General features: G+C 43.6%; 1 protein-coding gene across 1 annotated transcript; it reads left to right on the top strand.

Moving 5' to 3' along the window:
* The first annotated feature begins 38,207 nt into the window (after positions 1–38,207).
* Positions 38,208–59,340, top strand: LOC144823663 (uncharacterized). Its single transcript, XM_078682372.1, has 4 exons — positions 38,208–38,560; positions 48,197–48,395; positions 51,125–51,180; positions 56,066–59,340. The coding sequence occupies exons 1-4, from the start codon at positions 38,329–38,331 to the stop codon at positions 56,350–56,352; spliced, it is 774 nt and encodes a 257-aa protein (XP_078538498.1). The 5' UTR covers positions 38,208–38,328; the 3' UTR covers positions 56,353–59,340.
* The last annotated feature ends 12,749 nt before the right edge of the window (positions 59,341–72,089 follow it).

The raw sequence follows: 72,089 nt of genomic DNA on the forward strand, positions 1-72,089 counted from the left end.
AGGGGGTCAGGGGGGGTGTACCCTGCCCCCTTTTGCTCATTTCCCCCTTTGATTTTTGCCACCTCTTGTGTCTCAATCCTACCGAGACACAAGATAACGGCCGCTCCGGACTGTTTCGAATGTTTACAGACACCCGAGAGCCAATCAGCTTTCCGTGCGCAAGTCGCGTGGTGCGCCCGGAGCGCTCCCCGGTGCGCGTACCGGGGCGCGGCTCTAGATATATACATTTTTTTTAACCTAAATTACTCAAAATCCTCTGGAGCACATATCTTGAGACATAGCAAAGGCACATCGGGCTACCAGTCCCTACAATTATGCCAAGTTTGGTGAAAATCCATTCAGCCGTTCGAGCTAAAAGTGCGACAGACCGCCCTATGGAAATTAACATGGGGAAAACATGTTTTGGGACCCCCCTTTTATCTCGGCCCCCGCTTTACGAATGCCCCCCAAACTTTCAGGGAAGGAGCGGAGCGCCGCGAGGCAAAGTTGCTGAAAAATTCAGGCTGATTCCCCAACCGGCGTCAAAGTAATTCCAAATAGAATGTTGCGATTTCCCCATGGAAATCGATCCTAACTATAACTACCTACTGGCGACCGCCAGTAGGTAATATATGTATATATATATATCTATATATGACTGAAGAACACCCGTGTTTAGAGGATGAAGACAAACAACCGGGCACAGACTCCAAATAATGTGTTGCTTTATTCTGTTACACAATCCGTGGTTATTTTGTTCAATCCTGGGCTACAAGAAACTTGAGGCTAGGCTGACCCAGTGGAGATATATGTTTTCTACCTTTTGATGGGAAAAGATTTAATGAAATAAAATTTCATTTTTTTAACCCTGTTCCCTTAAATATGTAGCCTGGTAAGTGTTTCTGCTTACTGGCCCTCAACTGGCTAGGCCAATGTGTCCTATTAACTTTCTTCCCACCCTTTGCCATCCTGCCTAGCTTCTATCTGTGTGCACCTCCACCTGAAAAGTAAATACAAATGCAGAGTCATTCCATTGGGAGGTCTCCTTGCTGCCCTTACCGCTGTCTTATCTCATTGCTGAGAGCAAGATGTTAGTGCCTGGGCAATGTTCCCTGGATTTTGACATCTCTGAAAGAGCTCTCTCTGACCAGTCCCTGCCCCCTTTGAAGAGTAGATCTTCAGCCAAACCACCTGATGGCGAAACCTGCTCTACAGTTTCTTGATTTTCAAGCTCTTTCCTGAATATTTCCGGCACTCCTGACTTATCTTCAGGTTGGCTAAGGTTTATTAGCACTTTGGGACGACTGCCTGCTCTCTAACACTGTGTCCCAGGAGATAAATTACTAAATGCATCATTTCCTGTTTACCCAGCTCTATTACCCTTTAATGTCCAGATGGCTACGTTTTTAGGTTTGGCACCAGGAGAATGAAAGTATCTAGGAGCTTTAAATGTCATCATTCCTACAAACAATTATGCCGACATTTAACAATCCTTTTCTCACTGCACTGAAATCATTGCTTAGTTCACCAAAATTGTCCATCTTTTCACCTGAATCAGCAATGTCTCTTATGATGTCATCTCTGTGTTCTCAATTTACAAGTAGCATGAATCTCTCTTTAATGCAAGGGGCAGGGCCCCTGTCTCTTTCCCAGAATGCATGGGGGTTGTTTTTCAGTCAGACTTGTTGTGTTATTTGCAATTGTGCTTTTTTGCTAATAGATCCTTCCGGAAATGTCTCTTTCTTGTTTTGCATTTCACGCACCAGGCTAAATTGTTGTGTTATGCTCTGTTATAGTATTTATGGAGTGCGGCAAATACCTGATGCTAAAAAGACAGAGCATTACACAAAATCAGTAATTCGAGGCTAAGAACTACTCACACAAAATCCAGGTCTCGAAAGACTTTCTGTACTTCAACTAGTAAGAAATCTTTAAAAGATTTTAAGGAGCACTTTCCACAAGTTAGCTGATCTGTAATCGGTTTTGCTAATCCCACCGTGGTTTTTCTAGTTCCCATAAATCCCTGTATTTTGAAATGGGGACATTGTCTGCACCCGCAGGGGTCAAGAGGGTGCTGAGCAAAAACCTCGCCATGGCCAAGGGAAACAGCATGCCAAGGAGAGGAAAGGGCATGAAAAAGGTGTGCACAAGAAATGGCACCTCCCCAGTCCTCCTGGCCGAGAGGGGCGGCAAGGAGTACAAGGAGCACCAAATAGGAGGAAAACGGCGTGAACCCAAGAGGCCAATAGAAGGCAGATTTTAAGTTTGAAAATAACCACCTGAAGGGGTTTGGGGTCTTAAAGGAAGCTGCCGTGGCCAAGAGAACTACATTCATCGCGGCAGCCGGGCTGCGAATTGTAAGAAAACCCACCCACACGCCACACCTAAAAGCAAGAGCCCAGAAAATGTACAAGCTGGCAAGCGGTGAAGAGATGTGGAAAGCAGCATAGGATGATGCGGAAGAAACAACCGACATGGCGTGGTGGCAGGACTACCTACTTTGGGATGCCTTATGGCAGGGTAAGAAGGGGTCCCAGACCAAGAACACAAATCACTTGATTTTCACACAATTAGATAAGATCAAAAAACAAAAGTAATGGTTGCCAGTGTTTTTATTTTCACTGAACCCAAAAAGAACCCTTATAATGGTTGTATATTCACTAGTATTTATACACAAATATCAAATGCGCCCACACAAGAGAGGGGAAGGGGTGCAAGGGGAGGGGGTGTGTTTCAGTTAGTTAACATCACTAATCAGAAAAATCCTTAAGCACAAATCCACAAATGAAACCATTATTATCATTGATCCATGAGTCAGAGATCAAGAGAAACACATGTTAAACAAAGCATTCTACATAAGACAGAGACTCCTGTAATGATTCTTATTATCAATCTTGGGGTGAGGAGTTCGTGTGAGTAGAAGATGGTCTACGTTTCGACCCAGGGGTGTAGGACAGTGGATCCTTACTCGCGGGTCTTCATCAGGACATGGGGGGTGAAGGAAGAGGTGGGGCTGAGTCCTAGGTATAATGGTGAAGAAATGCGCAATTAATTTTACGGTCTCCAAAGAGTCCCGACACATATAGATAAAAAGCCCGAAGGCCAGTCACATCAAGATACGAAAGTATTAAGCCGTGGTCTATCTTTTGTCCCTACCTCAAGACCTGATGCCTTCAACACTGTGGTCGAACTCCATAAGTTTTTTAGGAAGATAAGACTGCGATATTTTTTCAAGGATAAGCCTTACCAACAAGCTCCCTCAGCAACCAACCTGAGGCCACCGTCCACTTTTGTACCATCTACGTATGCCATGACCCAACGGATTTTGGCGTTTGAGAGTTTAGTGCTTCGCGATGTGCAGACCATCCTGGAAGACAATACCTTTACTAAATACAACACGAGTAGAGCTGAGAAATTTGCACTCAAATCCCTAAAGGATAACACCGGAATAGTTGTAAAACCCGCGGACAAGGGCGGTGCAATTGTAATACAGGACCAGGACGACTATACGAATGAGATCCTACGACAACTAAACGATGGGATCAGTTACAGACAATTGGGTGGGGATCCATCCCAAAGTATAATGGCTGAGATCCAGAGGGTCACCCAAGATGGCCTCCAATAAGGGTTCTTATCGGAACATGAATTCCAGTACTTGAATCAGAAGCACCCTCGCCTCCCTACCATCTATACTTTACCCAAAGTCCACAAGGATCTCCATAAGCCCCCGGGACGCCCCATCGTTTCTGGATGTGGCTCCCTGCTGGAACCATTGTGCAGGTACATAGATTTCTTCTTAAAACCACTGGCCGAGGCTACGACTACATACTTAAGGGACACCACTCAAACCATCAATCTGATCGATGGACACCCGTTCGATTCCACACGAGACCTCCTGGTAACGTGTGACATTGTGTCTTTGTACACTAGCATACCCCAGGATGAGGCCCTGGTTGCAATGTCGATTGCTCTTGACAAACGGGAGGCACCCGTTCAGGTACCAACAACATTCATCATCCTATTGCTCAAGATTGCAATGATGAGGAACTTCTTCATTTTCCGCAATTGCTTCTATCTCCAGACCAAGGGCGTGGCGATGGGGGCGGCCTTTGCTCCCGATCTGGCCATAATCTTCATGGCTATGTATGAAGATACTTTTGTACTCACCGACGCTAATCCTTTCAGATCTCAAATACACCTTTGGATGAGATACATAGATGACGTTGTCTGTGTTTGGTCAGGTACCGAGGATGATATCACCAACTTCTTCAACTGGCTCAATGATAGATCTCCAGATATCAAATTCACGACTAAATTTGACAAGAAATCCATCGATTTCCTGGACCTAACCATTTTTGTGGAGAATGAGATCCTTCAAACCAACTTGTTCAGAAAACCCACGGAGAGGAATTCCCTCCTTCTGTACTCCAGTCACCACCCTAGGGGCCTTCGTGACAACCTCCCCTTCGGCCAGTTTTTGCGGATTCGCCGCAACTGCAGCAGGAAGGAGGATTACATGGATCAATCCTCAATCCTAATGGGCAGACTACTGGAACGTGGATACCCCAGGCGGTTGGTAAAGAAAGCCATGAAGAGAGCATGGTTCAACCCCAGAGAGACCTTACTAGAACCAGGAGACAAACAGAACAAGAATGAGGATCGTATGATCTGTGTTACAACTTTTTCCACAAAAAGCAACAGGATAAAACATACCATTAATAAGTATTGGAATCTGATATCCGAAGACCTTAATACGAAGTGCCCGCCCCTCCACGCATTTAAAAAGGCAAGGAACATCCGAGATCATGTGGTGCGCTCCTTTCTATCGAGCCCAGCAGAACCATCGATCACAACCATGTGGAACCTTCCTCCTATTGTGGGACATTATCGATGTGGGTCCTGCAAAGCCTGCCCTTCGACCATTCAGACGAAGATCTTCACCCACAAACAACATCAAGTTCCCCTCAAGTCACACACCAATTGCAACTCCACCAATGTGGTGTACTGCATAATATGCCCCTGTGACCAGATATATGTGGGTCAGACACAGCAACGTGCGAAGGTACGTTTTCTGCAGCACTGCAGCCGCGTGAGATGTAAGGTCGCAGGAGCCCCGCTGGTTGATCACTGTAACACACACAATCACCTCCCTGAAAGCCTGAAGTGGACAATTTTGGAACAGGTCCGACTGGGCCCAAGGGGCGGCAGCATCGAACCCGTCCTCAATGTAAGGGAGATTAAATGGATTTGTCTCTTTGACTCAGTGTCCAGGGGTCTGAATGAATCAGAAAGTAGTTTTGCTCAAATGGCCACCTTGTGATTTAGGGCCTGTTCCCACGCTCCTGGGTGCTTATACACACTAACATGCTGATCCAGTTTGAGTTCTTTCCAGCGAACCTAGGCGTTTGACTACCCTGTTTGGTGGGTCCACGCTGTTGCAGCACTTGCAGTGCACACCAATATAATCATGCGTGTGTTTTGCCAACCGAGTTTGATCCATAGGCGTTTGACTACCTTGTATGGTTGGTCCGCGCCCACGGAGTACCTGTGATGTATACTAATGACCATACTGAGGGATTGTGCAAGGTTTGATTTAGGGACGTAAATAATCCTTTGACCGATTTTGCGCCTTGACTACCATGTTGGCTTGGTCCGCGCATTTGTAGTACATTCAACACATACGAATGGCCACATTCTTGAATGTGGATTTTTCACCCAATGTTTATATGACCTCTATGTTTTTGTGATTCGGTTGATCTACCTTGTTTTGGGGCAGTGTGCGCCAGACCGCCATGTTTGGCAGGTCCGCGCTTTTTCTGATTTCTGTTCTTTTATTGAATTCCACCCTTCACTTCTATTCCCAACGATTGCTATCTGGGGGCCCCCATGGTCGCATCACCATGTCATATTGGTTTTAATAGCAACTCTGTCATCCTGTGATGTGTCAATCCCTTAATAATCCTTGTGTATCAGTCTTTCCTCCAAGGGCTGCTACCCTGTTACCCAGCAACGAGTCTTTCTTTCAGGAGTTTATAAAATCGATCCTGGTAGCCATGGTAACACTTCCTGGTTCCAGGCAGACACGCGCTGACGCTGGCTCCGCTCTGACCCATTACGGGTGAGTCCATGGAAAGTAGCCGCGTTTGTAACTTTTACTGTTTAGAGCCCTAATCGCCTCCTTACAATCCCTCCGTAATTCGTTTTTCCAGATGGCGGTTTAATGTACTTGATCCACTTTGGGGACGCTCAGGCCACGGAGGCCCCCGCCACCTACAAGGAGACACGCTGAGCCTGCTCCTTCCTGTTAGCATTTCACAATCCTTTTGGGTGAGTCACAGCTCTTTGGCAATGCGTTGCCAGACTGCTTGCATATTCTGCGCTCCGTTATTTGACACGTTTTCTCCATTCGGTGTCTTTCAGACGAGCGCCTGGGTTATTCCAATAACGAGCCTTTAATAATCGTATTTGATGGACACCACCCGCTGTGCCTCCTAGAACAGGTGAACTATTTATTATAAGGTAGGCGTTTGACGCCCTTGCTCCTTACTTGTTTTGAAACGGGTGACCTTAGGTGTTTGGTGCTAATGTACCGAACTGTCTCCATATGTCTTTTCAGACACTGCCAATATTAATCCGGACTGGGCCCTGCCTGGAGACATAACACGCCCAGCAGGCCTGAGGCCTTGTCTACCTGCGTGTCAGGTAATCATTTTCTGTCCTGCCCTCAGTTTACTTACCCTCCTTTTTTAACTCTCCTTAACTCCTCCTTCATACGTTTAGTATCTTGATGTGACTGGCCTTCGGGCTTTTTATCTATATGTGTCGGGACTCTTTGGAGACCGTAAAATTAATTGCGCATTTCTTCACCATTATACCTAGGACTCAGCCCCACCTCTTCCTTCACCCCCCATGTCCTGATGAAGACCCGCGAGTAAGGATCCACTGTCCTACACCCCTGGGTCGAAACGTAGACCATCTTCTACTCACACGAACTCCTCACCCCAAGATTGATAATAAGAATCATTACAGGAGTCTCTGTCTTATGTAGAATGCTTTGTTTAACATGTGTTTCTCTTGATCTCTGACTCATGGATCAATGATAATAATGGTTTCATTTGTGGATTTGTGCTTAAGGATTTTTCTGATTAGTGATGTTAACTAACTGAAACACACCCCCTCCCCTTGCACCCCTTCCCCTCTCTTGTGTGGGCGCATTTGATATTTGTGTATAAATACTAGTGAATATACAACCATTATAAGGGTTCTTTTTGGGTTCAGTGAAAATAAAAACACTGGCAACCATTACTTTTGTTTTTTGATCTTATCTAATTGTGTGAAAATCAAGTGATTTTTTGTGTTCTTGGTCTGGGACCCCTTCATACACTTCAATTTATTACCCAGGTCCCACTGACTACATGGGTCGAACCCCTCTATTTACAACATTATGGCAGGGTAAGACATTCAATGGAGGGGGTACAAGAAACACGACATTTGCAGCCCAGATCTACCAGAGGGCAGGACACAATGACTATCAAAGGTAGCAAATTAAGCCTACACGGGTTAAAAGGAGTATCACCACACACAAAAGGAGAAACTGCAGCACAAAGACTAAATTTCCTCACAAAACGTTTGATTAGATTTATGGCTAGTTGATTTATAACTGACAGGGTGACAAAACAATAATACATAAAGTGATTTAGGGTCTGGCAGATTTATTGTGCATCATAAAAATGTCAAAGTGATTTGGGATAGGCCTGTCACCAATGATTTATGGCTTTGAGTGTGTCATAAAAATGTAACCGTGATTGATGATAGCACTGAGAAAAATAATGTATGACCCCCTAATAAAAAGCCCCTTATTTAAAAGCGTGGAGGGGCCACATGCTGTGGTAAATGGTTGATAAACTGCGGCCAAACTTTTCCAACCTACCAAAAGATCTAATTGTATCATTGTTTGGGAGTAGGCCACATGCAGGGTTTTAGCAGCACATTTGCCAGTGGTGGAAGTGCACTTTGGAGCTGGCATTCTTCCTCCTCAGATCATGTAATCCAGCATCAGCGAGACAACCAATGCAAATGTCAAAATATCGAGTAGGGTGTGTACCCTCTGTCGTGAGAGCGTACAGCCACATATGTCACTGTCATTGACCTGAATTTCACTTTTTTTCAGCCTTAATAATGTAGCAGAATAACAGTTAGTCAGGGCCCAATTTAGAGTTTAACTGATAGGTAAATCAGTCGTAAACATAACTTCTATCCCATCTGCCTTATTGCAGGGGCCATAGGTTATAATGATCTTGTGATAAAAAAGGACAGGATATCTGTCACATTTTTGACAGAGTAACTTGTCAATTAAGTTCTAAATCCGGTCCTTACTCTAGCATTTCTAAGGAGGCAAGAGGGCAAGAAACTCAGGGAGAAATTCCAGCTGCCGTGTCTCAGCTGGCTGCCATCGTAAACCCTTGTTCTATGTGATTTCCTGAAAATCTGCCATCGTCCTGGCACCCCAGAACCTCCACTGGATTTCAAGGGACCAAACCAATAGATCAACATATACTGTATCTGATGGAGCGAGATGACAAACGCAAAATTTTGTGTACGCCTCGCAAAGTTAGTGTCCCATAATGTTAATAAGTACTGATTGCATGTTTTGCGAAAATAACCAACCATAGAGTAAAATGCACACATTATTTTTATTATTACACATGGGGAAAACTAACTTTGCTTGCATGTTGCAATAAATCCAGCTAATATGTATTGTTATCGTGTTGTGAATTAATGTGCAGCTTAGTTGTAAACAAACGCAATTTAAATGTGCTTACTGTACACGTTTCTATGTTAAGAGGTGGTCGAAATTGTAAGTATAAAACGCATTTATGTGGCTTAATTGCTAGGTAACAACTAATGGGAAACATTAGTATGGTTGGAGGTAAACAGAACGGGTTTAAATTCAATAATTAACATGAATTTGTGTTTGTTTCTGTGATAGTTCCAAAAGTGGCTTCTGAGGCCTGGCTAGAAAATGGACGGTCGGGTAAACTGTGAGCAAGAGTTGGACCGTGCAGGCGCGTCAAAACCTGCAAGTCAGAGTGAATTGCCTGTGCTCGAGGAGGTTCAGGGCTGCTGTGGCCCGGAACCTAGGATGGGTGCCAAGCATGGACGATGTAATGCTCAGAGCCTGGGAGAATTTAAGGATGTTTCCAATACAAGGAAATGTCTAGGCCACGGACTAACTTAAACAATGACCCTTTATTTCTTGCTGACATCTTGTGAAAATGATGCTGTAATGGTGAGGAGATGTTCACCCACCCCGATTTTGTCCAATCGGAGACCTAATAAATGATGGTAGTTACATTTTAGAAAGATTAAGTTAGGGATTTAGGGTATAAAAACCCCTGGTTTTGTCTAGTTGAGGTCGCTTTTTCAATTTCCATTGGAGATGCTGCCCGATTGCTGACCGATTCCTGGATGTAAGAACTTTGGGCCAGATGTAGGAGCCATTTACCGACCAGTAACGGCCGATTTCGGCCGTTACCGACCGGTAAATGGGTTTTTGGGATGTAGGGGCACATTTTTACAGAATCGGTAAATTTACCGATTCGGTAAATTTACCGATTCTGTAAAATACCGAATCGGTATTTTTACCGATTCGGTAAATCTCAGATGTAGGTGGGACTCTTCTGAGTCCCAAAGGCCCTACAAATTCGGTATTTTACCACCCAATCCAATTGGGTGTTAAAATACCGAATTCAGGTGTGCATGCACATGTGTGCATGCACACCTATGCCATGTGACAGACAGACATGCCCTTAGGGCATGTCTGTGTGCCACATGGCGCACATGTCAATTTTTGGGGTGCCAGAGGGTGTCAAAGTGACACCCCCTGCACCCTTGCAGAATTCGGTATTTACCGATTCGGTAATTACCGAATCGGTATTTCCCATTGATTCCTATGGGCTTCACAGCCCATAGGAATCAATAGGAAATACCGATTCGGTAATTACCGAATCGGTAAATACCGAATATTACCGATTCGGTAATTCCACATCTGGAATTACCTACATCTCCCCCCTCTATTTTACCACTTCTTAAATACCGAATCGGTAAAATTCGGTATTTAAGAAGTGGTAAAATAGATTTACCTACATCTAGCCCTTTAATTTTTACTTGTTTGCTTTGCAGGACTGAAGGATGAGATGAGGGTGTTAGTTAGGGATGTTAGGAGAGAATGAAATTGGAACTATCCGTTCTTTGCTAATCTTAACTGTCTTATAAAATAAAGCGATTTTCTTGAGCTCTAAATGAAATGATCATTTTGAAATAAAGTCTAAATTTTACTGAATAAAGATTTACTAATGCATAAAATGTCTGACATGATAAAGTTTTGTTCTGAATAAAAATTAGATAAATGAAGAAGTAAAAGCTGGTCTTTGATTCTTCCTACGCCTAATTTTCATTCTAGAAAATCTATTGCCACTATGGTGGTGTGTCTGAATAATTAAAGTCTGAATAAAACCATGGTAAATGTTTTAAATCTGCAGGTGTAAATAATGAATAGTTAAATAGGTTTAGACGCTCCACCAAATGTTACAGCATTTCTCCATTGCGATTCACCAGAACCATGAAGCCGAGTGTAAGTGAACAGGGTAAATGCGCAGTGTCATGGGCCCCACTGATGCATGATTTGTGTGTTTAAGGTTTCAGGGAAATGGTGAGTATTGATTAAAAATGATTTCTGGAGCCGCGCTGTAGCAGTTATATCTTGGTAGCAGAGTAGTGGTTACTAAGGAAATTAGCTAGGGTTATGGTAAAGTACTATATAGAGTTTAATGTACAGAATTATGACTAACATCTGTTGAGTTTGTATTATGTTACATGTAGTCCTGGAAAGGCTTCATAGAGTAGGGTGAAGCCAGTGCCTCCGTCTGCAGGTGGAGGAAGTGTGGCAAGGTAGTCTCACAGTAAATTAGTCTGTTTCAAAAAAAGGAGTATCGCCGAATACTGCGGTGGTATCGTCGCATATCACTGTTTAGGGACCTTAGGTGTGAAAGGATAAATGTCTAGTGAGGACAGTCTATGAAATTTCATCCTTCAAGTATAGGGATCATTCCGTGCTTCCCGACTAAAACTTACTGCTGGGAGAATAATAGGTCTTAACCCGAGCTTGATTGAAGGGTAAAGCGAGTGGCGTCTCTCTTTTGCTAACAAAAGAGGAATTCTGTGGTGGGCTAGTGGACGCGCTGCCTACTGGTAAAACAGAGTTCATGTATATATGTATAGGGTTTTCCGTATGAACGTGTGTAAATGATATTGCAATACGCGTTCAAGCAAAACTCTGGGACTGTCTCTAAGGAGGTGAAAAAGATCTCTGTATGTGCTTTCCTAGAGAAGCGAGATCGTTATTGCCTGATGGAAGGGTAAAGCTAGTAGTGTTGCTTTATCGGCGAGTCTAAAAATTCTGAGGAGACAAGCGTCGTCTACTCCGGTTACAGAATACTTGTGCGCTTCAAATTTCTATCACTTTATTAGCGAAACAGATTAGTGGATTGTTTTGTGTAAGTTACTAACTGATTTTGTAAAATATCTTGTAAATACTGCTTCTTGAAAAAACCCTGTAAGGGAGGGGTCAGTCGGCCCTGGAGCAGAAGCCAGAGCGCTGGTGACGTCAAAAGTGTTGCGCTGGGATTGGTCTGTGTGACCAAGACAGAGTAGGAGTTGATTGGTTCATCACAGAAAGCAGCAAAGGCTATTGGTTAAGCACTATAGTGACGTATCGTGTTCTAACTGGTGCACTAGTGCGAACCGCGCTGTGATAGGTTGGTGTTACGGAATCAACAACAGAATAGTACGCGATCTTTTTAAAGCAGGAAAGTTTACCGAAAATGTCATACTACTATTATGATGATGACAGGAAGAAATCTTCATGGTTTAAAAAGCTGAAAAACATGTTCGTAAAAGACAAAGAGGTAGTTACGAGAGAGGAAAAAATACTTCCTTCACCGAAATCGCCTGCTTCCTATATGTTGAGCAAATATGGTTATCATGCGTGTGTTTGGTTGGAAAATTGGGTACATTATACCAAGGATGATGGTGTGTTAGCTTTTCCGGAAGGAGGATCATTTGATTTGGCTATTCTGAGAAATCTGAGAGACAAAATGATGAAACTTGACCTGAGACCCAGGCCAACTCAATTTGAGGCGTTAGTTGAGTGGGAAGATGAGATGCATCAAATGGAAAGTGAGAGGTTGAGTAGGCATCTTAGACCGAGAGGTAGAGGTAGAGATTTGTGGGGAGAAACACATGAGACCAGAATGCGAAGATGGAGGGATGGAAGTATATGCGATGGCATGTATCCTGTCAGATTGGTTGAAGAATATGAGGGACGAAAAAGTACAGAAAATAAAAAGAAAACAGAAGTGGGAAATCAAAGCTATGGTGAAAGCGAATCAGAGGATGCCGTTTTAGAAGAAATATTAAATAGGAGACCACCCCCATATCAACCAAGTTCGTTATGGACTTCCCCAAATGCCCCGATGACAGAATAAAGAGTTAATGAATCGCCAAGACAACCATCAAATTTTAGAGATTTTCCTGAAAGAGTAGAAACAAGATATGTCCCGAGTACACCGATAGGAGAAGCTAGGATTACAGGAACTCCTGTACAAAGTAATGATTCACACAGAATTGTGTTAAGTGCAGAAAGACAAAGTAATGAACAGCCAAACATGTCTGATTATGAGCGTTCTACACATGAATTGATTCAAAACCTTACTAGAAATATGAAAGCTGTAACTGTACCAGTAACCATAGGACCTGTGATACCGGTATTTGAAGACCAGAAAATAAAAGAGCCAAGATTAACCATTCCATTACAGCAAAGTTTACAAAGAGCAAAAGAGAATACTTGTCCTGATCTATCAGAAATAAGGCAGAATATAAGCGTAAATCCACCAGAGATAACTTTTAATCAAAATTTGTCATGTGGATACCCGACAGAAGCAGAATCTGACTGTGCTACTCCAGAGAGAAGTACAGATAAAGTAGATTTAACGCAGACACCCATGGGACCAACAGAAAAAAAATTTAGTGAATGGATAAAATGATTACAATTAAAAGAGCAGGAATTAAAAGTGTTGGATGTGTCTAAATTAAAAGTAGACATGGAGGAATTAATAATTGGAACAATTGGAACAGACAGATTGAAAACGTATCAGGATGATGAGCTCATGTTTTTATGTAAAAGTATAACATGGAGAGCAAAGACAATGTACGATCAATTAGAAGAAGTGGCAAGTGAATGTGGAATAGACTTTTCCTAAATAAAGTCATTACAGAAATCTTATCGAGTAGATTTTGCAGAAAAAGACATTGAAAATATGAACACTGCAGGAAGACAAGTTCAGATAAAAGATTTGATTGTGTTGTTGCACAAATGGGGTGATGTAGGCAAATGGAGAGTCAAGTGGGCAAAGAAGAAAGAAGAAAATAGTGATAAATCTACATTAGCTTTCCCCATTAGAGAGAAGGGAAAAGTGGCAACTGAATTCCCTATGAGAGAGATTCCAGGAGGAGGATATGTACATGTTCCTTGGAGTAGACAAGATATATTGTCATTTACAAATGATTTCCCCAGACTGAGAGAAAAGCCAGTAGAATGGTATCGACAAGTTGACAGATTTGTAAAAGTGTCAAAGGTACTATGGATTGATTTAGATGGATTATTTGACATAGTGGTACCAACAGATTTATGGACAGAATGTAAAATATCTGTGGATTGGCCAAGGGAGGAATATCCCAGAGATGGAGAAAACGGGAGCTCCCTCACCAGACATGATGAGGAAATATGAGCAAGTGATAGTATGGTTGAAAAATAAAATACCTCCGAAAGAAACTGATTGGGTAAAGATAGACAGAACGACGCAGGAGCCGAAAGAAACTGTGCATTCATTTTACGAAAGGTTGTTGTTAGTTTTCAAACAGTACAGTGGTTATGAGGAATTAAATGAGAAAGTCATGAGTCACTTTGTTTATAGATTTGTATATGGATTAAGACCAGAAATCTCAGATATGATTAGGCATAGCATGATGGATTGGCAGTCGAGTTCAGTAGATAAGGTTCTGAGACAAGCAAAGTATTGTAGTGAGGAGATTGATGCAAAACAAAAGAAGCTGAAAGAGAAAGCCATGTGGGCACAAGTAAAAGTAGCTGAACAACAAGTAGCACAGATGGAGAATAAAACTGCAGGGAATCAAGGTGGGATTAAAGGTAAACCTAAATTGGTGGGGAATATTGATGGATTGAAAAAGAAAATGCCATGTTTCAACTGCGGCCAGGTAGGGCATTGGAAACGAGAGTGTAAATGTCCGCCTAGAGTTAATGGGGAACATACATCATTGAATCCGCAGGTGCAGTTTGAGGTAAATCAGCAGCAACCGCAGCAACAGCAGATAGCAGATCAGCAAAGTCAGGTGCCGCAACCGCCACTGCCATACAGTGGAAATCAGCAGAGATACAGTGCAGAGACAGGATTCAGCGGTGGTGAGCAGGTAAATAGACCGCAAAGAGTAAATGCGTGTCCTCAATATTGGTTGCAAGAAGAGAATGGCAGTGAGCCGGATGAAGGTTTCTGACGGTGCCTGAGGGAGGAAGAAGAGTGTGTGCTTGGAGACACTCTTGAGGTAGATCAGTCAGGTCCATTTGTGAGCGGAAAGGTGAATGATGTGGAAATAACTTTTCTAGTGGACACGGGTGCTACCCGTCCTACTGTTAGATCAGTGGAAATTCAAAATCTTCCTCTCTCGGGTGAAACAATCCAGGTTGTAGGTGTAGCTAACAGACAAATAAATACTCCTTTGACAAAACCAGTTGAAATAGAGATTGGGACGTATAAGGATATGCATCGGTTTGTGGTGTGTGACAGCAGTCCTGTTAATTTGTTAGGCAGGGATATATTGTGTAAAATGAACTGTGCCATATACTGTTCACCAGATGGCATAGAATTGCAGACTCCAGACGAAGATAGTTTGTATAAACTGACAATGCTCATGATTGAAGCAGAACAAAAATGTTTCCTGTTTTTGATACAGAGAAAATTCCTGTTGAACTGAAAGAGGCAGTGAAAGAAAGTGTGTGGGATTTCACTGGAAATGATATAGGTTTGATGAAAGGAGTTGATCCTGTGAAAGTGTCTATAAAAGAAGGTGCAAGTTATCCAAATATACCGCAGTATAAAATGACTGCTGAAGTAATTGGAGGAATTACTTCAGTGATTGACAAAATGATTGAGCAGGGAATTCTGAGAGAAATTGAGAGTAGTACTTGTAATTCGCCAATTATGGGATTGAAGAAGCCAAACGGAACATTTAGAATTGTGCAAGACCTGAGAATAGTCAATAAAATTGTTGTCCCATGTTGTCCAATTGTCCCAAATCCAGCAGTGATTTTGTACCAAATACCTCATGATGCAGAATGGTACACAGTGTTTGATTTATGCAATGCGTTCTTTACTGTTCCATTGCATCCAGAAGCCAATCAATTTTTGCGTTTCGTTTCCAAAATCGTATCCTAGCATGGTGTAGAATTCCACAAGGGTACACTGAGAGTATCCATCGATTTTTAATCAGCTGCTAAAGAAATCATTGGAAAATTTGAGCATGCCTCGAGAATCTGTGTTAGTACAGTATATTGATGATCTTTTGGTTGCATCGAAAACAAAGGATGCCTGTGTAACTGACACAGTAGCATTATTGAATCATTTGGCTGAGGAGGGACATAAAGTGTCTCCATCAAAATTGCAGTTTTGCCAGAAAGAAGTACAGTATTTAGGCCACAAGATTGCAAAAGGAATCAGACAGGTCACAATTGAAAGGATTAAAATGATACAAGGAATGCAGCCCCCTAAAACTCCAAGACAGGTAAGAATGTTCCTAGGAATGGTAGGTTATTGCAGACAGTGGATAAGTGGATTCTCATTGATTGCAAAACCATTGCAGAGATTGACAAAGGCAGATATCAGAGACCCCATTGTTTTGACCAAAACAGATATTGAGGCATTTGAACAGCTAAAAACTAAATTGTGTGAAGCACCAGCTTTGGGAATGCCTGATTATGAAAAAGAATTTGAGCTGTACTGCAGTGAGCGTGAAGGATGTGCTCTGTCAGTATTAATTCAGAGGAAAGGAAGAATGAGAAAACCAAATGCATATTTCTCAGCTGTTTTGGACCCTGTTGCAAAGGCTTTGCCAGGTTGTCTGAAAGCAGTAGCAGCAATCAGTGTAAGTCTGGAGCAAAGTGAAGGAATTGTGATGGGATTTCCTGTGAGAGTCTATGTATCTCATTCAGTGGAGTTTCTTCTCACAAGAGCAAAAAATCAGTACATGACTAACAGCAGAATGACACGTTATGAGAAAATAATTTTGGGAGCTGAGAATGTGACAATTGCAAGATGTGTGAATGTTAACCCATCGACACTGCTAGCTGATGCAGTCAAGGCAGAAGTGAAAGGTGAGCTTGATCACAAGTGTTTGGATGTTCTGGAATACTGCACAAAGCCACGTCCAGACATTAAAGATGAACCTTTGCTTGAATCAGATTTTGTAATGTTTGTGGATGGATCATGCTTGAGAACAGAGAGTGGTGTTCTAAGTGCTGCATATGCTGTTTGTACAGTGGCAGAAGTGTTGGAAGCATCTTGTCAGAATGGAATTCATTCTGCTCAAATAGCGGAGTTGATTGCTTTGATACGAGCATGTGAGTTGGGAAAAGAAGTGAAAGTAACCATAGTGACTGATAGTCAATATGGTTATGGAGTTGTTCATGATTATGGACAACTTTGGTCCCAAAGAGGTTATTTAACCTCTGCAGGAACACCCATTCAGAATGCAGAGTTTGTAAAGACTTTGATTGATGTGATACAGTTGCCTGAAAAATTGGCTGTGGTAAAATGTTCTGCCCACAAAAAAGGTGAGGATTATATCCCCAGAGGAAACAGTTATGCTGATGCAATTGCAAAGCATTGCGCCAAATATCAAATTTCAATCAATCGGGAGAAAACTGAAGAACATGTTCCAAGTCCTTTAATGCTAACCACTGTAGTAGAAACTTGGCAGGAAGTGAAGCAGATGCAGGAAGAGGCAGGAACAGAAGAAAAAGATATTTGGTTAAAATCAGATTGCAGACAAAGGGAGGAAGATGACATTTGGGTTTACAAAGATGAAAGACCAGTAATGCCCGATAGCATGATTTCAGATATGGCCCGAATGTACCATGGTCAAGCACACATTGGCAGAGATGCTATGATTCGTCTCTTTAGGCAGACTTGGTATGATCCTAAATTCAGAATGATTGCTGAAAGTTTGTGTCAAAGATGTCTGATCTGCCAGCAATTCAATCCAAACAGAAAAACTGTTGTAAGTTTGGGAACCATAGGACGGGAGGGTGGCCCATTTACAAGAGTTCAGATGGATTTTGTTGAATTACCTCCATGCAACAGACTCAGATATGTTCTTGTAATAATCTGTTTATTTTCTCGATAGGTAGAAGCTTTCCCCACAAGAAGAAATGATGGAATAACTGTTGCTAAACTGTTCTTGCGTGAGATATTACCACGTTTCGGGTTCCCGGTCACGATTGAATCGGACAGAGGCCCGCTTTTTCAAAACGAGTTCATGCAAATGATCTGTGAAGCTCTGGACATTCGCCAGAAGCTACATTGTGCATATAGTCCTGAGGCTTCAGGAGTAGTTGAACAGGTGAATGGAACAATTAAAAATAGAATTGCAAAAATGTGTTTGGAAAAAAGGAATGAAGTGGCCAGATGCTTTGCCACTTGTGTTAATGACATTAAGAAGCATATCTGACAGAACAACTGGATTAAGCCCTCACGAAATCTTGATGGGAAGGGTGATGAGGCAGGCTTATGTAACAGTTAATAAGTTACTAACTATAAATGATGACATCATTCTGGATTACTGCTAAGAATCTATCTGATGTAGTAACTTCTGTGCTCCACCAGGTGGGAACTGAATCAAATACCAAAGAGAAAACTCCAGCTCATGATCTAGTCCCTGGGGACTGGGTATGAGTGAAACTTCATCGCAGAAGGAATTGTTTGGTACCAAGGTGGCAAAGACCACGTCAAGTGATCTTGGTCACTACTACTGCAGTTAAGTGTGCTGGACTGAAAAGGTGGGTTCATGCTAGTCATACCATCCGTGTGCCTGAACCTGAATACCCACACGACGGTGAAAGTACAACTGACTCTGATTCTGAAGGTGAACCAGAGAAGCATCCAGATATTGAAGATCGACAGGAACGTCGACATCTGGAAGTATCAGAAGCCAGTTCTGCGTCTGAAGGTGAAGGTGAAAGGGAGATTGTTGAAAAAGCAGATTCAGAAGATCAACTTGAAGGTCGAGAATTGGTAAAGATAAGCACCAGTAAAGACGCAAAAGAAAGGGAAGAGAAAGTTGTTGAAAAAGAGAAAACTGTAAAGCAAACTGAAGACTCTGAAAGCAGGAACGGAAATCCTAAAACTGGAGAAAAGGAAGTAACTCACGGCAAGGTGAGATTCCAAGTACCAGTTATGAAGGTGTTCCTAACAGAGTAACAGTAAAGATAACTGAAACTGATGAAGACAAAGACATTGTGAAGATCATAATCAATGATACAGTAGAAGACACTGAAAGTGAAACTGATGACAGTACAGATGAGACTCCACTAAGAAAAATCACAAGAAAAAGAGCTTGGAGAGTGGGGCATAACACTGTAGAACCAAAGATTAAGAAAGTCTGCAAAGGAGACAATTGGCCTAAAGGGGCTGGAGGATTGAGATTCAAAATAGTAAATGCGACAAAAGAACAAGAAGAGCAAGTGAACAAAATGACCAGTCAGAAAGAAACACTGAGAAAGAAAATAGAGACTATTCAAAGGCCAAAACGAGTTAGACGTCCAAATCAGAGGTACAAGTCACCTGAGTGAACATATATTGTTCTTCCACCAATTGTTGAAGTAAATAGCAGTCAAGAAAATTTGTATGACCCAAAATCAATTGGGAAAAGTGAGTAAAAAGGTAATCTAAGAGAAAAGATAGGTGTTCAAAGTATATGATATTAAAGTGAAAAAGTCTGAAGTCCTGTGAGACAGATTTTGTAAATATAGAAGAGGTCGTAGTTGACATAAGGTGGAAGAAAACTTGTTAGAGTGCTGAGTGGTGTGAAATTTATAGGTGACATAAGGTCGAAGAAACGGTGTTAGGGAAGTTGGCAATGAACAATCATAGAACAAAGTGTTCCATTTTTAGAAAATGGTGTAGATGTTTTACTATATGCATGGGGTCGATCACTATACTATGGATAGTTTTAGCTATTTTGATTACTTTCCAAACTAATTTAACAAAATTAAAACCAAATGTAAGTTCAAGTAAGCCAAATGAGAAAGAAAAAGTGCATGAGACTTATGTGTACAAGCCAGAATTGCATCAAGATATATCTATCAGTGATTACACCAAGAATACTTTTTCAAAGTTATTGCTTGAGTATTTTAAAACTATGAATGTTGATGACTGTTATGTTTGTGTAAAATTGCCAGCATCAGTGTCAGAATGGGTGACTTACCACCACCTTCCTCTTACATATGGAGTAACATGTAGTGTAATTGCAAGTTTGTTTTATAAGACTGGGAAACTGGAGTATCATTACTCCAATGTAGATGAGATATTTGCGAAATTAAAGATTGACAATACACTAAATAAGAGAAAACATGCGGAGGTAATGGGAGAATATTTTCTAGAAGTAGATGAGTTAACGCACGAGTATGCGTTTAATAATAATTTGACATGTAAAATGAGAATTGAAGAGAAGGCGTTCTTAAATATGGTTGAGGAAAGGAGAATTGCTTACAAACAAAAAGAGAAAATGAAGCATGCAACGTCTAAATATTATACATTTGATGATGAGAACATTGAGGATACAAATTTGAATGTAGCAATCAATATAGATTCACCAATGATGGGAAAATGTTGTATTAGGAGAGACAATTCAATGTATGACAATTATTTTGTGGGTGCAAGTCAATGTGAAGATACCTATAGAATTATAGGGGGTTGGGGATTTAAAGGAGGAAATGATCCTGTTTTTCCTGGAATGTATTTTATATGTGGGAATATAGCTTATTATAGACTGCCAGACCAATGGTATGGGACATGTTATGTGGGTTTGGTCTTTCCTAAAATTTTCCATGTAGATAGAGGTACTAATGGAAAGCATGAGATAGGTAAAGTTTTAAGTAGAAAAAGAAGAGAGAGTGCGTTAGAAATAATAGGTGATGTATTTGGAGCACTGATACCAGCAGTGGGAATTTCGTTTAATGCAAATAGAATCAGAAAATTGTCCACAATTGTTGATAAATTATCAACAGATACAGCAGGAGGATTCCTAATGGTGGATACTGAAATGGTTGCTATGAGAGCTATGGTTATGCAAAACTGACTTGCTCTTGATATAATTTTAGCAAAAGATGGAGGAGTCTGTGGAATATTGAAAGTCCAACACTGTTGTACTTATATTCCAGATAAAAGTCAAAACATTGATAAGTATATTATAAATATTACAGATTTGCATAAAGAAATTGAACCACTGGAGGTTGAAGGTGTCCTTGAAAGACTGGGTAAAAGTTTCTCAGCAATTAAACATTGGTTTCAAGAAATAGGTGGTTCAATTATAGGTAAGATACTAATTCCAATAACAGTTATGGTGATAGTGATTTTCTTTATAAGGTTATGCTGTATATACAAAGGTAGAAGAGATTTTAGAAACTTGATTAAGAAAAGGAATGAAGAACGATTGGCAAGAATGAGAGAAAATAATGAGATAGAAATGGAAGAAATTAAAGAAAAGGTTTTCAAAAATTCAAAGGAGAATGAGACAAAAGTATAGATAATATTAACAAAAGGAAATTGAAACATGTTCTGCTAAATTTTCCAAAATTTTGAGGGTTATTTGGTGATAAAATCACCAGATGAGGGAATTGATGGAGCGAGATGGCAAACGCAAAATTTTGTGTACCCCTCGCAAAGTTAATGTCCCGTAGCGTTAATAAGTACTGATTGCATGTTTTGCGAAAATAACCAACCATAGAGTAAAATGCACACATTATTTTTATTATTACACATGGGGAAAACTAACTTTGCTTGCATGTTGCAATAAATCCAGCTAATATGTATTGTTATCGTGTTGTGAATTAATGTGAAGCTTAGTTGTAAACAAACGCAATTTAAATGTGCTTACTGTATACGTTTCTATGTTAAGAGGTGGTCGAAATTGTAAGTATAAAACGCATTTATGTGGCTTAATTGCTAGGTAACAACTAATGGGAAACATTAGTATGGTGGGAGGTAAACAGAACGGGTTTTAATTCAATAATTAACATGAATTTGTGTTTGTTTCTGTGATAGTTCCAAAAGCTGCTTTTAAGGCCTAGCTAGAAAATGGACGGTCGGGTAAACTGTGAGCAAGAGTTGGACAGCGCTGGCGCGCCAAAACCCGCAAGTCAGAGTGCACTGCCTGTGCTCGAGGAGGTTCAAGGCTGCTGTGGCCCGGAACCTAGGATGGGTGCCAAGCATGGACGATGTAATGCTCAGAGCCTGGGAGAATTTAAGGATGTTTCCAATACAAGGAAATGTCTAGGCCAGGGACTAACTTAAACAATGACCCTTTATTTCTTGCTGACATGTTGTGAAAATGATGCTGTAATGGTGAGGAGATGTTCACCCACCCCGATTTTGTCCAATCGGAGACCTAATAAATGATGGTAGTTACATTTTAGATAGATTAAGTTAGGGATTTAGGGTATAAAAACCCTTGGTTTTGTCTAGTTGGGGTCGCTTTTTCAATTTCCATCGGAGATGCTGCCCGATTGCTGACCGATTCCTGGATGTAAGAACTTTAATTTTTACTTGTTTGCTTTGCAGGACTGAAGGATGAGATTAGGGTGTTAGTTAGGGATGGATGTTAGGAGAGAATGACATTGGAACTATCCGTTCTTTGCTAATCTTAACTGTCTTCTAAAATAAAGCGATTTTCTTGAGCTCTAAATAAAATGATCATTTTGAAATAAAGTCTAACTTTTACTGAATAAAGATTTACTAATGCATAAAATGTCGACATGATACAGTTTTGTTCTGAATAAAAATTGGTCTTTGATTCTTCCTACGCCTAATTTTCATTCTAGTAGATCCATTGCCACTATGGTGGTGTGTCTGAATAATTAAAGTCTGAATAAAACCATGGTAAATGTTTTAAATCTGCAGGTGTAAATAATGAATAGTTAAATAGGTTTAGACGCTCCACCAAATGTTACAGCATTTCTCCATTGCGATTCACCAGAACCTTGAAGCCGAGTGTAAGTGAACAGGGTAAATGCGCAGTGTCATGGGCCCCACTGATGCATGATTTGTGTGTTTAAGGTTTCAGGGAAATGGTGAGTATTGATTAGAAATGATTTCTGCAGCCGCGCTATAGCATATCAAATCTGCATTGACCAGCTCTGCTTTACACGGCAGAGCATCTGGGACATTGAGTTCCTGTGTTGCTTTGGCAACAATGGAATAAATATTAAGTTCAAAAGGTACTTCCTCTGTAGAAATGCAAATCCTATATTCAAAAGAATCATCACTTGGAACACTGTAGCTTTTCTCCGTTTTTATCCTGCTTAAACTGCATCTTCTAACGCATTCTGCATAAAAGACAATCATTGTTTCACACATTTGTGCACCACTCTGTGCCCTTGTATAGCAACGCCACTTTTTGATGAATCACAAAATGTTTATCTCAACTACAAAAAAGCACGGAAGCGGGCTTCTTCTCAGACATTTATTAAAACCAAAATACCTTTTCTAGCACCATATTTATGCCAGATATTCAAGAAATTCACATAAAATAAATTTGAATACATTTAATCCGAATGTTTATCCTGGGCTAGAACTACCAGCCAGTTGTAGGAATGTTAACCCGTGCTATTTTCTGATGGGCTGGAATTGTGTAGCAAATCCTGTTTAGGTGTGCCAGACAGCTGTGTTTACTTGGTTCACTTGGCGACAACTGCAGAGCAAGCAGCCTCTATGATTTCAGCAAAACGCTGGCATTCGAAACTAACCTGACTGTTGTTTTTGTCAGTGTGTTGAGTAAAGCGCTCCTATTGCTCTGGGTTCTCAAAGTCAGGTGAGTAATGTAACATTGGGACAAGGTTATAATCCGAGACATAAATACGTCACTTGCTCACGCACATTAAAATTCCGCAACTGTCGGCGGGTTGCCAACAAGTCAGTGAAAACTTCCACACAGCTATCAGGGCTGTGCCTCTTTCGATCTTGTAAAAAAAAATATACTCCTCTCAGAATTAGTCCCAAGTACCTTCCTCGGTAGAGGTTTCTCAAGAGAAACTGTGAAGGAGGTTGTGAAACGTTTGACTGTTAGTCCTGGGCTGAACACCATTTCCACATTTCCCTCCCACTGAAACTCCCAGGACGTTATACCACCAGTCCAACAATGCCCACAACACACGCAGATACCCTCAACAGCAATCATCTCCAGACATGCAAATCCTAGGACCCCACATTCCCAAAAGACCCTGCGTGGGTCACTTCACACCGCATCGTCCTTTCATTTTCCGACTTCCCTTTTACAAATCATTGTCAGCAGGTGTATTCATTCTATTGGTTCGATGGAAGGTAAAACAAACTACAACTCCAAAAGTAGGCTGACCCTGACCCCCAACCAGGGCACAAGTCCTAAAAAAAAAGTGGGGGGACGCTGACGTCACAACAGGAAGTGACGTCAGAAAGGAGGCTTGCACCATCAGACTCATTGCCTCGTCTCGCTCACCCCTTAGAAGCCAGCACGTGAGCAGAGTTCTGAATGGGCTCCGATCTCGCCACAGAGAGGGCAAAGAGTGAATGTGTCAAGCTCCCGGTAAAATAAGTGGGGGGACGCAGTCCACCTGCGTGGTACCTCGACTCGAGCCCTGCCCCCAACTCAAGTGCTTAGCTGATGCTAATCACCCTTTTGACGTCCCTCTCTCCCCAACTATGTCATCCTCACAGCCAACACAATCTAGAGGCTACCCCCTTCCTCCCACAACAACCCCTGCCCATTAATGGACCCTGTTTCAAGGCATGCTACTTCCTCAATAGCCTGTACCTGAAATTGTTAATGTAATCCAAAACATGCTGTAAGAGCAAAAGTTGTGGTGAAGAGTATGGTGCCTGCTGCCAAATTAAATTGGTATAAACTGATTTAACATGGGTTGCAGACTGGCCTGATGTGAAGAGGGGGCTTCTGGTAGTCTTTGCCTTCTAGCTCTACCCACAGTTGATCACATCATGGTGTCTTCATTTGCTGGGGGGGGCGTGATATGGATTAATCATGAGTGGCTCTCCCTTTTTATTTGGCATCAGACTTATAAGTTCCTGATATACTACAATGTAAGGAAATACTATAATGCAGGTGATTATATATTTGACAATTATGTTAGAAAAAGGAAGTTATGTCAAGCTGCTCAAGATGCTAAGACTAGGGATGATTGCCAGGATGTCAAAATCTGCAAGATATGTTATCACTTGCATATGGACCTAATGTCTATTATTTCTTATTCATCACATTTCAAAATGTGTACCCAAGGTATTGTGAGCAGGTTAACGTTGTCTCACCCAGTACTTCAGAGGGTTACGTCTGATGTAATAAAATAAACTGCAACTGCTAATACATTGGTCATGTCTTCTTATGTGTGCGAGAATACCTGTGTATGCGGACCACAGTTCTTTCTCATCTTTTTTTGTCACCTTCCACCCCTACTTCCTTGCTTTCGGTGCTCCCAGTCATCACACATATAACTCACATAGCCGCCGAGTGGTCCCATGTCAGGAGGGTGATCGCCAATCTGTCTTGATTTTTCAGTCAACAGCACTAATCATGCTGGTGTTCTATTTAACAACTGTAGGAAAGCGGCTGAATATAAAAAAAAGGCAAGAGAAGCAGAAAAAAGGCACTGTTAAAGACTGCTATACTAAGAGTACAGCAGGTAAAATGTCTGCTAATCTGATTTTTTTCTTTAATTTAAGAAAGCTTTATTAGCATAAGTTCAACAAAAGTGGTACAACTTAGGGCACATGTCAATAATGAAGAAAAGGAAATACTATGCATAGTAATGGAATTATATAAAGGAAAATATAAGCCAAGTTTAGGAAAATATTGAAGAATAAAACGTTATATATTAAAAAAATCAAATATAAAAAGGGAATTTCCTGAATAAAGAAAATGATGCCATAATAATATTGCTTTTTATAATTTAAGGTAAGAGGAAGAGAGAAAAAGGAAAAGGAAAAAGAAAAAGAGAAGGATAACGAGAAAAAAAAGATGTAAATGAAAGAATGAAGTGAATAGTAACAAGAAAGAAGTAACATAGTAAATTTAGTAATACAGAAAAATGTAAGTATTCATATAGTGGACGCCATCAGGTAGCTAATCTGATTTTTGGACATTGTTGTCACTCCTCTGCTCATACAAGTTGGGGTTTCATTACTAGTGTCCCAGTTTTTCTGAGGGAGCCCATCACTGGCCTTATCGAAATTTAAGCTACATGGTTTTTACTGCCGATCCAGTGTTTACATCATTGAAATCTCCTGGAGGAAAACTGACATAAAAGGAAAACTATCAGAGAACTGGGCACAGAATTACAAACCACCATGGTAATTCCTCATTTTTCCATAATCATTTACTACATTCTACCCGCCTCAGAATTGCCAGTACCCCAGTATTGGTAACTCGGTGGGCGGGGGGTTAACAGTCTCGGTAACCTCAATTGCTCTGAATCAGAACAAAAATAAGAAATAAGCATACACAAATCTGTTCAGACCGCCCACACTGTCGTGTCGTGATGCAGTCTAGTGGTTGGGGGGCGGAGTTAGGAACAGGAACAGGAATAGGAGGGACAAGGACCGAGAGTTAGTTAAGGGTAGGACACGAACGAATAAAGACGTGTTAAAACCTACTATCTGGCTCCTGTGGTAATTAAGGGGAAGGCACGACAATGGCGACGAGGGTGGGATAGGTACTGAAGCCCACATTGCCTAAGACCCCTGCCGTCCGTGAACGGCCAGGAAAACAGAGAGCCTGCAGCCCGTGTCGGCGCAGCGTGTGAGGAGCGCGAAAACGGAATGCTCCACACGCTGCGCCTGAATGCTGCCCCAGAATCCAGTGACCGGTAACTAAAAGAAAGGAGCTGCCTGCACTGTTGGAGGGCCACCGGAGTGTCCCTAGTTCGGGAGAAACGGCCAGCGAACACGGTGAGCCTGCAGCCAGTGTCGGCTTAGCATGCGGGGGGTCGAAACCAGGGTCACCTCTCGCAGCGCGCGCGTATGCTGCCCAAAGCGCGAGGATCAGCGCTGTTTCAAAGAAACCGTGCCCGCCCTGCCAAACGGTGGTTTTCACACCGCGGGAGTTGACATTGAGAAAACCGGCGCGAATCAGCACCACAGCCGAGGAGAACGCGTGAGGACAGCCAGCGATGAGCAGCAACAAGAGGGTGAGTCCTCACACGCCTGAATGTCTGTGCAAATTACATTAACGGCTGCCCAAAGCTCAAGCGAGTAAAGCAAATGAAATTTTGAGAATGAAGCTGTGATTGAGAAAGAAACCATTTGTGTCCCAAACGGCGGCCATCTTAAAGTCAGGCGCCAGCCATAGGCCCCTATTGAATTTTGTGTCGGCCATTTTAGGGTCAGGCAGTTGTGGAACCTGCCAACAAGCGTGAGAAAATGCAACCCTCTGAGATCAAGAAAAAAAAAACACAAGTAAATGCAAGAGGTTTGACAAAGAAACAAGCACAGGCAAGTGCAAGAAGAAATAATAAGCAAGTGCAAGAGATAGAATAAGAAAAGAAGCACGAGCAAAGCGACAATAAACAAACTAACGAACACTAGTAAAGACAGAAAGAAACCACAACATACATTGGCAAACAACAAGCATAAGCAAATACGAACAATCAAACGCAACAACTACGACAAAAGAAACATACCGCCAACGGGCGAGTGACGACCAAGCTGATCTCAAGAAACCAAGTTCACCGACAACTACGACAAAAGAAACATACCGCCAACGGGTGAGTGACGACCAAGCTGATCTCAAGAAACCAAGTCCTTCTACCTGACGCTTGCGCATTCCACCATCATGCCAGTGAGGAAAGACACGCATAAACCCAACCCCTGCATCGGAGTACCTCCTCCAGTGGCACAGACTAGCGACCACTGTTTAGGTCCCGAATGGTCAAGGTGGCTGGAGTCGTTGGACGAATTCCTTGCAACGACCGGCGAGCGAAGGGATAGCAAACGTCGACTACTAGTGTTTCAGCTGGTGGGTCACGAAGGCCGACGCCTAATCAAAACATTTTCAACAAAAGACACAGAGACATACAGGGAACTCAGAGAGACGCTGCTCGCTCATTTCTACGCAAAGGAAGACGTGGATCGTGAACGCATTGCTTTCAACGCAGCACGGCAGGAACCTTTAGAATCCTTACCAAGTTTCATTACCCGGCTGCAACGTCTAGTGAAATGTTGCCACTTCGACACCTTCACAAATGAAGATGCAATCCGACTGCCGGTGATTGAAGGCTGTTCAAAACCCGACACCAAGCGCAAAATCATTCAAGGGCGGTTCTCGCTAAAAGAGATCATCAGGAGAGCCGAAGTTGGAGAGCGGGTCACAGCGAGGGAAGCATCCAAAGAATTTCATCAGGACGCAGGAAACAAAAAGAGAAGAAAGGAGACATCCCCCACGTCCGCGAGGAAAGCCCAGGAGACAAACAAAACCCGAGAGAGGGAGGGCGAAGGCGGACTAGAGGCAAGATATCATGAGAGACGAAGTGACAGCGGACCAGAGACAAGATACCATGAGAGACAAAGTGACAGAGAACTCCCTGAGTCAACAATACAAAGGGCAAAGGAAAGGAAAAAGTTATCCCCCATGTCCGTGAAGAAAGCCCAGGAGACAAACAAAACCCGAGAGAGGGAGAGCGAAGGCGGACGAGAGGCAGGACACCGTGAGAGACAAAGTGACAGGGAAACCCCTAAGTCACCAACACAAAAGACAATGGATAAGGGTGTACGAAAGACTGGGACAAACAGGAATCGTGACAGCCTGATTGACATAACGTCGAGAAGTCACTTAACACACTACTCAGGAGAAATATCAAGCAGTGACACAGACCACACAGAGGAGGCCGAAGACAGTCTACACTACTCGGGAGAAATATCAAGCAGTGACACAGACCACACAGAGGAGGCCGAAGACAGTCTATTCAACGGTTATGACGAAAATACCAAACACCGGCGAGGGGACAAGTCACGTTACCTCCGGAAACTAACACACTACTCTGGAGAAACATCAAGCAGAGACACAGACCACACAGAGGAGACCGACGACAGTCGACTCAACGGTTATGAGGAAAGGACCAAACACAGGCGAGGGGACAAGCCACGCCATTTCCAGAAACCGATACAAACACACACTCGAACAACTCAAGACGCATACGCTCAAGTCATCTGTGATCAGGAGAAAACAGAGAAGAGTTGAATGTTCCAAGACCAAACCAAAGAAGTAAATACCTGGCTAGCAAACAACCCCGTCACAGCAATAACACAAAAGACACTTCAAGAGATGCACCCAGAGGAGTGTCTCCTCGATAACGTCGACTCCAGGAGTGTGTCATCGACCGATTTAGAAAGCATGTCCGGACAATCACTCAGATCAACAGAATCCTGGTACCGACAACGGTCACGGTGTCCACCACCTGAAACCACAGTGGAAGCAAAGACCGTCTTCCCTGTCCAAAGCAACACACCTCAGGCCAACAACCCGCAATTCCTGAACTCCCCACAAAACAACATGCCATGCCAGCCCCAGGAACATCATGACGTGAAGGATATACCGTCACCATTGAAAGGGTCAGCAAGGCTTACGCAAAGGGGGCACAGAAGAAGCACGGATGCAGGTGACTGTACCCGCCGGGCGGGGAAGGACCACCCAGTCACCCTGCCCAGAAGGGCCAACACGTTGGGAAAGAGAGGTCATCATCACCAGTTAGAAGGGAAACGTGCACCGATGTTGTCTGGTATGCCTGTCCACGGACATGAGGACAGTGTTGCCCCTGACCGAGTAAGACAACGAGAAATAGGAGTGCATGCAGGTGCTCGGAAGAGAACCAAAACAATGTCCACATATGTAAGAGATCAATTGCCACTCAAACAAGAACTACAAAAGAATGCGGACAGCCGACATCTTGCGGAGCCATCGACAGCCACATCACAAGAAGCAATACTCCTGTCAAGACAGCCGGAAAGACACAACGAAGTATCTCCAACAGATTGCACCCTGCTGACGCCTGAGAAACAGACTGAGCTTGAGTTTGCAATGGAGATGTGTCCCATGACTCAAACAGACGGGTCGCGGCCCTGTGCAGCTGACCAAGAAACTATAGACGTTCCGGAAATTAACTTCGTTTTGTTAAGAAAGGGGGAGATGTTGTGTCGTGATGCAGTCTAGTGGTTGGGGGGCGGAGTTAGGAACAGGAACAGGAATAGGAGGGACAAGGACAGAGAGTTAGTTAAGGGTAGGACACGAACGAATAAAGACGTGTTAAAACCTACTATCTGGCTCCTGTGGTAATTAAGGGGAAGGCACGACACACACTTGCATCCAATGTGCAAAACCAGAAACCCCAAACTCTAGAACCTTCGAGAGATGTCTGGCCGAACAAGAATTTTTTCCAAAAAGTCGGCCAAAATAGTGCATTGGATACAACAATATTCCAAATATTCTACTTAACCTGTTGCGTGCTTCTGTCGGCCAATGGCCGTCCCGCGCAATACCTCCGTAGTGCTGCGCACGTTCATGGGCTGACGTGGCCCTGCCCAATCATCAAAGCCACTGCACCGCAGCAGAATCGCCGCCGCGGTAAAAGGCTTAAATCCCATGGGACAGATTTAAAAGCCCCTTGCGTCATTTTTGCACCACTGTTGCGTCACTTTTTGTGACGCAGCAGCAGCATAAAAATGCAGCCCATTTACAATGTGACGCATCTAGGGAGATGTGTCACGTTGTAAAGCCCTGCGTCACATTATACCTGCGCCAGGTATAATGTATGTAGGGTGTGCGTTCCAAAGCAAAAAGGTTTTGTAGAAGTGACACGGTGAAATCTACAAGATTTCACTGCGCCACTTCTAGGATGCCACTGCTTCAAATTCTTATGCCTGTTTGAAGCAGGCGTAAGGAGGGACACAGCACAATGAGGATAGGCCTCCCCTGCAGTGCTGCAGTTGATTCGTGCTTGCGACATGACTCCAGCAATGTGTGGCTTTTGAGTCAACAGATGCGTCAGAATTCCTGATGCATCTGTCAATCCTTGCGCCATGGTGCGCCGGATTGTTAATACAGCACATCCATAGAGGCGCAAGGTTTTCTCATGGTGGCGCAGGGAAATTGACGCATCTTTATAGATGTGTCACTTTCTTGTAAATCTGCCCCCATATGTTTACACATACCGGAAAATGTACCGGTGAAATATTTCAATGTGTCTTAATCTGGGGCAACACGCAGGACCTTCAGGGGCTTATTTATGAGCCCTTGCTTCACTTTTGCTCCGCAGGTGCATCACTTTTTGTGACACACCAGCGGCATAATAAATATGCCATGTAAATATAATCTTTAATAAAAAATTACAGAAATAAAAAAAAAATATGCCATGTTGTGTCATATTTACAAAGTGACGCATCTAGGTAGATGCATCACTTTGTAAACCCCTGCACCACATTATACCTGCGCAAGTTATAATGTATGCAGGGTGGGCGTTCTGACGCAAGTAAGCCTCGTAGACGTGACGCAGTGAAATCTATGAGATTTCACTGCGCCACTTCTTGGACGCAAATGCGTCAATTTCTTACGCCTGCTCAGGGCTTTAAGTGGAATCAAAAAACTGGGAGGCGGGGTCACTCAAAGGGGCGTGGCCAATGCAAATAAGGGCATGGCTTAAAAACATGTAACCTAAAAATATGTGCTTAGCATAGTGTGCCACCCGACTTTTATTTTGCTGTTTCTGTCATTGCATCCAGATATATCATACAACAAGTAAGATCATACATACAACCAGTCAGTATTATCTTCTTTGTCAATGGTTGTTAGCTGCATAAGATAATAAGCTGCAACTATGGCTCGTGCATAATATTGAAAAAGCTTCCACCTGAAGCCCTGGTGACATCAGGACAATGTTGCTGCTCCTCAGTTTCAAAAAGAGAAGGGAAATCCAGAGAGATAATGACTCTCTTTAAATGATTTCCCTCCCCCTACAACGCTCACCTGGCAGGACATCATGCCGTAACTTCTCCATAAGTGAGAAGTAAGCAGTGTGAGCACGTGCACATCAATGTGCCTGCTGTTACTACCATCTGGAAAAAAACAGACCGCCTGTGCCAGGGCACAAAACAGAGCCTGATAGAGACCCGTTTCGAGGCCTCCTTAAAAAACTACTGGTGCTCAGCACCGTCGAGACCCGGTCCACTTAAAGCCCTGCGCCTGCTTCACAGCTGGTGTAAGACTGACGCAGGCACATTTGAAATGGGACTTGCCCATGTGAAATGACCCATTGCTAGAGTTGCGCCACTTTTGGAGTGGTGTGGCTCACTGGTTAGAGGCGGCAGACCCGTAAGCAGAGAATGGCCCGGGACCAGGGTTCAATTCCCGACGCGGCAGGGTTGTGGACCAGGGTCAAAAGGGACTCGATAATTCTCGCCTCGGTGCCTACTTTAACCAGGGAACACACTCGGCAACTCTGGGCATTAAGCTTGCCTCATCTCTACAACGGCCCCCCACAGACGCTGGGGATGCCTGGTTTCACCTTGGAGATACCCAGAAAGGGACCATCTCACAGGGAAAACCAGGACGGGTTCCCCAGCGGTCTTCAGCGCCAGGATACTCCATGGAGTCGCAGTGCGCTTTACAAGTACACACACATTTACATTTACATTTACATTTTGTGACACACTCCAGCAATACGTCATTTTTGCGCCTAGAGATATGTCAGAAACACTGAGGAATCTGTAACTCCTTGTGACATGATGCGTCATACTGTAAATATGACGCATCATTGGTGTCGCAAGGAGGGCGCAATGGAAAGTGACACATCGCTGTTTTCACACAGCGATTTGTCTGACCTACATAACAGGATTGTGAAAGCACGCAGGCATTGGAGGAAAGTCATACTGTATTCCTTCCAATATCAGAGCTGCACGGAAATTTGTAAATGACGGCACGTGCCAAAGCACTCGTGCGTCATGCAACACCAGAAATCATGCACAGCAGCAACTACAGTGAATCCAAGTGTTGGTAGAAAATCCCAAACAGGAAGCCTTTGTGGGCAGTTGGCTGTAGATATTGACAACTTGTGAGTGCCAGGAAGTTTCAAGGAAACGTCTGTGATTCACTCGGTGCAAATGCAAATCGTGCTGTATGATTCAAGGAGGGTGGAAAGTTTTGAGTAGATGCCATGGAATGCATTTCCTCCACTGTGGGCAGTCAGGTCGCGGGTATTAAATTACTAGTGATGTTGGGTCTAAAAGGAAGGAAGCCAGTGAGTCTGGCACGCAACCCTTCTTCGAGGACATAGCATGGACTTTAGAGGGCGCTCTGGTCCGTGTAGGTTCCTACACTTCACAGGTGGGTCGTTCTGGCAGCAGCCATGGCTGGTCACTGACACCCATGAAGGGCCAGGGTGGTCCTATGGTGTCCCGCCAGGATGGCTAGTGAAGGACTTGTTACTTGTTTCTGTTCCTTATTTCAATGCTTCATGACAGTATAGCGAGAATATTCCAAAGCATTAAAAGGGCAGGTCAATTGTTGCCCAGAGATGAAATATGAATGAAAGCCTCCAGGATACTCAGTTTGTCTACCCAGAGCTAATCATATCATGTAAAATTCCGATTATGAGATTGCACACTCATTTGGTCTCCCTGTGATTGAATCTATGGTGTCCTCATATAGGGTCAACCTAGACTCACTCTGGTTGAATCTGGGGTGCTGTAACACATGATCAGTGAGCCTGCGGCAGCAGGGCTCAAAGAAGTGGCACCCAATGACTAAATGATATGCCCTGTTTACATGTACTGATCTACAAGAGCAAATAATTTGATAATTGTATGGGATTTTGAGCAGATATTATCATGTTTGTTTGCAGTGATGCATAGTTAGGTTTAATGCGATTTTCCCACAGCGAGACTGGTGACAATCTTGTCAGGTACTGGGATAGAAAATGTTTTTTTCTAGCACACAATAAAATGCAAATGTCTGTAAATTAACTGTGCACATTTTTCAGAATTTATCAGAATTACAAAAGCACAAATGAATCATGTTTTCTTGTAAATCGAAAGTGTGGTAGAAACAAATAATTTGTTACTATAAAAATAAATCAGTACACCAGTTCCACACATTATTGTTTGTCCACTTTTTAGTTTTATCAGTAAAACTGTATGTGCAAGTGTAATTGTCATTTCATTTGTAAATGTCTTGTCTGCAGTGGCAGTGCGCTACCACACCATGCATCCTTCACACTATTCCACTCCCCCTCTACACCACTCGAATCTGCAACTCTCTACTTCACTCTATGCCTCTCCACTCTAAGCCACTCCACTCTACTACCTTCCATGACACTCTACTCCACAACACAACACAACACTCCACAACACCACTCTTCCCTCCAATGTATGCTGCTCTAAGCCACTTCAAACTAGTCCACTCTACTCCACTCTACTCCACTTAACTCCACTCTACATCACTTTACTCCACTCCGCTCTGTGACACTCCTCTCTACGACACTCCATACCACTTTACGCTACTCCACTCTATGGCCCTTTAAGACACTCCAATCCACTCTACAGCACTCCACTTTACGCCGCTCCACTTTACTCCACTCTACGCCTCTCCACTCTATGCCCCTCCACTCTATGGCCATTACTCTATGCTAACCCTGGGCAGTATATTCCGTCTGCTCATGGAATTTGCAGAATTTTGGCAATACTGCGTTCTGCGGAGAACGCGGAATTGCCAAAAATTCCGCGATCCGCGGAGTAGCAGAATTTTTTTCTTGTTTCCTCTTACAAAATGTGTGTCGTGCATGCGGGAGCGATGAGTTTTTCTATCCGTTTGCGTCCGGCCGCGCGATCCCGCAAGAGTGTGCGATTGCGAACACATCATTCGGATGCGCCATCGGACATCTGCGTTTGCGAACAGGAAACACTCATCGCATGCGGGCGGGACAAGTGAAACAAGAGGGCTACGACTGCATGGGCAAGTTTGGAAGATATTTCCCCCAAGCACGCAAACAACGTCCCCGAACAGGAAAAAACCATCGCGAACGGGCAGAACGGGCAATTCCACGTGTCGGCGGAAATCTGCTTAGCTTTCGGAGATTTTCGACCGTTTCGCAGAACTTTGCATAACACGACTATACAAATTCTGCCCACCCCTACTCTATGCCTCTTCAGTCTATTTTTTTTTTTTTTGCAGAGTTTTATATAGCGTTAACTAGACCCGAACCGAATCAGGTATCAGAGCGCTTTACATATTTTCCAGTTACGTTACATTTTACGTTTCCAGTTCCTTTCATTTTTTTTTTGTACTTCACTCTATGCTACCTAATGCCACTTCCCTCTACAGCACAATATGCCACTCCACTCTAAGACGCTCTACATCACTCTAGGCCACTCTACTCCACTCTGTGCCCCTATATGTCACTCTACTCTACTCTACCCCACTGCGCTCTAGGCAATGCTACTCCACTCTATGCCACTCCAAAACACTCGTTGACTCTAATCCACTCGATGTGTCTTTTGCTTTCTCGCCCTACGTGCTCTGGGTATGCCCAGACGTGCGATCCAGGCTCACTGTGTCACTGTATTCAAGCTAGCCTGGCTGATGAGGGGTGATGCCCCACAACCAGTCCCAGGATGCTTGTTTCTGGTCCAGAGAGGACCTGGCTTGGCAGTTCAGGCTGCACTGTTCCCATGAGGCACAGGGTCAAGACTGATTTGCATATGCCTGGGTCTAACCTGGGGTGGCATGTTGAGCAAAAGAACAATGGATTTAACCCAGAACTATTGACTTGGGGTGAATGTGTGATTTGTTCTGCATTCCGTCCATCATCTGTGTGTCTTCTGGTTTTTCCCTGTGGGTGCGCTGGGTATGACCAGACGCGGGCCCTGGACTTGCTGTTCCTCTGGATTCAAGCTAGCCTGGCTGATGTGGGGTGATACCCCGAAACCTGTCCCAGGATGTTTTTTTCTGGTCCAGGGAGGACCTGGCTTGGTAGTTCAGCCTGGACTGTTCCCAAGAGGAGCAGGGTCAAGACTGATTTTCATATTGCTCGGTCTAAACTGGGGTGGCAAGGTGAACAAAAGAACAATGGATTTAACTTAGACCTATTGACTGAGGGTGAATGTTTGATTTGATCTGCATTCTGTCCTTTATCTGTGTGTCTTTTGCTTTCTCACCTTAAGTGCGACAGGTATGGCCAGACGTGGGTCCCGGGCCCACTGTGTCGCTGGATTCAAGCTAGCCTGGCTGATGCCCCAAAACCAGTCCCAGCATGCTTGTTTCTGGTCCAGGGAGGACTTGACTTGGCAGTTTGGGCTGGACTTTTCCTATGAGGCACAGGGTCAAGACTGATTTACATATGGCTGGGTCTAAACCGCGGTGGCATGGTGAGCAAAATAACAATGGATGTCACCCAGATCTATTGACTGGGGGTGACTGTTTGATTTGCTCTGCATTCTGTCCAGCATCTGTGTGTTTTTTGCTTTCTAACTCACTCTACTACTCTACTCCACTCTTCGCCACTCCATGCCACTCCATTGTATGCCACTGCAATCAGCGCAACTCCACTCTCTGCCACTTGCCTCCATGCCACTAAAATTTAGCAATGCTGAACAGCAGCCACATGAGAAATATTGACTCTACCAATCATTGTTTAATTCTGGGACAAAAACATTCCAAGGGGGCCATCCATACTTGCATATGCTTTGTGATGAGCCAGAAGCCATCTTGGCATTTTTGTTTAACAAAGAGAAAATAGTCCATGGTGATCAGCTATGCATGCGCATGTATGCACGACACACTTGCAGCCATTTTGGATTTCATTTTGTCAATGCTTGTTCTATTTCCTTTATCATGCTAGGTGAAAAAAAGCTAATGTAGGTGGAGGACTGGGGTAAAATGCTGCAGTGTTTAGTACTTCCAATATACCCATACCTTCTCCTCTGTACCAATCCTTTGATCACTATATCATGACAGGTCACAATGAGTTGACTGTGTTTTCAACATGTTCTTTCAAGTAAAAATGTCAAATTTGGCCAGCATCATATTGGATGGAGGAGCAGGTCATCAATGCAGGAGTGACGGTGTATGTTGTGGACACCAGGGTTCTTCAGGAGTTGGCAAATGCAAACAATAGAGGAGAAAGTGGAGACCCTGAAGTACTCAATGGGCTACTTGGGAGCACGGATAAATGTTAGATGCCAAGCAGCTGGAACAAGAGAGAAAGATGATTTTGTGAGCAACTGCATTGAAAAGATGGGACCACAACATATCACAGTGCACACTGTCAATTGACATGCTACCATCAGCACCAATAAGGTGAAATTACACATTTAGATTTTTAAAATGGTGGACCGAATGGACAAACACTAAGCTCTGTCATTGTGAATTTGTCAAAATCAACTTGATTCCTGACAGTACTGGTGCAAAATTAAACAAAGCAAAATTCCTTAAACTGAGACCAAAAATCTGCACCCAAATCGGAGCATGTTTAATTTGTCAACAAGCAGTTTTACCCTTGTGCCACTGGATCCAAGTTCATGCACTTTTCTGGACATGCTCCTTCCTAACAGGCCGCACCCAGTCAGTCAGCCTGGCCCTCTTCACCTCAGAGCTGCCAAACTCAACTGCGCAGTTCTACATGGATCCTCACTCAGCCCCACCCTGTTCAACGCCTACTTGCCAGCATCATCCGTGCCTACGGAATCAACATCATAGACAATGCTGATGACACTCAGCTTATACTCTCCGTCTCCAACAAGACCCCAAACACCCCGACCAATTTCTACACTAGCATGACTAAAGTCCCCGGATGGATGAAAAACAACTTCCTCAAGCTCAACACTTTCAAGCTCGAAGTAGTAATCTTCAGCAAAGACACCTCATTCGGGGTACTCCAGCTGGTGGCCTGCCAAACTCTGACCCATGCCCTTCACTGCAACCCACGCAAAGAAACTCAGAATAGTCATAGCCAACCAAATCACCATGACCAGCCAAGTTAACGCAGTATCCATCTCATACTTCCACACACTACAGATGCTCAAGAAGTTCTTCAAATGGCTCCCCACCAACACCACACAACCATCGCCCAAGCTCTCACCACCAGCAACATAGCACAACTGACCAAAATAATCCAGACCATACAAAACTCAGCGGCCAGGCTCAGGCTCAAACTCCCACTCTGCACTCACGTCACCCTGCACCTCGAAGAGAGCCATTGGCTCACAATGCACAAACAAGCATGTTTAATCTCATGCACAGGAAATGAAAGACCTGGCTCATCTCTGACCCTGGACCGGCCCATATAGCTCCTGCTTCGGTGCCAGAATACCCTCAAGAGTGAGTTGTGCGCTGTACAAATAAACTTAACAACATGCGTTTGGTGCATTAAAAATGTCCCCACCTCCAGGTCAAGTGGTGGCATATGAGTGACATGTCCAAAGCTCAAACCGTCTTTGAACTGAGAAATAAACAGGATTTTGCACTGTCTGTTGGTGCACTTAGGAGACAATATCATATCAGTGTTTAGAATGACACTGAGAGGGGGATCTTGTTTGGCCTAGCAATAAATATCAACAGGCACCTCAGATTTTAGTTATCAGCACTTTATTTAGAGCTGGGTAGAGTTAGAAAATCCTCATCGTTTTGGTGAGGATGCTAATTCTAAAGTAGAATCCAGCAACGACATTTTCTCCGCCACATACTCCACAATTTTTATTTTTGCATTCGATAAATTTCGAATTGCGTCACGCTTGAATTAAATGATTGCGCACGACAGGGCACCACTGGCTTTCCCGTTTTCATGTGAGTATGAATCACGAGGGCGCCCAGGTAGCAGAATGTAAAGAAACTGGCATACTGTGGGCGCGCCCAGTGTTTGCTAATAATTTCCAGGCTCTGCTCACCTGCGAGCCGGGTATAAAATGCCCCGCGTCTCTGATGAGTGCATCAGTGCTACAGGTGTGTTTCCAGCCTTGCAGTACACAGGTGACGCGGTGCAACACAATGGCAGCTCCCACTATCTGCGCCCTGCTCTTCGTGGTTGGCGTGCTGGTCACGCCCGTCCGCTTACAGTCGGACCCTTGCAGCACAGCAAACTCCACCACCTCCAACGTGCCTTATAACCTGACGGTGACGCCTGGCACCTACGTGGCCAACACAACCTACACAGGTAAGTGGCTTTGAAATCATAAATGTACATACGCATGGTGCTTTACACCGCAGCGTGTGAAGATTCGTATGCCTGTGAAAACAAGACGTTCCTCTCACTCACAATCAGTGACCTTGATTTGCAATTGAGTGTTTAGCGCTTGCTATTTCCAATAAATACAGCTGTGTGGAACAGCTGCCACTCTTACTCGTGCAGGTTTTTCAAAATAGCGGTAAGTGAGAATAAGTTTTATGTAGAACTCCACTTTGCCAAATCTGGCGCTGTGGAAGCAGGCGCAGTTATTACTATAAATCAAAGGAGATGCTTTTTAATAGTGATTATGGAATAATATTATATTGTTTTATTCAAGCGTATGATTTTGAACAGTTTAAAGCATTGTTAACCAAGCTTAAGGGTATTATGTTTTAATATAGGAATACCTTTATTAGTGTTTGTTACTAGTTATTTATTAACACGTCGTAGCGTAGCTAAGTACAGGTGGTCATGTGCCATACATGTGTGTGTGCATGTTTATACATACATACATATATATATATATATACCTATATATATATATATATATATATATATATATATATATATATATATATATATATATATATAGGTATATATATATCTATATATATATATATATATATATATATATATATATATATATATATATATATATATATATATGAGTGTGTGTGTGTGTGTGTTTGTGTATATATCTGTGTGTATATATATACATGTATATATGTATATGTGGGTGTGTATATATATATTGTATATATACATATATAAAATTATATATATAAAACTATATGTATATATATATATATATATATATATATATATATATATATATATATATATATATATATATATATATATATATATATATATATATATATATATATATATATATATATATATCAAAACTCCCACATGCCCACAGGCAAGGACGCACGCAACCAACAGCTTGCTGAAAAGCATATATATATATATATATATATATATATATATATATATATATATATATATATATATATATATATATCGAGAGAGAGAGAGTTCCCCAATATGTGGCTCCGTGAATAACAAGTGCGGCAGTTACGTCATGCTGTGGCATTTTTTCCCTTAATAATAGCAATCCACCTTCTCATCTTCATATTTTCTTTTATATAATGCGTGCTACTGCACTTCTGTGTTTTTTCCCTATTGGTAGCATCGTGAAGAACAGGAACCTATTGTTTCTATGACAAAAGGCTTCTATTTTTATTGACCTTTCGAGGTCGGGAGGATGAGTCAGCACTGCTGAGATTCAATTCTGTCTCTTCTTCTGGTGACGTGTTCGTTCATATCTCTCCACACAGCGCCCGAGTAACGGTGCTCAAGTCGTCATAGCCCAACACTCCTCTATAATGCGTGTTTCAGTATCTTCAGTCTTAGCATGTGGGCTTACATCGCCCTCCATGCTCACCCCTAGACCGAGGTGCCCCCCCATCCCTGTCCTCAGAGGTGCATGGTACACAAAGGAAGTGCCACATGTGACGCTGGTTCGAGGCACTCGACAAAATGGAAGTAGAGGGGGGCTTTACTGGACTATCATTTTACACAAGGACGAGGACACACGCGAAGCCAGAGGTACATAACAGGCTGTTTATGGGGGTACAGCGTGGTCAAAGCAGAGCCCCCCGAGCCCAACATGGCTCTGTGCTCCCCTGGGTGCTCGCTGTACACTCGCTGCCAACGTGTGAACGGAGATGCACGACATTCATGGCACACTGGTGTTAGCACTCGTACAGTGAGGCAGAGCCTGTCTCAGAGTTAGACAGAAAGCGGTACAGAAGAGACACATACATGTATACATGCGATGTACACATGAATGCAGTCAAAGACTGAGCACTGACGCATAGACACTCTCCGCGCAGAGGTACAACACGAGTACAGGCAGAAAGAGTGCTCGGAGACGCTGGCACTCAGTACACAGAGGCACGGGCACTCACTGTACACAGGTGCGGACTCCACAGTACATAAATACTCGAGCATTCACTGGACACAGCGGGCAGTCACAGTAGAAAGACACACGCGCACTCACAGTGCTCACAGCACACATTCTACATAAAGGACTTGCATTCACTGTCAGGGCTTTAAGTGAACCGGGTCCTGCCGGTGGTCAGCGCCAGCTGTGCAAAAAAGCAGGTACTGAGACGGACCCCTATCAGGCTCTCCATTTTTGCCCCATCCTCAGTGTTTGTTTGTTTTTTTTTTACTCTGCAGTAGTTCCATCCTTCACTGTCTTTGGTGTAACTTCAGAGAGACTACTATAGTAATTTCACAGTCTCATCATTTCATAACTGAAGCATGTTCCCATATTCTATACAACGATGCCAAGGTTGTTGCTTATTTATAATCCAACTGGCAACCATTGACAAAGCCAATAGCACTGGCTTGGTGTAGGTGTCATGTTACTTGGTGTATTACATATCTGGATGCAATGACAGACGCAGTAGCATTCGTGCGGCTCACTAAGCTAAGGACAGATTGTTTACTTAGCTTAGGTGTTATTAAGCCACTCCCTTAATTACATCAGCCACGCCACTTTGAGAGACTTCCCAGTTGTTTCATCCCACTTAAAGCCCTGTTCGCTGCACACGGAGGTGCAGGTTGTTCCCCAAATATACACAGCCACTCACTGTACATTAAGATGCAGTCACTTACTGCACGCAGATAGAGGCACAGAATTACGTATCATGCGCACGCGCGCAAGCACAGACCCTTGGTGTACACAGAAATAAACGCAGGCACATACTGGGTGCAAGCCCTCACTGTGTACAGAGATACTCAAACTTGTACACAGCCGCTCTTACAGTGCACATTGATGCGGACTCTCGGAACGCGTGTACTCAGTGGCTCTCCCTGTACACAGAGGGGCTTATTTACATGCGCCTTGCGCCACCGGAACATCACTTTTTTGCAGTATTAAAAGTGACGCAGCGGCGGCGCACGGGGCTTGTAAATAAGCCCCAGAGTCTTTCATAGTACGCAGAGGCGCACGTGGCTCTTAAAGTGCACAGTGGTCCGGAACACTCGGACGCAGAACCTCTGACGGTACACATGGGTACCGGATTCCAATGTACGGAGGTGCTCCCTGTATACACAGTCAAAGCACCGCCAGTTCACGAGAGATACAAGCTCACGCCGTATGCAAACATCCTCCGTTGGCCTTCTCTTACCCCCGGTTCTTTCCGCTAGCGCCTGAGGCTGAGCACACATCCTTCTTGTAGGCGGATGGGGCGGCCTGCAGGAGATGCGCCGTGTTCTCTTATTCTAGGATGTCTCGGTGCTTCTCGACACTGTGATCTCAGGGTAACCACTCCCTCCACGCTCAATTGTTAATCCACTCTATTGTGTTGGTTTTTCACCCGTGTCTCTCTCTCTTTCCCTTTTTTGCCACCTTTCTCTCGATTTCTCCCTCTTCCTCTCCCTCCCTCTTCCTCGCGAGCGCCATTTTCCAAGTCGATGATGTTCGAACCGTTATTTTATGTTAATGTGTTATTATCATCAAAACACAAGACCATCATTTTAAGGCAGGAAGTTGATCGCTGTCAATATGCGAACATTCTCACATGTGATGGCAGGAGCGCAGGCTATCAATGGTACAGCAGGTGCAGTGGCACCGGAGCTCTGGAATGCTATGTGTTATATGTTGCCCTTCAGCAAGTGCATTGTGTCCATTCTCCGCCCCTGCGCCGGGGCACGTGTCACCCTTGCTCTGCCACTGCAGGAATATAAAGTGAAATAGATGATTTCTCCTTTGTTGGTGAATGATATATAGATGGTCTCGGCACTCAGTATTAAACAACAAATTCAGAAATACATGAATGATCGAGTCTTATTTCACCACAATGCTTGTACCCCAGAGCTCGCAATAGACCCGTTCTATGCGCCAGACACTCAAGCTGGCCAGGGTTTATGTTGCATCCTGGTACTTGTAGTCCATTAAATCTCGGGACCAGAATGCAGATAAAAAACCGGGACTAGATGAGGGCCTCACATGCGGAAAAATGAGAACCGAAACCTCCGCACACTCTTGCATCCTAAATTGTATCTGTATATCTGAGAACTTCAGGTTAATGGGTAGCCAGAAAAAGGATGGTAGTGGAAGGAACACGGTTCCATATCTTGTTCCCGCGCCTGATGTGGGTTTTGCATGCTGTAAATTACGGACGACACCGGTACATTTCTTATCTAAATTACCAGCTGTCTGTTTGGAAGAGGTTGATAATTCCTGTCTCGATTTTATTGACAGTATCTCTGGACCTTGGGTTGATTCCTTCTATTTTTAGAGTGGAGTTTTATAAAGTGTAATGCATGGGACTCTGCTGTGGGTCAAGGAAGCCCAGGCCACAGACAGATTTGCAGATTTTGTCCTGAAATAAATGTACATACATGGAACTAGACTGCATAGTCTGTAGTTATCCTGGGCAGTTGGCAGAAATCAGGACGGCCTGGACTTACCGTGGACTCCCAGGCCAAGGAAGTTGCACTGTGGACAGTTCAGGGCACCTGTAGACTTAATGGTGGCAGGTGACTGACATAGATGTCAGTGGTGTGGCTCTGGGGTCACCTTGGACTGATTTCTGGGTATCTCACTCAGGGGTTCCAAACGCAGGTCACAGGGAGAAGGAACACACACTACCAGATGTGCAGGAAACAACTTATTATTTAAATGAGGTCTATTCAAATCCGCTGTATGCAAATACATGTTTCTTGAACATACTGAGAGGTTTGCATAAATCAGGGAATCCCCGTCCTTTTTTCGACATCCCAGGCCCAGCCGAGTACCTGCTCAATCGCTCAAGGGAGAGGAGTTACCGACCGTGTACCGGTCTTCAGCTTTCAGCCGCATATCAGTCACATTTATAAAAGTGCATAAGATAATCAGGGCAGGAGAAGTCCAAGTATACCACTAACATTGGGGGCATAGGGGACAGATTTTCCTCCATGTATAAAAATGATTTTATAGATGAGAAATCACAGTTAGCAAGAGTCAATGTATGACTGCATTACATTTCATTAGCTGGATATATAAAGCTCACATTTTCAAATGTTGACATGTTTACATCTGTCAGTACTGACAGGAAACTGCAACACTACACTTGCAGCTGCACCGGAAGACCTCTAGAATACTTTCTGAATTCAAATAAAGTCTGAAAGTTTCTTCAAATACAGAAGTAACCCTTCAGGAGCAGATTTCCCAGTTTCTTTGTAAACAGGAGCACTTCAACACTCTGCGATTTCTGGCTGTCTTAACTGTGCTTATGGCTTATTTACGAATATATATCCACATCTGGAATTCATAATACAAAATCTACACCCAACGGAGAACTGTTATTGTAAACGATATTTTTATGGAATGATAATTTATTCCCCAGAAACATTTTTGTTCTCGCATTGTGGCACAAAACCCACTCGGCGGCGGGGCTGCCTCTTTCCTTCAGCAGTTTTATAGCATAGGAGGCGGCTTTGCAAAATACCTCCTACCCTATTTGAATTGCAGATTATAACAACATCATGCAATCATGTGATCCATTCTGCCTATTTCTACGACCGAAACTCCCACACAGCTCTTGCATTTGAGAAGAACTACTTGAAGGTGGAACAGGCCGGTTTCCACCAATCCTTGCTGGCGGGTGAAGGTGGATTGCGGGGGCTGTCACCCGGAACGGCGATGGAAAAATACCACGTCCCTGCCTGAGGGAGAGAGGGAGAGAATATCCTTTCCAAAACACTCTTTAACCCTTGAGAACTATAGGCACACAAGAGAGCGCAGCAGAAAGAGAGCGAGAAACAGACAGAGAGAGAAAAAAAATCAGACCGAGAGAGAAAGAACCAGACTGAGAGAAAAAGAAACACACACAGGAAGTAAGCGAGGCAGCACAAAACGAGAGACCAACAGAGAGAGGAAGACAGAAAGAAAAGGAAACAAAGAGAGGCAGATCGAGAGTGTATGAATGAGATAAACATCGACTAAGAATTGAGAGACAGGAAAAGAGAGGGAGCTCAGAGAGTCATGTAGGAAATGAAGAGAAGGATTGAGAGAGGCACGAAGAGAGTGAAAGCACGAGACGTTTTAAGGCATGGGCAAAGTGGGCTCTGGCCCAGGGCCCCAGCCTGTTAGGGGGGCCCCTGACAAAGCCTGTTCTGTTCTTCAGAGTCTTGCTCCAATGACCTTTAAATTCTTAAACTGATTGATTTATATACCGTTTTCTTTTGTTGTACGTTAAATGTGAGTGACGTGCGAGTGTCTCTTGGAGACATTTTTTTCAGAGAAATGTGTTTGTAACATGCAACATCCATAAAAATACTTTCTTTTGAATCAAACCATGACCTCGCACATGAGAAAGGGGAGGGTGTCACAGAGGCTATTTGTAATAATATTAGTGAGCTGCTGTTGTGTTACAATAGTGAAAACACACATCACTCTCCCTAAATATTAGATGTAAACACATTTGGAATATGGACGAGTGTGTCTGTGTGCTGTGAGTGACTCCACCAAAGAGGGCATGAAATCTAAAATTGGATCATAAATTGAAAACTGATCTTAATGGGGGCCCCCAAAATACGCTTGGCCCCGGGCCCCTAAAATCATTAAGTTGTCGCTGGCGGACAGAGAAATATACTTTGGGCGACAGATTATGAGAGTGTGTGAAGGACAGAGGCTTGGTTGGAGAGAGCTAGAAGGAGAATGGGCTACAACGTTATGTGGATGGTGTGATACATGTAGAGAGAGAGGTATTCTGGGTAGTGCTAGTTAGAGAATACCCGATGGACACATAGATGCAGAGTGGCACCCCATGATATTTAGGCGTTCTCGTCCTGAAAACCTTCCTTTGCCACACAAATCCACATATAATCTGTTGGGGCTATCAGAACTTCACATGGATGGCTTCCCTACAAATCTGGCACATGACCTGAAATCTCCAGATTCTTGAAAAAATCAACATCTGTCCAGGAGCTCACACACTGCTCTCGCCCCCAAATCATTTAGATCAACTCTTCACTCCTTGAAAAAAACTGAAACCATTTCATCAACCTGCTGCACATTGTGGGCTAGTTTGAGCATTTGTCATGCCACGTTTGGTTTAAGGAAATGCCATCCTAACAGGAAGGCATGAACACAATTTGGTGCCTGTCCATCCCACGGCGAGACTCATTATGGAACTCTCTAACATAATTCCTCAAAATGTAAATGTGTGTGTATACTTGTAAAGCGCACTATCACCTGAAAGGTATCTTGGAGCTGTATACCGCTGTGGAACCCTTCCTGGCCTTCCCTGTGAGATGCCCCCTTACTGGGCACCTCCAAGGTGAGACCAGGCATCCTAGCGCTTTCGGTGCCATTGTGGAGATTAAGCAAGCTATTGCCCAGAGTTGCAGAGTGGGACCCATGATTAGAGTAGGCACCTAGGCGAGAATTATCGAGTCTGGGGACATTGAGCCCAAGACCCTGCAGTGTCAGGAATTGAACCCTGGTCCTGGGCCAGACCTCTGCCTCAGGGTCTGCCGCTCTAATCGGTGAGCCACACTTCTCCACTCCAAAAAACAAGAGAATCTCCTAAAAGTCTGCGAAAAATAAAAAACCTATGTATTCAGACATTACTTGGATTTGTAACCTCAATTGGTCGTATGTAGCCTTGTCCTTTCCGTCCCCCGATTGTTTCTGCTCCTCTTTGACGCCCTTGCCTCTTACCTTATTAGCTCCCTTTCCCATTTTGCCACTCAATATCCTTTTCGCCTCCCCTTGATACTTTCACTTCATCTACCTTACTGCTACATCTTTTGTTAGACCCCTGTCTACATTGATTTAAAATGTGATCCTTGTTTCCTCAGTTGCGGATTTTTTACTGTGAACTGCACCACCTTCCACCTTTCGCAACATTGTTGTCTCGGTTTAATGTTCGTATTCCTGCAGTTTCTGTCAATGTTCTTTTAAAGGCGCTCCCCTTTTCCTTTGTTCTTCTGACTGAAAGGTCAACAACACCTATGATGACCACCTCCTTCTGTGTCATTAGATACCCTGTTTCCGGTCCTGAAATTTCCTGTGAACATCTAGTGCATTCTGGGTATTGTAGTCCTAATTAGCCTAAGTTGAAATGATTGAACTAGCACAGCTGAAAGCAATGATTCCCAGAGAAGATCAGGACTGAAGGCAGTGTCAATAATGAACTGGAGTGAGGTGGTCACCCTTCAGACAACTGCTATTTTGTTTGTAGTGACTAGCATACAATACGTGACATCAATTATATAAATGGAGAGATGGGCAGGCGGTCAGCCCGCCACCAGTTGAAAATAGTGTAAAACATGGAGGGATCTATGGTGGCTTAATTTGGACACTTTTTTGGCGAAAGATACGATTTATGGCTAATAAATTTGTCTAAAAAGCAGTGCCACTGAACAAAAGTATTCAATAAATATATCAGTGAATTGAGAAGAGACAGCTTTTACTGGTATAATACTATTTATTGCAATGAGAATCGTAGACAGAGTTACATTTTATTCAAAGAAAAACAATCCTTCTGATCTTGGAAAGTCAACAATGGGATACGTTTCAGGGTTTACCTAGCAAGATGAGGAGTTTGTTGGTTGGAGGATCATAGGGTCAAATAGGAAAATCAGTACATCACCTCAGGCTAAAATGTCTTAGTGGCAAATTCTGCTGTGCATACATTCGGTTTGCGTAATCCCAAACAAATCCTTGTTTTAACTTGAACTCTTGAGTCAATTCACAAACTACACATTGTAGTTCTAAGTAGTACTACAGTAGTGCTACTCAGTTGTGGCTCCTCCGCAAAGGCGGAGGAGCGTCGGCCCACTGCCTTGTAGCAGTAAAAACAAAAAGAAAAAAAGAATGATTACAACATAATGTTGTTATCATATATTTCGTGTTCCTGCTGCAGCAGCCTTGCTTGACGGGGCAGGAGTGCAGAGGAGGGGAGGAGTGCTATAAACCACCACCCGCCCACAACCCATGAGCCGTGCTGGCCGCCACTGGTACTGCTCACATACTACGAAATGCTATTCACAAACCTATGTACAGAGACGTCTGCCTCTCCTATCTTTTCTATGTGGAGATGTCCAGCACACCTTAAAAGTAACCATACTATTTATGTGTGCAAGTGGGAGGGACCAGGGGTGTGGTAAGAACATGGGTAACAATTACTCAAAGATAGGAGGTAGTTACGGAAATGTAGAGGGGTTTAGGAACGGACCTGCTAACAAAAACACCCACCCACAAAGGAACTGAGGGCTGTAGACATGTAAGGCGTACTGCTGCCGCACTAGGAAATGGTGACTAGCACATAAGAGTAGAACCAGACCTTGGAGCAGAAGTCAATTTACACAAGTAAATTTACATGTGAGAATTTACCTTTGTGAATAGGACCAATAGTATCAACAGACTTTTGTGCATGAGGTTGGCTTCTTAAAATAAGTTTGTTCTGATAAAGTGGAATTAAGTCCTACCCATAAGCTTCTTACTTTATACCAACCACCTGTTAGGAAGTTGGAAATAGGATGCTTGTAGTCACTTGTGTGAAAAAGGCATTTATTTTGTACCAGTAACAATCATGTTGGTATCTTCTTTTTCAGTAACTGTTTCTGGACTTACAAACGTCACCACTGTTCAGCTTCAAGCTGTAGATGCCAACACAAATATGATTTTGGGAATGTGGAGAGGAGCATCCGACGCCAGATCTTGTAACAACGGTTCTCTCCTGTCCAACTCTTCGAGCACGAATGTCACTGCACAGTGGACGTCCCCTGGCGCCGCACAGTCCGTGGAGATACGGTGAGGGACCTTTTCAGCTGGCCTGAAGTATGGTTTAGTGCTCTAATGGGGAAATGTATGTATTGCCTCCAAAAAGGATGCCAGTGTTTTTGCAATGTTTCAACCAATCTCACAGAAAAAAGTAGGTCAAAAGGAAAATAAATAGATTAAATGTATGTTGTCTCAGTAGCTTTCACGGTTTGAGTTTCAGGAGTCTGCAGGCTTATCAGAAGAAAGGGAAGTGAGAAAGATAACACTGGTTGAGAATTTCTCCAGCGCAGGAAAGCAATATTCAGTTGTTTAACCTTCAGTGCTTAGTTTGGAGAAATGTTAGTGACAGGGTACACGGTACTTCTCAGGACGCCACCACAGCACATTCCACTCACTGTTCCTGACATCTGTGCCAAATGCCGCTTCAAGCTCTACCTACCAACGATTACGTCTACAAGTGTGGCAATTTGGATTGTTGTAGGCCATGTGAAGCTGCAAGGATGGTATAGACACTCTAGCTACATTATGGGGCAGATGTACAAGGGAATTGCTCCACTGGAACATCTTTTTCTCCGACGTTCCCGTGGCGCAGTGCCCTGCACCATATGTACAAAGCGGCGTTAGGCCACTTTGCATGGCTTAACACCACTTTGTAAATACGGTACCCTTTCACGCAGGTTTCTGCGTGAAAGGAGCATGCAATGGGTGTTGCTGTTGGCGTTCCAACGCAACAACCACTGCTTTCTGATGATGTCACAGATTTACAAGGATGTGTAAATTTGAGGCAGCACCAAAAACTAATGGCATGCATAAGCAGGTATTAGATTGGCGCAACGAGAAGAAATACTTTTATTCCAACTCGTTATTGTTTTTTCTGTGTGTGCCACATTCTACAGCACACATAGACACACAAAGAAAGAGCAAAATGCCTTTATTGATCGTTTATGTGCAGGAAGGGTCACCTTGCTGCACATAACCAATCATCCCTGCAATGCAGGCACCCATACTCCATGGTGCAAGGGTGTTTTCGTTGGTGCTACGCAGCTATTTTTACTACCAGTGCAAGGGAAAACACAGGGGTGCACCATATTCTTGTAAATATCGCATCCCTGTGTTTTTAAATAAAGCTGTGCTGCAAAATTTGCTGCAGTGCCATTATCTTTATTATAAGGGATTGTAAAACACAGTATTCATCATAAAATAGGCAGACATCCCCACCATATGGTTTACTGGTATAAATAAATAAATAAACAAACAAACAAATACATAAATTAATAAGTGCCTGTGTTTAGAAGTTAATGCCAGTACCGAGGCGAGCAAACACCAGCACAAATTATGCACTTTATCCCTGGCTCACCCTTTAGTGTGCACAGCCGTTGAGTCCCTCCCACCCTCCTAGCCTAAGGGGCTGTGAACAAACTGGTCTATAGGGCAATTAGGCAGTGCCTGATGGGCTGGTGTGGCAGATCTGTGTGTGGGGCGGCTTCTTACCGGTTTGTGGGTTAGTTTTTACTGTCGATTTCCCTGATACTACCACAAACATTGCTTGCAGCTAGAACAAATGCATGCAGTCTCCCATAGCTTGCAAAATACCCGTATAGCGTGACTTTACAAATCCAAATTTGGCCTAATTTAAAAAATGGGGGCCATTGTTTTAGCCATATCTGGTTTGCTAAAGGGGTCCACCTTTATTTTGGGGCCTGTGCCTATTTTTGTCAACGTCAGAACCTGGCCGTGAAGGCAGTGGAACGAGCAAATTGTATAGAGCCTAAGAGCCATGTTTACTCTCTGCAGTTTCTACCCATTCGCACCTCTGTAGCTCTTTTAGTCACTGAGCGTTTAATAGTGGGATAAAGGGTCAAACATATAACGTTACCAGAGGCCAAAGGACATGAGATGGCATTTTTGCTATGCCTGCTATTTGGCGATCCAAAATCCAAGACTTCTACTGATTGGCAATATTGCACAGCCATCCCAGAACTATACAGCCCACTCCCAGGCACTGAAACATGTCACTGGCCACCAAGTATTGAGGGCTACAGGAAAGAACACAAACAAAAAACTCCCCCTAAAGGAAATGGCAACACTTAAAGTAATGTCTGGGGACATTTATCAGATTTTATGTTTAGAAACAGCCATATTGAAAAAAACAGTACCAATGAGTATGGCAGTCGCAGTTCTGCAAATTGGTGGAGTGCGAAAGTTAAAAAGAGTTGAACCTGGTGGAAAACAAGATGGCCTCACATTGGCCCACTACTGGAATATTTTTGATGGAAGTCTATCAAATTAAGGTAGTTAAATGGTGTGCCAGTATATAATTTTATGTAATTTGGACCAAGTCCACAAAACTATGGCCTGTTTCTGATCTCCTGAAATATCCACTGTGGATTCCACTGGTTTCCATGTTAACATTTATCACAAATCTTTCTTGCTCGAAATAACTGAAAAATTGGAATTTAACCCTAAAACTCCCAAAGACCACTTCTTCATCCCACTATCTTTTGAGAACGGTGGATGCTAGATTGGTGATACTCTGCCACGTTGAACTGATTTGTTCATTTTACTAGCTTTAGATGCTGCATGTTGAAGGGAATGCTATGACATTTAGGAAATAAATAAATATATTAAAGATCCATCTGAAAACAGGAGTCCCGTTGAGATCCATTTTAGGTGTAGAATGCTTACTAGTTATATCTGTAAGTTGCTGTTGATTTGAATATGCTAACCTGACCAACAATTCATGTTATTACATTTTACAGGGCATACATCAAAGACGGAAACACATTATATATGACTAAACAAGCACTAGATACAGGTAAGAGCATCTGAAACTAACTTACATTCATGTGTGTAAAAAAAGAACAGGAGAAGCTATGTTACCGCTGCACTTGACTGTAGTCAGATGATTTAAAGGGCAGAATGGCAACACAAAAAGATGACAGACGGAATGCTGAACATTGTCTAACACTCACCCCAGTCCTAGGTGTGAGATAAAACTAAGCATGGGCGCAAAATCCGTTCCGCTCGCGGATTTTGCGGATTTTCGGCAAATTCGCAATCCGCAAATTCCCGCGAATTTGCCGAAAATCCGCGAGCGGAACGGATCCGGGGGGCAAATGTTCAAGCTTCAAGCTTGTAATTATTTTAGAATGGCGCCGGCAATCTGCCAGAGCCATTCTAAAAATAGTTACTAAGTTAGCTTCAACAGGAAGCACTAATAGATAAAATGAAGCTGGTGCTCGAGTTTAACTGAATTCGAGCTTCAACTCGAGCACCTGCTTAATTTTATCTATTAGTGCTTCCTGATGAAGCTAACTTAGTAACTATTTTAGAATGGCGCTGGCAGCTTGCCGGCGCCATTCTAAAATAAAACAGGAGTGGGGCAGAGGGCAGAAGGGCACAACAACTAGTGTGGCAGAGGGCAGAAGGGCACAACAACGAGTGGGGCAGAGGGCAGAAAGGGCACAACAACAAGTGGGGAAGAGGGCAGAATGGCACAACAACGAGTGGGGCAGAGGGCAGAATGGCACAACAACAAGTGGGGCAGAGGGCAGAAGGGCACAACAACGAGTGGGGTAGAAGGCAGAAAGGGCACAATAACGAGTGGGGCAGAGGGCAGAATGGCACAAAAATGAGTGGGGCAAGGGGCAGAAGGGCACAACAACGAGTGGGGCAGAGGGCAAAATGGCACAAAAATGAGTGGGGCAGAGGGCAGAAAGGGCACAACAACGAGTGGGGCAGAGTGGGTGAACCAGAGGGTGGCAGTGGTGAAACAGAGGGTGCTGTGATGAACCAGACGTAGAAACAACATGGTCGCGACCGTTGCGACACGACAAGTAAGTTCGCGAACTGGTAAAAAACCCTCGCGAACTGGCAGAAACCCTTGCGAACACAAAAAAATCCGCAAATTTGCGAAAGTTCGCGAATTTTGCGGATTGCGAATTCGTAAATACGCAAATTCGCGAATCGTAAATTCGCAAAATCGCCCATACTTAGATAAAACATCATTTTTTTGCTTACAATGCCAACCCAGTTTGGACCCAGCCATATGCAAAACAATCTTGAGACTGCTCCCTATTGGAACAGTCCAGCTTGAACTGCTGGACCAGAAAACAAGCATCTTGGGACCTGTTTTGATGTATCACTCCTCATCATTCAATCTAGCTAGAATCTAGTGGCATAGTGAGCACTGGACCCAGATCTGGGCTTACCCTTCCCACTTAGGGCAACTATAGCAACACTAAAATATGATTGACGGAGAGCTGAAAGCTTTATTAATTTCTCCTCATTTTTTGCTGTGGGGAGTTTCCACCCACAGCACAAGCTCCTATACAGGAATGAGAGTTTGTGTAAATCCCTGCACCGTGTAGCAGTCTCCTCATGGTGCCTGCCTCACAGTGCAGGGATTTATAGGGGGGCACCATATGTGTCCCCTCTGCCCACAATCAGATGCCACAAGGAGAAAAGGCCCTACTAAGGGCGCCCAAAATTGCTTTCCAAGAGTTTTCCATGTTGGAAAGCCTGTCCGAAATCGACATCATAATCCTGATGATGTAAACCCATCCGTATGGATTATGTTGTGGTTTCCGGCTGGCCGATGGGCTTCGGGAACCTGTCGGAAGCCAGCTGGAATGACCGGCCGGTGTGGCTTCAGACTGCCTACATTGTAATTAGGCGGTCGTAAGTCAAACCAGGAATGTTGGTCGGAAGGCTTTCGACCTGTGATCAGAGGCTTTCCAACGTACATCCTAATGAGGACCTTAATCTCCCTGATTCTAAACACAACAAGCATTGGCAAAGCCAGTTGGTGTGGCATGAGTAAAATCTATTATTTTTAGGTCTTGGTTAGACAGCGCATGCACTGCTCGACTAGACAGCCATCCGCTTTCTCAAAGAGACATGTTGTGTTTTATATGTGGACTTATAAGCCACCCATCTCCTACCATTGGTAAACTTTAGCGTCACTCTCATTTACTTTGATTCCATTTGTTATGGCATGCGGGCTTCATGCCCTCTTCTTGTATTTGGCTCTCCCATAGTGCATGCACCAAGTACACATCTTCTTACACTGCTCCCAGTTTGCGCTGCTATTTATTCTTTGTTTTCAAGCACTCCATAGGAGTTCTTGTGTTTTCAAGCCGTATTCTTTGCACACATAGACACATACTACAAAATGCATGTTATTGTACATAAATAAATGCATTTCTTAAAAAGTTGTTGAAGCACGAACAGCACTTGATTTTTTTGCATGATCTGATGGGATTAGAGTGATCGCTCCATCCTCCCCCTTGCCATAGTGCGAACAAGAGCCAATGGGATTGGAGCGCTTTAAGTGCTCACCAGTTACATTCTACAAAGACACATTAATTATTGTTGCTGATCCTGCTTCAATGATGGCTTTTTTTTACCCCTTCATTGTAGCTTCTTCCTGCCCTCTCCCATTGTTGCTTGCCCATCTTCCCATCCCGTCCTGCTTGAGCCGCCCCCCCACTACCTCCCTTGTCGCTGCTGCTTTTATTTTTTTATTTTTTGCATGATCCGATGGCATTGTTGCGCTTGTTCTATCCTCATCTTACCATAGTGCTAACACCAGCTGATGGTATTGGAGCGCTTTAGGTGCTCATCAGTTACATTACACAATGACACAGTCATTGATGTATGCAGTGGGAAGCGTAAGTAATTTGCCCAGAAACAAGGGATTCAAACCTAATTCCCCAGTTCTCCTCTTGGGACCCTAGCCAGGGATGCCACATCCTAACTTCACTTCAAAGCTCCTCAGATGTTTCTCACTATCACATCCACAGTTGTTCAGCAAGACCCATAAACACTGAGCAAGCATTGGCCAAGCCAATAGATATTGGCAGTGCCCAAGCTAATGGCCTTGTCAATATGACTGTCTTTTAGCCATGTTGTCTAGCAGCACATCTGCTGTTCAGCATGGCTGAAAATCACTGAAAAAAGTGTTGCGATGCGGCCAGCGCAGGTCACTGTATAGCCCTTTTTGTATTAGTAGAGGCTGGACAATAAATTCACCACGGGGGGCGAAGAAACGTGGCACCAGCTCAACATCCTGTGATTCTGGGTTTTCAGTGACTTTTTGCCATGCTGAACAGCCAACGTGCTGCTAAGCAACGTTGCTAAAATACATTCATATTGACAAGGCCATTAGCTCCAGCATTGCTGAGATCTATTGGCTTTGCCAATGCTTGTTTTGAAGAGCGAGCACATTTTTATCTATAAAATATTTTGGCTCAAAGATGAAAGCTCAGGTCTTTTTGCATCATCCCTTTGATGTGGATGGGCCTACAATCAATGCCTATTAATCAGCTGATCGTTTTTTGAAGGTCTTCTAAATAGATATCATAAAGAGGTAGCAAAGATATTGTGCTTACTCTTAGTGACACTCTCGGAGAGCTAGGGCCATATGTAGGTGGGTAACTTTGGTAAATTCGGTAAATTTCACCATTACCGACTGGTATTTAGGGAATTGAGATGTAGGAGGCAGGTTTCAAGGATTCTGTAATTTACTGGATCGGTAATTTAAGGAATCGGTAAATTACCGAATTCTTAAAATACCGAATCGGTAAATTACCGAATCCATGAATCCTATGTAGGAGGCACTCAAGTAAGTGCATTTTAGCATTCAGGATTCGTTATTTAACACCAACTATAAGTTGGTGGTAAATACCAAATACCTTAGAAAAAGCAATTTTTTGCTTTGTTTTCAGTGCCATGTGGCAGACATACATGCCCTTAGGGCATGTATGTGCGCCACATATGCACAATTCAGAGGTGCAACAGGGTGTCAATGTGACACCCTGCCACCCTTGAATATGTTCCCCCTATTACGGATTCGGTATTTATTGAATCAGTAATAGTGAATGGCTTTCTATTCATTCCTATGGTCCTCCAGGCCCATAGGAATGAATGGGAATTACCGAATCGGTAAATACCGAATCAGTAATACCGAATATTACCGATTCGGTAACATTTACTGAATTATTACCTACATTCAATTTACCAATTCCTAAATACCGAATCGGTAAAATTCGGTATTTAGGAATCGGTAAGATTGGATTACCTACACATCGCCCCTAGTTACATACAGCCTCTCTGTTTCAAATGGGCTAACTGGTTTTTCAACAGTTGAATATACTTGAAGACTTTTTGAACATCCCTAGGAAATAATTCAACATGAACATTTTAAATTGCTTGCCACAGATCAAATTTGCTAAGAAATTTCGGATAGTGTATGATAGAAACTACAGTAAAAAAAAACATTATTATAACTTGCTCGACTTGCAGGACAAAGGATTCTTTTAGTCTGTTGCCTGGTTCAGTTTGCAAAACAGTTTTCAGGGGGTAAAAAGATTGGCAACTTTGGTGCGATTTGAACATGTTATTCTACAATAGTTACAACCAAGGTGATAATCAGGTCCAAAATCACATCGATACCCGGGCTAATGGTATATGCACTAATAATGTTTGCACTTTTGATACTTCCTAGCTCTAACTGACTCCATAAGTAGTGCTGACAATATTTCAGAAAGTAGGTTAATATCAGTCTAGGTAGTAATAACTCTCTACATCTGCTTTTAATATCTATGTATTTGTGTATGAATATTGTGATTCTTATGTGAAACATTAAGAAACTTTGATGGTCTCCAAACTAATTGAAATTTACTTTTTTTGTGTTTCAGTTTCATCAACAGTTCCACCCCAGTATTCAAATGCCACAGGATCTTCAAATGTGACCATATCCACAAATGCAACCGGAAGCAACCAAACGTCCGCAAGTCCATCAACCGGCAACTCTACCTCTCCAAATGTGTCTACTGTCACACAAGCACCCTCAAATGTGACAGTCCCTAAGCCAACATTAACAACAAAAAATGGTTCAGGGAAGTCATCATACTCCAGCTCAATTTTGATTGCAGCCTTCCAAGTTGTTTTCCTCCTGTTTGTCAATGGCCGGCAGACATCCTAGGCACCTTTCAGAACTCAGGTTGTGACAAGCCAGTATAGGGGCATGAGTATAGGAGCAACTTATCATCACTGCACTTTTGACTTTCCACGAGTAGAATCTCCTATTTCTGAACTGTGTGCCACATGTGATTTTTGAAGCCCAAGTCATTCTGCCAGAGTGAGAACTTGAGTGGCCAATGGAATACCTGCTGCCATATTTGATTCGCCTTGACTGCTGCCAGCAATGACTGGAACCACAAGTCTGCAAATACATGAAGTGATAAGAAAAAAAACCTTAACCGCCTGTGCCCCGGCACTGCACCTCATTAAATGTTTAGTGTTTAAGAATTGTGGAGCTATGCCTGGTTAAATCTACCTTTCTGTTATTGGGACTTCGATTAAAGCTGACAAACCTTGGGATGCACAAGCATGCACATTCATTGCAATAACGGTGACTAGACACTGACCAAGCATTGCATGTGGTAAAACCTCTAGCTGATCAAACGATTTTGCATCCTTTCTCAAACTCTCTTTTTCACCTATGGACCTAAGCTTGAATGCAATCAATGCGTTCTAGTTTCAATGAATTCTGACAAGTTTGATGTCACCAAACTTCATCCATTTTGCCATTAATGTACTAGCATCCCAAATGTTGCTAGGCTGAGGTACAGACCTGGATGTTGGCAATTGTGTAGGATTCCCTTTCACAGTCACTCCATTCTGCTCCTGCCATTCTTTATCTTAAACCATGAGCAGGCTCTCTGATGATCCCTCTTGTCTGTTTGTAGACTGTGCTAGTAATCTGGATATTCAAACAATGTTTCATTCTGATTGGCAATTTGTGTCTTTCCAGAAATGACAGCAATCTGCACCATTCACTAGGCAATGCCTAATATTCTCCAGCAGTGAATGAAGTCCAAGTCTCTGTGTCAGGCACGCTCAGACCCTTGAATGACAGCACACAGTTTCTTGTATTGAATTCCTAGTTCAGCTCCACTGTGCCTGGGTGGTTTTTGCCTGTGTTCCAAGTAATTTGCGACAATTGGAGACTGCCATGGCACTAAAGTAATTTATATTCAGATAATGAGCTATCTGACCAATGATTATCTCATAAATTCTAACATGGCTAGGTGCAAGAGAATTCCTGTTTGTAGGATTTTTGGTCACTGATAAAAGGCAGCTGAAAATTCAACAATGGACATAGTGCTAGATACAGATGTCACAGCCAGGTTTATCTATGTAAGGGTAACAAAAATGGTTATAATATTGTTCTCCTCCATGTGAAGAAAAAAACAAAACAGCATACTCTCAAACCCTAGCATATAGGACTCTTGTCCAGCCATTGTTCCAAAGTGACAGTAAAATGTTTGCACAGACAGAACAGCACAACACGCATGCTAAAACTCACAGCTAGCACAGAAGCCAACTCTGACATACATGCACAAAACATACAAAATGCACATTCTCTCAATCGGTCTTTTTCTATTTCCACTCAATATTTGAGTATATTTTTTTACATTTAGCTCCTCCCGCACCACTTTTTTATCTGATATTTCCCACCCTTCTCCCCTCTATGGCCGTGCCTCTCCCTGTCTGCTTCAATCACTTCATTTTAGTTTCCTTCTCTGCTTCTTATTCTCTCCCTCTCTCTTTCACATTCTTGTTCTCCTTCTCTCTCAAACTTTTGCCTCCCATTCAACCATGCAACAGAAAGGATGTCAATGTAACAAACGGGAATACATGTAATATTCCCACAAAAATCTATAAGTGCTTTGAAAAGAAAATCGTTCTTCCCCCAATTGAAATTTAAGGAAGCCAATAACTTCTACAAAAATTAAGGATATCAAGGAACATCTGTGTCCTCCTTAAGGCAGGGCCATAGAGAGGCCATATCAGCCAATAACCACCTAACCTTTCAATAAAAATGATTTGTCAATGTCTTTAAATGTCCTGCTAGACAAATACTTTAAAAAGTTTTCTTACTTGACTTTTGCATCTATTGCGAATTTCACTCTTGTTTTTTATGTTCTTCCTCTCGATTTGTAATGAGAACAAGAATCTATCTTAGCAAAACTGTAGCTGACAAGAAACCATTATTATATATGTGAAACACAATATGATTTGCAACATACAATAAAATTGTTCAATGTTTGTTTTCAGAAAAAGTTTCATTTAATTTTGACGTAGCTCTACCTTTTTAGAGGCCGACACTGTGAAGAATTTAATGCACATTAATGTATAAATGTATGATCAGAGAGAGGCCAAATCAAAGATATCAGTACATTTCCCAAGGGATTTTATACAGTGAAGTAAAATTAATGGGAAATTGTAAGGATACTATGGTATATTAAAACTTTTAGATTAACAAATATATTTCTGTTTCTATGTATTAAATCCATTTTTTGCACATGGTTGTATGGTTATATACCAATCCATTCTCAAAAGCATATCATTTCAGTACTCACACACCCGAACTGTAAAACTGAAAAAGCAGTGATTGGCGCTCAAGGTTTCACCTACTTTTGTTAATAATGTGTGATCAATGATGCACAAATTGTTTATGAACATAACGGCAAGCTTCGCCGAGCCCTGCAAAGTTTGTATGCAGCATATGATTATTTAATTTTACGATTACTTTCCCAAATATGCTAACAGTGAAATGGCAATGATTGTTCAGGGGTTAAAGTGTCATTTCTAATATAAATATTTAGTAAATTGGAAGTATCTAAGATGTATTTACTTTAAAAATGTAAGTTGTATTTTATTTTGTGTTATTTTCTAAATATGTAAATTACATTTCCAAATATAATTATATTTTGATATTAAAACACATTGAAGTATATTGTAAAATATGCACATGTATGGTTAAAAAGAAAAGTGAAATTTATCAGAACTGATATTTTTAGATGTTCTTTTTTCATAGAATGCATTGTGATGGCTAAAGGTGTCCAGCAACCTTGTAAGAAGCTAAGATATTTTGTCCTGTCAATTTAATAAATGTCTAATTTAAGTATGTTTCCAATCTTGGTGTATTTCTGAAATAGTTTGAAAAATTGAAACTTTATATTTTTAAACATTTTGTTACAGTAAGGATAACCTGAAAGCTATTCTCAACAATTTTCTTTCCATTAACAAGGCACTACTTTGTGCCTACGGGATGTTCTATAGAAAGCTTGAAGGTAGAACCTTGTCTATCACATCTAGCAGTTATCATCTAATGATATTACTGTACATGCATATTTCAATGAAACAAAAAATGTAACGTTGTAAGATGTGGGTTTAAAACCTATTTGGAAAATATGGAAGCCAACCCATTTTAAAAGCCATGGAACTGTAGCTAGTAATCAACAATACACAATGTGAAGGTTGTAAATGTGAAGGAAATTCGAGAATGTGATTAGTGGAAAATAAATGTAAATCATACGAAAGAAGCCAATCCCTTGAAAGTGTTCACAATCTCCCCTTAGGAATTATCCCACATTTGTTTAGAGTCACCAACAACTTATGAACCCAGGCAGTGAGGAGGAATCTATGATGACCTAAATATCATTGCACAGTGCTTAATATACTGCTGAAGAGTTCCAGAGAAATGCAGTATCCCTTATACTGATTACTTGATGACATGAGTTTGTGCTGGACAAAAAACACCATTCACATGCACTCAAGCTTGTTATGTTTTCTGTTCTAAACTCACTGCAAATGTCATATTTACCCTTTGTCTTTATGAATAATGTTATGTCAATGTCTCCATTGGTAATATCTCTCCTTTAATTTCATCAGACTACAAACTAATAAATGATCTATTGCACGACCTTGTAGTACTGCGACCCACCTCCTCCTTAAATTACCATATTAAAGTGGCCTCGGGCCATTTATCCATCTGTTATGGAAAAAACACGTCTGGTTTAGCATTGCAGATGTCTAAACATGAAGGTTCCTGTAGAGAGCTTTGCAGGTTTTTGGCTCATCCTATAGCATCCTAGAGAACAAAAAATGACAGTCAAAGCACGAATCTGGCAGAAATAACTAACCACCATCAAGCATCAAAAGATAACCATCAGAAAATTAAAATAAATACTTCTGGATAGAGCAATATGCTAATGATAATAATTTGCCCACACCTGCTTTAACCAGGTACGCACCTCTGTTCCTCCAAATCACTCCATCTCTCAAAGGCCTCCATCAGTGGGTTTTTGGGAGGTACTTAATGCTTCCTTAATTAATAAAGTAAAAGAAAACTGAAGTAGACTTGTGGGACCAACCTCTGGTGCCAATAATAGCTACCTATTTTGTTCCTAAGGCGAAACTGCCTTTTCACTACCCTCACATGGAACCTATTCTTAAATTACTAAAAACCCATAGATCTCCTATGGATTATGCACCGACATGGCGATTGAGAAGGATCGCCCCTATCTTTACCCCTCTCATTCATCTTTCAACCAAATGGTCATTCCTGTAGGGTGCCCTGCTTGCTAGGAATAAGAATGGGATTATTACTCTCCATTAACAAAAACTCAGCCATTCTTTCAAACATTAAACTTATAGCCAGTTTCTCAAACCTGTCTAATATCACAGAGAAATCCATTGTCTTACAGCTCAAATAAAATATGGATGTTCATAAGTTATTTTACTCCTTTCTATCTGGCTTTAGAGCATGCCATTAGGTAAATCTAGCATGTTTATAAAGGTGATACATCTAGCACGAGTTGATACATTTACCATGACTACAGAGATCATGCCGCCCTTGTAGAATTATCAACTCTCTTTGACACCATGGACCAACAGGCTCTGTTTCAGAGGATCAAGAGGTAGCTCATGCTTGCACCTTGGCCAATAATTGATACAGTACCTTCTTTAATCAAAGAAGTTTAGGCTCCTTTTTGTTATCCCTGATTACCACAGGCTTCAGTGTTCCTAAGGGTTCTCTCCTGTTTCCTCCCGGTCCTCTATTTTACTTGTTCTTAAATTTAAGTGTGTATGTGAAATCCAACACTGATAACATTCAAGTGTATATTCTCAAGGAGCTATCACCGAGTTAACAGCACTTTATCGCACCCAAAGTCGCAATAAAGTTATCACCCTGTTCACAAGCAGGAGGTAACAGCCCATAGCACCAGTTTACCTGCGATAGCAGCCGCAAAAAAAATCTTCACAGATGACCCCCGCTACTATCGCTAATGATTGATTGATTGATTGATTGATGAGATGCAGAGTAGGCATTCCTGTGCCAAAAGCCACAACAACACCACTCCACAACATTCACAATGACCAGCCAGATCAGCTATGCGACCACAAAACAGGCGATAAGGTGCGTTAGCAGCAGGAAACTAACACCTGCTCTGACCTACTGTAATGTGGGACCACAGCGGGCATCACAAAAAGGAGCCAAGGCCAGAGTCACACCTGAATTGCAATAGATGCCATGGAGCCACTGATTATGCAGGCCGGACACCCAAGAGGGCCACAACACCAACTGCCACCACACCCAGGAGCCCCCCCGGCCAAAGAAATGTCACATAATCTACACAGAATCATGTACCATGATGTTGCACAATCACATCTGCTGATGTGGAGAAGTGTGGCTCAATGGTTAGAGCGGCAGACCCTGATGCAGAGGTCTGGCCCGAGACCAGGGTTCAATTCCGGTCTCGGCGGATCTTGGGCTCATAATTCCTCGGACCTGATTTCTCACCTCAGTGCCTACTCTAAGCATGGGTCCCACGCTGCAACTCTGGGCAATAGCTTGCTTAGTCTCCGCAACGGCCCCCTACAGCGCTAGGGATGCCTGATTGCACCCTGGGGATGCCCAGGAGTGGACATTTCACGGGGAAAAACCAGGAAGGGTTCCCTAGCGGTATGAGTACAGCGCCAGGACACTCCGGAGTATCAGTGCGCTTTACAAATACGCCTACATTTACATTTACATATGCATGTGTTGACACAAAAATGAGCATCACACATTCACCACCAAATCAACAACTGAAAAATTATTCAAAGAAACACAGAACAGAAATGAAGACACATGGCGGCTTCCCTCAGGATAAAACGTTGGTCACACCCTGAAAGACAAAAATCATGATGAGAAACTGTGTCTTGCGCACATCAAAGGACAGAGAGCGAGTGAAGGAGTGAGAGAGAATGAGGGAGAGAGAGGGAGATAGACGGACAGAGAGAGTGAGAGAGAGATAGAGAGAGAGCAAAGGAGAGAGAGCAAAGGAGAGAGAGAGGGAGAGAGGGAGATAGATGGACAGAGAGAGCAGCCACGGTCGGTAGTGGGAAGACCTGCAGGGCGGTGACGTGGGTAGGGGGATGGGCAGGGAAGGGGGTGGTAATGTATGGATTACGAAGTTTTACAGGTAAGTAAACATATAAATAAATAAAACGAATTTCGTTGCGTGCAATGCATCACCAAATGCGATGCGGTGCACGCAACGAAATCCATTTTATTTATTTATATGTTTACTTACCTGTAAAACTCCATAATCCATACATTACCAACCCCCAACCTGCCCCTACCCCTACCCCTCCCCACGTCACCGCCCTTTAGGTCATCCCACTACCGACCGCGGCTGAGAGAGAGTGAGAGAGAGAGAAAGAGAGGGAGATAGATGGACAGAGAGAGTGAGAGAGAGATAGATGGACAGAGAGAGTGAGAGAGATAGACGGATAGAGAGAGTGAGAGAGAGATAGACCGAGAGCGAAGAAGAGAGAGAGAGAAAGAGGGAGAGAGGGAGATAGACGGACAGAGAGAGTGAGAGAGAGATAGACGGACAGAGAGAGAGTGAAGGAGAGAGAAAGAGAGGGAGATAGATGGACAGAGAGAGTGAGAGAGAGATAGATGGACAGAGAGAGTGAGAGAGAGATAGAAAGACATACAGAGAGAGAGCAAAGGAGAGAAAGAGAAAGAGAGGGAGAGAGGGAGATAGATGGACAGAGAGAGTGAGAGAGAGATAGACATTCAGAGAGAGAGCGAAGGAGAGAGAGAGAAAGAGAGGGAGATAGACGGACAGAGAGGGAGGGAGAGAGAAAGAGGGATAGAGAGGGGGAGAGAGACACAGACAACAGAAGAGATGGACAGGGAGCGAGAGTGCCGACACTGCCTACCCAGGCCACACTGATCACCTTCCTCCACCGACGTGTAGAAAAGAGGGCCCACCACATGCCTCTGCAAGCCTCAAGACTGTGTCCCGCAGACATGGCACCCTCCGCATCATGCAGCCTGGCTCCGCTGGCCACCAGGTCTCACTTTTGGTGCTGGGTCTTTATTTCGCCATAGCAGAGGACACACCAGTGCACAGGGCTTCATCGCAGGCTGCACATCCGCTCAGCCCATGAGGTGCCACTAACTCTATGACCAGCAAGGCCACGCCAAGTGGAGGTAGGCCCCCGCTGTACGCTGGCTCAGGCCTCCACTGCGGTCCAGCAGGGCACACAAAACCTGAGCAGTCCGGACCACTGAGACAGGGCATCATCGCAGGCTGCACACCCACTCAGCACTTAAGGTGCCCCTACCTCAGTGCACCAAAAGTCACCGTCCCGTGGCGGTGTGCCTTTGCCGGCCACAGTGCATCTGGTGCAACCAAGTCTATGCCCTGCAAGTCATGGACCCTCTATGATTGGGTATCGTGATGCAGATGACATCATGTCATCTCCAGGCCAGTGGAATGTGATGTTGCAGGCCCCTGGGCCCCATGCCTACATGCACACCACTTGGATGCAGCCTGAGAGAGGTTGGAAATGGTGTCGTGCCTGTGCACCTGGCCCTTTGTATTGGCAGGGTCACATGTCCTGTGACATGTGTGCTGGATGGGTGTGGTGTGGGTGTAAAGCAGCTATGAGGGAGTGGTGTGGCATGCTGACAAGTAGACCTGTGGTCAGCAGATCACTACAGGGAAGTCCTGGCACATGTAGCGTTGTCATCCCCCTCTGTGTGCTTAAGCATTGTGGGCTGGCCTGGGGTATGCCAGACCAGCGCAAGGGTTTGAATGATGACCCCAGGGCTCTGGCCATTGTTCCGTACGAGGCTAGACAAAGAAGTAACAAATGCATGTGTCCCTGTTGTTGTGTCGGCACCACAGGGACAACATTCGACAATGTGTCACCCTGTGACCCAAGTCCGATGACATGAGCCACATATACATAAGAGGAATTCACTGATCCTACATTCATCCATAATCCCACACTGGAAATAGCATAGACACAACACATCTGTGTGATTATGAGTGTTGCACTTGGAAAAGTACAGGGCCATGCAAACCCCACATGACGATGTTGGCCTGTGGAGGGTCAGCCAGAGTCCTTCAGGGAATGACAAGTCCAAAGGAAGAGGAAGAGTTCAGTCCTCAATCTGAATGCTGTGTCATTGGTGATTAAACAGCATGTGGCAGTCCATTGCAGGGTCCAAGGTGAGTGTGGCAGAGTGAATCGGGGGACAGTGGAAGCTGATGATGCAATGGGCTGAACCAAGCTGAAACCGGCCATATGGCGGAGATGCATGCTACTGCATCCTTCTTACCACAAAGGAGGTTTCATCCACATCTTCCTCCACTGCTGTTTCATGGGCCTCACGTGTGGGTGGTGCTGGCCTTTCTCCAGCACTGTGTTGCAGTGTCACCTCAGGGGCCGGAGGTGGAATGTCTGCCACACTGTGTGACACTGACACTGCAGGGGGTGGATTTGTGGATAGAGTGGTAGCAGCAGCATGCATCAGCGCCAGGCCTTGTGGCAGCAATGCCATGAGGATAGTCTTGAGGTCATTGAGGAACCCAGCCACCACTGGCTGCTGCACCACGGTGGCAGCCACTCTTTCCGCATTGGCCCGCTCCATGGTCTCCATTAACATCCGCATGTTCCCCAACTCCTGTGTGACATCGCTAGGGCGACTCTGACTGGACAGTTGTTCTATTCTCGGAGTCAGGGCTCCAGCGATGTCAGCCATGGTCCATTGGAGAGCATGGAGCAGACTGTGGGTGTCCGTTAGGCACTGTGAGTGGTCCCGGAAGGGACTTAGACACCCACGTATGGCATCTAGTTTGTCTTTCATGCGGTTGAAGCCCACCCGCACCTGTTCAGCCAGCTGCTCCTGGCACCCCAACACACATCGTTGGGAGGTCATGTGTTCTTCATGGGGGTCCTGGGAGGCAGCCGTGGTGGTGAGTGCAGCCTGCTGTGTGGTCTGTGCAAGGGGTGGGGTGTCCTTGTTGCAGCTGGGCAGCCCTGCTCCTGGAGGTGGGCTGCAGAGGATGTCAATGAACTCTTAGAGGGCATCGGAGTCAAAGCTGTGGTGGTCCTCCTCGTCATAGGAAAGAGAGGTTGGGGCAGCACTGCAGGAGATGTTAATTGTTCCTCTCCAATATGAGGTAGAGATGCAGTTTAACAATGTGTTCACATGATTGTTGTTGCATTGTACATGTTCACACACAGACTGTATGACTGTGTACATCGTGGCTGTTTGGGAGGAGCTGCCTATTTGATGGGGAACAGTGGACATTTTGACAACAGACGTGTGTGTGTTAGTTCTTGTATATTAGCAACTCACATTTCCCTGCAATGCCACTTGTGATTGGCCAGTGTCTATACACAGTCGGCACCAGTTGTGTCCTGTTGTGGAGGTGTTGCAGTTTGTGCCACATTGTTGATGTGCTCTGTGTGTAATGTGTGTGTGCTGTATTTGTGGGGAGTGGCCCCTGCTGCTCTGATTTTGCTGCCCCTTATCCCTTTCCCGTGAAGTGCCTTTGAATTCTGTGCTTATACAGTGCTGAGATGTTGCATACTTAGGTACATTGGTCTCTTGGTGGGAGTTGGGGGCTGGGTCATGGTTTGTCCGCAGATATGCTCTACTTAATTGTGCATGTGTGCCATTGTGCCCATCTCCCCTCGTCCCCCCAGTCCCAGGTCGTTACTCACCCTGCTGCTGTTGTGTCCGGTCATGTTGAGCAGTGTCCGGTCCCCCGACTCCAGCCACCGTCTTCCCACTGATGGCTGTGGACACCATTTCCTCCATATCGTCCAGCTCCTCCTGTGGGGCCGGACTCCTACATCCAGTCTGCATTGCTGCCTTCAAGTTTTAGCTTGGGTTTGCACTTGACACCATTCCAGCACCTCTTGACCTCTTCGATTGTCCTCATCAGCACTCCGACTGCATTCACCTTGTCCACGATGGACTGTCATAGTCCATTTTTGGTTGCCAATGACACAGTGGAGGTGATGAACAGTTGTTGATGGTGTTCGACCACCTCCATTATCAGGATCCTGTTTTCCTGTGGACTGAAGCGTTTCACCCTACTCTTCTTCTCCTTGGCCTTCCCTGACCCGAGGTCCCAGGCAGGTCCTCCGGGGGGCTTGTGGGGTTCTGGTTCTTCTCCGTAATTGCTCCGGTAACATCCATTGTGCCACGCTGTTGTTTGGCATTTGTTTGTCAGGTTTATTTTCTGCTTTTATGGTGAATTTGTGTGTGGGTTGCAGGCCTGTACCTGGTTTTCACTGATTTTTGTATCACGATTGGCCTCATAGCAGCTATTTTTGCGTTTGCGTTTCACATTTTTGCGGAGTGGCGTTGATTTTAATGTGGTCAGTTGACACACCATCTGGAGTGTATCGAATGGTGCCGCCATGTTGAGAATGCTTTGTTAACACAGCGTAATTTTCCCACGATAGACCGCAATGTTGGAAGTTGCGCTAAATTACTTTTGCGATGATTATCACATGTTCTTGAGAATATGCACCTGTTTGCGATCCATATTTTACAAGTGCTACTAGTTAACTTAAGACTTGGATGCATCGGAATCAGCTTCCTTTAAATAGTGACTGAACCGAATTTGGCATTGTCTTATGCAAATCCATGGGCATTTCCACCACTGTCAAATATTTGGGAATTATATTTGATCAAACCACGACTTTGAATGCTGGATTAGATAGCTGGTAACTGCTTTTAACAATTTAAAAAGTGGAAAACTGTTCACCCTCTGCAATCACTGAAACTTAAAGCATTGGTAATAAGAGATTACCTTTAGAGTATACTACATTAACTCTCTCTCAACATGTCTGTCTACAACTGCCATCGCTCAGCTGCAGTAGTCATGACAGAAAGATCATGTCCATCTTTCAAAGAGGGTTCCTCAATGGCTTCCCGTTGAGGAACAGATTAGTTATAAACTAGTCTTCTGGATGTTTAGGTGCTACCCAAATTTCTGTTTGACTCCCTCAATAACTCTATTTCCTGCCCATCCTCTGCCCTGTTGCCTGCAGCCACTATACTCTAACCTAAACCTTTTTATATCCAAGACTTGCTCATAACCCCAACCACTGTTCAATACATACAATTTTTTCAAAGTTCTGTTTCTGCCTTCACCATGGCCCTACCCAATTCAGACCTTAGGTTTTATCCTGACGTTAACCTGTCCCGACCCTACCCCTAATCATGATGCTCACTATTCCGTAACACTACTGTTGTCATTACCCTAACCTTGAATGTATTCAGAACTTTAAGTCACACACTCACTGTGACCTTCACCTACCTCAAACTTTAATCCTTACATGATTGCCCATGACACTAAGGGGCATATGTACAAGAGGATTGCACCACTGGAACGTCAATTTTTTCGATGTTCCTGCAAAGCCCTGCACCATATTTACAAAGCAACATTAAGATACTTTGCATGACTCAACACTGCTTTGTAAATATGGTACCCTTTTCTGCAGGTATCTGCATGAAAGGGTGTCCAATGGGTGTTGCTGTGGGCGCTCTACTGCAACACCCATTACTTTATGACGCCTCTCATATTTACAAGGATTTGTAAATCTGAGCAGCGCCAAAAATGAACGCCATGCAAAAGCAGCCATTAGATTGGTGCTGCGAAGAGAAATGCGTTTATTCTACAGAACGCACATAGAGGTAGCAAATTGCCATTATTGATTGTTTATGTGCTTGAAGGGTCACCTTCCTGCACATGCACAATCATCCCTGCAATGCAGGCACCTTGCACTATGGCACAAGGGTGTCTGTGTTAGCGCTAGGAAGCTATTTTTAGCGCCAACCCTAGGGAAAACATAGGGGTGCACCATATTCTCATGAATACAGCGCATCCCTACATTTTGGAAATGACACAGCATGGCGCCGCAAAATCTGCCACCACGCTGCACCATTTTCTTGTACATATGCCCCTAAATTTCACTGTGACTCTAAACCTGAATTTAATTCTATCCCAAAACCTCATTCTACTCTTCACGAAAATATCCTGTTTGATGAAATGTGTTTTCCAGATTATTATTTCCCTTTTTTGTGTTTTTCATTGTGTTGTTTATTATAGATTTTCTAATAATAGTTATTTTTCTATAATCATTTGATGTTATTTTGATTTGTATAGCGCACTAATCACCCGAATGAGTATCCAGGCTCTTGGGAGGGTGTGTAGGTGTGGTACCCAAGGTGCTTATACGAAGAGTCAGGTTTTCAGCTTCTTGCGAAACTCAATTGAGGAAGAGGCTCTGATGTATTGAGGGAGATGGTTCAATGTCTTTGGTGCATTGTAGGAGAATGAGCGACCTCTAGTTTTGCTTTTGCGGATGTAAGGAGTGTGGGCAAGTAAAAGTGAGGTAGAAGGTAAGTGTCTGGCGGGTCATTAAAGTATTTGAGGTTGTTCAGATATTCTGGCCCTTTGCTGTGTCTGGCTTTTTATGTGTGCATGAGAAGTTAGCAATGGCAGCAATTGTGAATGGGGAGCCACTGAAGTTTCCTGAGATGAGGTGTGATGTAGCTGCAATATGGGAGATCAAGGATGAGTTTGGCTGCAGTGCTTTGGATGGTCTGGAGTCTAGGTGGGAATTGTTTGGAGATTGCAGCAGAGAGAGTGTTACTGTAGTCGAGCCTGCTGGTTATGAGTGCTTGTGTAACGGTCCGCCTGTTGTTCTGAGGTAACCCTTCAAAAATCTTTCGCAGCATACACAGGATGTGGAAGCAGGAGGTGCCCGCTATATTGACTTGAGCCATTGTCTAGGATGATCCCTATATTTCTTGTGTTGTCTGTAGGTGTTGGCCCTAGCCCAAAAACCACCAGGTGGATTCCCATTGGGAGGCCTTGTTGCCGCAGAACAGTACTTCCGTCTTGTCAGAGTTGAGGTTGAGGCAAGTGGTTCACATCCAGTCTGCTACCATGTTCATGCAGTTGAAGTTGGTTCTGGTGGTGGCTGTATTCTCTGCCAGTGAGAGGATGAGTTGGGTGTCATCTGCGGAGATGATGGTGATGTCTTGTGACTGGATTTTGTCAAGCAGTGTCATGTATTTGTTGAAAAGGGTGGGGTTGAGGGAAAATCTTTGTGGGACTCTGCACATCCGTTTCCTAGTCCCTGATGTGAAGTGTGGCAGCCAGAGCATTTGAGTTCTTCTTTGAGGAAGGAACAGATCCATTTGAGAACTGAACCTTGAATGCCAATCTTGTGGATTCTTCGAATGGGGGTGTCAAGGGAGACACTGTGGAAGGGAGTGGAGAGGTCAAGCAGGATGAGGGCCACTGTTTCTCCTTTGTCCAAGATGATTGGAATTTCGTTGGTGGCTGCAATGAGTGCTGTTTCAGTCATGTGGTTCTTTCTGAATCCTTAATGAGTGTTGTCCAGAAGATGATGAAGTTAGAGGTGGGTTGTGAGTTGCTTGTTGATGGCATTCTCAATCACTTTGGCTCGACAGGGGAGCATGGAGATGGGTCGGAAGTTCATCAGGTGATCGGGTCAGCTGTGGGCATCTTGAGGAAGACGTTGATTTCTGCAAGTTTCCATTCATTCGGGAAAGTTATGGCACATGATGGAGGTGTTGTTGATGTGGCTCAGGGTGTTGCTGATAGGTGATGTTCCCAGGTTATAGATGTGGAGGGGGCATGGGTTTATTGGGGCCCCTGAGTAGATGTTCCTCATTTTTGTTGCTGTGTCACTTCTAGTAAGGGTTGCCCATTCGATCAGATAGTTATCCTGGTTGGGGATGGGCAGGTTAGCAATGAGTTCTCTGGGATTGGGTTGGTATGCAATGTTGCTGTAGATGTTTGCGATTTTGTTGTGGAAAAAGTTGGATAGGTTTCCTCAGTGCTGTTGGGTGGCAGCAATGTTATTGACAGTGGCTGAGGAAGACGTGCAATCTTTTACAATCAAGAAGATCATCTTGCAGCTGTTGGAGCAATCTTCGATGCGTTCCTCTAGATTGAAGATACAAATGTTTCCAGTGGATTCTTGCTCGTATCAAGAAAGAGAGAGAGGACTAGAAAGCTAGTCCGAGTCCCCGTAGTTTATATGTGTTATCAAAAGAGACTAGCTTAAATATGACCAATATTGTTAGGACTCTGATTAGATTTGTCATGGGCACCTCGTTGGTGAGTTCATGAAGCCTTCACCCACCAACCTGGTTGGTGGCATGCTTCATCATCGGGCCCACCCAGTGACACCTAATGTGTCCCGGGTGTGCTGCGACGCCTGATTACAGCGCAGCTGGTATTTTACTGAGAGTGCAGTGTGAGGTGTAAATTGAAGTGTGAGTTAAAACGGCTTTGCGAGGGTCCCAGTACCCTAGGGTAAATTAAATTTTAATAACTGGGCCCCCGTCAGCGGTTAAAATAAGGCTTGGGTATGTTTAAGGGAGGCGAGTTACTACCTCCTACATCCATCAGTTGGTCGACATGTTTCAGCCAGTGCCTTAAACTAAATCTGGCTTTCCTCAGGACCTTTTTAAAATAGAGTGTAGTGCAGGTTAAAAAGGAGTGTAATCCAGGCTATGTGTTACACTCACTAAGGTGTTTCTCTAAGTGTGAGAGGGGGGATTCCCTTCTCATATATGCGCTTAGATTTTGCAGACAATGCTTCCAGGAGTGAAGCGGTAAGGGGTTGAACAGCTTTTCTGGTCAGAGCCTGCCTTGTACCTGTTGCACCGTCCTCGTACTCACCGCATTTTGAGGAAGAAGTATACACCGACTGAACCGGTTCCTTCCCTTAAACCCCTACGCGATCAAAATCAATTGACGCGTTCTCCAAAGGCTCCCAACTCTGGGCAGCTCGTCCACATCTCCCTTTCTCCAGCTCGTCTCTACGAGCGTGCCAGGGTCTCCACCCCTAGGCAATAGAGGCTTATATTACTTAGGCATTAATCAATGTCCTGATGATAATACCCATGATTAAATAGTGGGATCGAAATGCCGTCGACCTTTATGTGCACCCTATACAGAACGTATACCATTTGCTATGTATCTGTAAAGGTGCCTATTGAATTTTCTGTCTCATTTGAAACTACAGAAAATCTGCAGCTTTTGCCTAAAAGCCCTGTTTTCTTCTTTGTTTCTTCACAGTACTAATCTGTATGTGCTTGGGTACAGGCTTGTGCCCCACTACGTTGAATTGTTGAAGGAATTCTTTCTTTTTATTTTTCTTCATTAAGTAAAAATTGTAACCTCTGTCCGGCTGGACATGTCAAATTAATATAGAATCGACTGTGTCTATATTTATTGTTTTCATGAAATTCTTTTGCATGGGACCACTGTTGTTTTGAATAATAATGGTTGTGCAGGTGAGCATCTACTGAGAGAAGATAGTGGACTCATGGCCAGGACGCTGCTTAGTCTGGATCATCGGTATTGCGAAACAAGGCATGAAGGTATCATACTTATAAAGTGGGTGAAACCCATGAGGGCATGCTAAGATGGCTCATTTGATTGCGACCCACAGTGGGGGGGTCTGGGGCCTTTGGTAGCATGTGGGCAAGTTGCACCAGGTGAAAGGCCATGGCAT

The sequence above is a fragment of the Lissotriton helveticus genome, chromosome 3_1 (assembly GCF_964261635.1).
Source record: "Lissotriton helveticus chromosome 3_1, aLisHel1.1, whole genome shotgun sequence".
Classification (NCBI taxonomy): domain Eukaryota; kingdom Metazoa; phylum Chordata; class Amphibia; order Caudata; family Salamandridae; genus Lissotriton; species Lissotriton helveticus.

Bases quoted from the DNA above. Each gene is read 5' to 3' on its own strand.
- LOC144823663 (XM_078682372.1), top strand. From the start codon at position 38,329: ATGAGTGCATCAGTGCTACAGGTGTGTTTCCAGCCTTGCAGTACACAG. The intron at 48,396-51,124 runs GTGAGGGACCTT...TACATTTTACAG, and splicing joins GCACAGTCCGTGGAGATACG to GGCATACATCAAAGACGGAA. The intron at 51,181-56,065 runs GTAAGAGCATCT...TTTGTGTTTCAG, and splicing joins TAAACAAGCACTAGATACAG to TTTCATCAACAGTTCCACCC.